Source organism: Spermophilus citellus, assembly GCF_964194105.1.
Source record: "Spermophilus citellus genome assembly, chromosome: 7".
NCBI classification, from domain to species: Eukaryota; Metazoa; Chordata; class Mammalia; order Rodentia; family Sciuridae; genus Spermophilus; species Spermophilus citellus.
In genome coordinates, this window is record NC_138188.1 from 32,388,353 (window position 1) to 32,459,779 (window position 71,427).

Genomic DNA, 71,427 nt, shown 5'->3' on the forward strand with positions numbered 1-71,427 from the left:
TAATGTGTTTGCTGTGAGCAATCCGGTATACTGCAAGAATTAATTGGTTTAGAGAGAAACTAATCCTTCCAGTGAGCAGGGCGTCTAAACCTCCACGCTATTACTTTTCAAGTCTTTTGAGAAGAGAATCTCACAAACTTTTTTTTTTTTTTTTTTTTTTTGGCAACGTGTTCCTCCTGCTTGATAACAGGAAATAGTTCTTGATGTCTAGCCTGAATCCCTCATGCTTCATTTCATTGATTTATTTCTCTTTAATCTCAGCAGGCTGTGAGGGGTTTGTCCTGGTGGAACAATGTAACATATGGGGGGACTCGCAGTGATCCCAATCAGACTGAAAACAGAGGCCAGCTGTGTTCCTGGCACTTCTGAAACAAGCTGAAAAGAAGTTAATTGCGGTGGTGGCTGCCACCCCTCTCCTCTGCCCCATCATCACTCCCCCACCCTTATGCATCCTGGCACCCATCCTGGGACTTTCCTGCAAATGCTCTGAGTTTGATCAGTTTCGGTCCTTCACTGGCATAGTAATGAGCATGATCAAAGCTGCCCCCATCCAGTCCTATGTCCAGCGTTTCTGTTTCAAGAAGGGATTTCCGGGCAAAACGCTCTTAATTCTTAACCACCATCTCTTCTCACCACGCCAGGCAGTCCCTCAGGCTCCCCTCACAGCTTGTGCATGGCAAATACGGGCTGGGTGCACACACGCGAAAACGCTGAGAAACCACGAGAAAAGCACCCAGTGATTTTTAACATAAACACTCAACACTATTTTTTCAAGTTTTTTTTGCCTAAAAAACCAGGGGATGCATTCCCTCCTCGCTGTTTGCAGCGCCGGCAGCTCCGCACTTCGACCACCAGGTGGCGCTCGTGCTCTTCCACCGGCCACGGGGACTCGTCGAGCAGGAAACAAAGATGGGGATTTGAATAAAAGCCTCCAAAAATGCAATTCCGAATTTCTAGCTTGAGCAGCGTGCGTGTAAAAATTCATGAAGATTGAATTTCGTTTCATGTATTTTTACTTCCGTGAAAAGAAAGGCAGGTGATTTCCTGACTGCGCCTACAGCTGTCTTTACAAAGGGGGTGCCTGGTTAAAGGAGGAGGGAGGGGCAGGCGGATGCCCGGCGGGTGCTTTGAAAGGCGGGGCCTCCCTCCCTGGTGCTGGGGACAGCTCCTGTTTTGCTGGGTAGCATCCTCTACATGCTCCAGAATGTAGGGCTAGCTGTGACAATCAGCGCTGCTTGCAGTGAGTGACATGAGTCACAGAAGGCACTTATTATTTTGATGAAACGCAGCACATTTCTTTCAACCCATAAAATCAAATGTCTGAGAACAGGCTGTTTTCAGGGTGTAAACACTCCCCTTGTTTCCCTGGGATGGTGCATAGTGGTTAAGCCTCTGGGGCCTTTGTGCATTTTTCAGGCATGAGTGACACAGTGCTGGGTGGCAGACCCTGTTGGCAGATGCTGGACACAGGCCAGGGCATCTCAGCCTCCCAGGGAGGATCCATCTGGTGGAAGTTGGGCACCTTGTAACCAGGCTCTGGGCCAGGTCCACGCTGGGTGGCAGTGGGAACCTAAGTGGGAGGGGCCCCAGGGGATGATGGACTGAAGTATTGGGAGCCTGGAACTTCAGACAGGCCTCGGGCCATCCATCCTGAGCTCTGGATGGCTGCGATTGGGCCACCCTGGGTTCACTTGTGTAGCCCCAGCATCTGGTGCAGTGCCTGGCACTTACCAAGTGTCCCAGGAGCATTTGTGAGGTACACACCTGGCGGATGAATGCAGAGGCCCCTTCCTGGGCTGGCTGGGGCTGCTGCTGAGCCTTGGGGCATGTGGAGTGACTACCAAGGATGGGTGCTAGGTCGTGTCAGCTCTCAGGGACCTGACATAGGCAGGGCAGCAGAGACGAGCAACCCAAGAGTTCATCAGGGCCCACCCCAGAGTGTGTCCATGTGCCAGGACCACATTGGAATGGTCTCATGGTGTCTTTCTCTGTCCTTCCCTTCCCTCCATGGTTGCCATGACAACTTCAGCCTCAGTCACTGCTGAGGGTCAGCTGGGCAGTTGGGGCTTCTCAGGACAGGCCTGAGCAAGCAAGGGGCCTTAAACTCCCCCCACCACCCCCACAGAAGGCAGGATTGGCAAAGACCAGGGGTGCATGTCTCATCTCAAAGAAAGACAGGAAGATGGGATAAGGCTTTTCTTCTAGTACAAGTATAAAAACTGCTCCCAGGGCAGATGCCCCCAGTCTGGCTGTGTGGTGGGGACTCTGGAGCAGGCAGAACCCTGTTACCACCCGAGTCTCTTGAGAACTTCGATATAACACATTGCTACTCATTCACCCTACCTCCTACCCAGGCACTGGTCTCTACCGGGGTTACCAGCAAGGCTCCCGAAAGACCCGACTTGGAAGGCCTCTGGAGGCTTCCTGGGAGGGAACAGGCTGAAGAGGGCTGGGGGCAGCCCCAGGCTTTAGGCCAGATCAACTGGCCTGCATGTTTGTCAGGAGCCCCATAGTCAGGCCTCACAACCTCAGACTTGGGTTGCAGGACTGAACACCACCATCCATCCTCCAGCTCCTGTTGGGCACCCATGAATAGGTGCTGGGTCTGCTCTCTGTTCTTGTTGTTACATTCCTGGCTACCCGCAGGGACCTGGGGGGTGCATAGACTCCAGCCAGGTGGGAGTCGGGTACCTTCCTTTCCACATTCTCTTTATTCCAGGGCTTTTGAAGAGCAAGGAGTGGCTAATAAAGAGGCAGTGGGAATGCATGAGATGGCCAGACCCCAAATTCCCTGGGTCCAGGAGCTGCAGAGAGATACCATGCGCAACTTGGAAAGGGTTCCATGATTCGGGGTTGACCACCTGGCAAATCGTGCTCCTCTGGCACATGGAGCAGAATTCTGTAAGTATCACGCAGAAAACTTGCAGCCTGGACCGTAGCCCGGCTGTCCCACATGAGCCCTATTAACAACAATGGTAGCGTTAGCACAAGAAGGGAACTACTGGGTACTGGGGTACGGTTCACAAGACCTTGGATTTACATAGCACCTTTATATTCTAAAAGGCCTTGCCTCGGTCCCTTCAGCAGTGGCCACACTGAGGGAAGCCTTTAGAACTCAAATTGTCTCAGCACCTGCAGTGGAGCAGGGAAACCAAGGCAGAGGCCTAGAAATGATTTTGTGCAGACTCAGTGGTGTCCAGGGCTCTCTGCACTTCCCCGGGGCCCTCTGAGGTGGTGTGAGTGGGGTGCAGGCCCTCACTGGGCATTCACTTTGTATTTCAGGATGTAAGAGTAGAAGTTGTGGTTGGCATTCTCTAGCACCATGACGTAGACTTCCTGGCAGCCGGCAGTGCTACAGCTACCCTCCCAGTAGCCCTCGTGGTTCAGGGTCAGGGGCCATGTGTCCTGCCCCTTGACCAGGGCTTTGGCGATCCCGTGCAGCTTCAATTTGAATGGGACATTCCGGTTGGCAGGAAGCACGCCCGACAGAGGTTCCAGCAGCTCATTGTCCTGCCCCCAGTTGCCAAAGCTCTCAGGGAACACGGGCCAGTTCACCTTGGTGTTGGCGCAGCACAGGAGGTAATTGAAGACAAAGATGTAGTTGCCGGGCTCCTGCCTCTTCTTGACAAAGATCTTGACGGCAAACTTGCCGGCATGGGGCAGCTGGACTTTCAACTCTGTCCTCTTCTCCCAGTGCAGCTGGAAGATGTAGCGGCGCTGGGTCTCCTCGGTGATGGGGCCATCATCTCCGTGTAGGGAAGCCAGCACACTGATACCCTCCTCCACACCAAAACTGATGGAGCAGCGCCCATCGCTGGTGTGGATGATGGGGTCAGGGTGGGAGGGCTTCACAATGCCCATCTGCTCTGAGAACCAGCTGGGGCCCACGGGCTGGTGAAGCTCGGCCGGCAGCCGGACACCCAGGTCCACGTAGTTGCACTTGATCGTGTACTCCAGCACCGAGCTATAGATGTCGGAGTTGCCTTTGGCAAAGATCTGCAGCTTGTGGGTGCCCATGGTGGGAGGGTACACGTCCAGCTTCATGCCGTTCTTCCTGAGGCTCAGCAGCCCATGCTCCTGTTTGCCATTGAGCATAAACATGAACAGCGTTGGGGCGCAACTCTCAATGGTGATTGTGGCCTTTCCGTTCACTGTGGAGAGAAAGGCAGGGGTCAGGTGAGATGGGTCCAGCGTGTGCTTGCGTGCTGATAAATACTTAACAGCTAACTCTAACTTACTGTGTTTGCCCATTTCTGTGGTGTAAATATTTCACCAAGATTGATTTGAACCAACCAAGGTGATGTTACTGAACATGGTATAGGCCAACTGGAAGAGTTCCTCTACCCACTTTAGGTGGATCTTTTAGAGAGAGCCGAGAGCAGGGGTCTCAAGAAAAATCTGCCCGCAGCTGTATGGGCTCTTCCTACCTATTTGATTCACATTAGATGAAGGTTGCCTGGAGTCTTGGCCTGGTTCCAGAGCAGGGGAGAAGGTCAAGGGACAGAAGGGCACCACCTTGTTCAAGTCTTAGGTCTTGCTTTCACACCACTCCTTCCAGTATCTGTACATTATGGCTCAACAGCTCTCATGTCAACACGGTCCCTTAAAAACTTTACTCTTGGAGACTGTGCCCAGAGGGTGAGGGTGAGGTGCTTCCCCTGCCCCACCCCCTCCTTCTCACATAGGCAAACCTGAGCCATGTTTCTGGAATGGGACCTAGAAGACGCAGTGTGTGCACCTGAGGGTCTTTTGCATACCCTCTTCCTTGGTCTTTTCCCTTGCCCTGACATTTTTAACTCCTCTGTCCTGGTCACTGTTTTTGAGGAACAGTTTCCTGGGTTTTGCAGCCCGTGAGGACTCACCTATCTGCCCTCCCTGGTTCCCAGGACCACAGGGAGGGGCAGTGACTTCTCTGAGTCTTGCCTCACCCTCACTCAGAAGTTGACCCCCAGCCCCAGCCCCAGGATTCTCCTCAGCTCTGTCTTATAAGTGTGCGCCAATGGAGCTCCTCCTCCCCAGCTCTGTCCACGGGTGGAGACAGGCCATCTGATCCTTGCTCACCGTGAACCCTTCCCCCAAACCTGGCCAGACCTCAACTTAAAGGCTCAGCGGTTAAGAAGCCTGTTCTGACCCCTCAGGCGAACCTGAGTTCTCAGGAAGCTTCTGTCCTGACCCTGGCTCTCTTCAGAGAACTCATCAGGGTTGTAATTAATCATGTGAATATTTTTGTATAATGTCTGTCCTCAGCTGGGCTGTGGGGTCTTTGGGAAGGGCCTATTCTGCCATGTTTTAGAGCCTGGCCACATTGCCTGGCCCAGAGGGTTCTTAGCAAAGGATGTGTATCACGAGTGTCTAGAATAAAGTTTTAGGTGACTATAAATTAACAAAATCTGGCATTCACAATTTTCTGTCTCGCTATGAGGCAAACTCAACTCAGGGACATTAGTTTGATGCTGTAGCCAGGTCGATTCTTTCCTGTGGCTCAATGACCCACAACAGACTGAACAGGCCTCCATCTGATGCAGGCGCAGGAAACCGATTCTCAAAGTGAGCAGCCTCACACTGTTATTGTAGCAGCAGGAGCTGCCAGGCATTGGTGGCTGTGAAGAGAATGCAGGAGCTCAGCCTACTGGTTAAGGAGACCCCTGTGGGACAGGAGAGACAAGGTGGCCACAGCTAACCTGAGGGCACGTGGGCTTCCTGTCTGCCTTCATGGCCCTGCAGAGTCAGGTGGGGCTGGGGGCCCACTCACAGGTCACCCTAGCTGATAGCCAATGTGAGATCAGTTCTCTGTCCAGGACGCCCCCGGGTGGCAGTGCTTTGCCAAGATGTGGGAGGTGGGCCCACTGCTTTGTGAACCCTGCAGGATGCCCAGCTGCACACCTAGCCCTGGACCAGGTGCTGGGCCCTCAGGGTAGCATGAGAGACAGTCCTCTAGACAAAGGCTTTTGAGGCCTAGACCACAGTTCTGGCCCCTCAGGCTTGGCCCTTCATGCTCTGTAGAGTGTAAAAACCAGCAGGTGAGAGGGCAAATGTCAGCCCTGGCCCACTGTGGGAGATAGCTATGTGCACTTCTCTGGACCCCAGGGAAGCTGGCCAGAGAAGGCTGGATCCTTTGTCCATAGGAAGGGGCTTCTGAGCCGGCCAGCCTGAGTCCTATGGAGCCTGCGGGGCTGGAGAGTGGAGGTTGGGGACCATGCTCCCTCCTCCCCTCTCCTCCCACTGCCTACGACAAGTCCATCAGACCTGTCCTCCATCTCCTGCAACCCAGCACACTGGCCACCTCTCTAAGGCAGCCTTCCCTGCCTTCTGTCCTGGTGGAACTGCTTCTACCTGTCCAGGGAGAGCCCTTGCCCCTCACCTCACTGGATCGCCACTGACCCACAGATATCAGCTCTGTGGGGCCCAGAACACGCTCCCTGCCTGAGCCCAGGAGAACACAGCAGTCTGGTCAGCTTTTGTTGGGCTCCTGAGCAGGTGGGTGTCTGTGGTCTAAGGTAGTCCTGTCCTCTAGCACGTGAGCTGAGACAGAGGGGCCCCTCCAGGCCTGGTCCTGTGACAAGACAGGCTGTGTGTCCTGCCCTTAGGTGCTGGGACATCTTCTGACACATCCTTTTCTTATGAAAGTGTGAATGGGCTTCTGTCCTTGTCAATGTGACCTACAGCCATGTCCTGCACTGATGGTCTTAGCTGTCTGGTGCCCACACACCCATGTGCACATATGGGCTCTGGCTAGGGCCCTGCAGGGTGGCCTTCTAGCAGCACAGAGCAGATGGCTCTGTCCCTGCTGTGGGGCCCAGCCTGGCCACCTGCTTCGTGTTACCTGTTCTGATCATGGAAGTCTCTGGGTGGGCGCTCAGCATCCCCTTGTTGTAGAATTCGCTCTTGTGATACATGTTGTTCTCAAACTGCCTCAAAGACTGAGGAGGTTTTAGCAGTTGCCAGTTCTTATTGTCCGGGAAGTGGTCCTCGATGAACAGTGCGGGGTGGGTGAGGAAGTAGAATTCGTTGTAGCTGGAGGAGGAAGAGCTGGTCAGGAGCCAGGAGCGGGGAGCGGATCAACCGCTCCCACCCTGCTCTGCAGGTAGCAGGGCTTATGGGGGGAACTTTTCAGGCTTCTTTTGATTGACACACTCACGGGAGGGACCCTGCTGGCACCCAATGGGAAGAGGCGCCATCTTTGTTCTGACATGGGCCACTGAACTCCTCAGTGGCTACTTTTGGACATTGGAGCCAAAGCAGAGTCCCAGACTCCTCTTAAGAGAAGGCCATGTTTGAAATTGTGGCCTGATATGAATGGCCTAAGGTGTCCACGGGAGAGAAATGGTTCCCCTCTCAATGTCAAAAAGAAATTTGAAGAGTATAATGTAACCTGTGGACCAGGTGCTGGCAGTAGAGGTGTTGGGGAGGGGGCAGAAGGCAAAGTGCTTGAACGTCCCACCTCCATATCCCCCCATCTGTGGGGACTTCTATGGCTCCTGGGGGCCAGCTAGAGGCTTTGAGGCCAGTGATAGGGACCAATAGAAGAATGGGGAGGCTCATCCTGAGATGGGGGAGGCTCCTCTCCATCTAAGGAGACCAGCATTCAGAGTATCAGAGGTGACAAGGTGTATGTGAGCACATGAGCCTTGTGTGTCGGACATTGGGGGCACGAGACATGGGGTTTGTCACAGTGTGGGAGGGTCAGGACCGAATCTGCAAAAAACAGAGAGAATGTTCTCATTTTTCTGAATAAAAAGGAATCTGAGGGCTGGGGATGTGGCTCAAGCGGTAGCACACTCGCCTGGCATGTGTGCGGCCCGGGTTCCGATCCTCAGCACCACATACAAATAGAGATGTGTCCACCGAAAACTAAAAAATAAATATTAAAATTCTCTCCCTCTCTCTCTCTCTCTTAAAAAAAAAAAAAAAAAGGAATCTGAGCCGGGCACAGTGGCGCACACCTGTGATCCCAGTGAGTTGAGAGGCTGAGGCAGGAGGACTGCAAGTTCAAAGCCAGCCTCAGCAACTACCGAGACCCTGCCTCAAAATGGAAAATAAAAAGGGCTGGGGATATGGCTCAGAGGCTAAGCACCCTTGGGTTCAATCTCTGGTACCAAAAAAAAAAAAAAAAAAAAAAAGAATCTGAGCTGCTGATGGACATCATGATCCTTTTAGAATGGCCTGTGTGACCTTAGGAGAAGGCCAGGGTCGCCCAGAGCCCTTCAGGGTAAAAACAGTCCAGTTTGCAACCCTGCCATGATGCCCTTCTATGGCCCACAGGGAGTCTGCACCACCCACAGGACTCCTTCCCACACACTTAGCCCTTCTTCAGTCCAGAGAGGAGCCTGGTATGTGAGGAGGTAGCAGGAGAGCATGCTGGCCTCTGGGCATGGTGACATGGGCTGGGCCTGAGTGGGACTGCAGACAGCTAAGGTGGCCTCTCAGCCCTACCCTCTGGACCCACGCTGGTGGCAAGTGAGGGAGGCCTTGGGGTTTAGGTGGAGGGAGCAGTAGGGAGCCAGAGGAGGGACTTGTCTGTGGAGGGTGAGGTCACAGAAAAGTCTGGGCCCTCACAAGTGGCCTAGAGCTGGCTCCTGTCACAGCCAGCCACAAGGTGAGGCTGCCAGCCTCTCCTCCCGCCCACCAAGCCTTCTCCACCTGTTGCCTCCTTCAACCCCATGTCTTCCCAGCCCACCAGCCAGACACCTGGTAGGAGCAAGACTGGCACTCACAGGAAGGTGAACTTGGAGGTGGCGGTGTCCACCAAACCGCTGCCCCACGTGCTGTCCACCAGGTGCCATCTCCCCTCCAGGTGCACAGCATTCCAGGCATGGTCAAACTCGCCAGAGAAACTCTGCCCTGTCTGGTAGCCGAAGCCCTTGGAGTAGCCGGGCACCGTCACGCACTGCACGCCAGCGATCCTGGGGGGCGGGACAGGAGTCTGAGAGAGTCTCCTGCTGGGGCTGGTCCCCAAGTCGGACGGTCCGTGGCCCCAGGCTGCAGGTCCTTCCTGTTGTCCCTCCTTTATCCTGCCTCTCACACATTCACAAGTGTGCATCCATGAGTGCTTTATCTTGGGGGTGGGGACAGGCAGACTCAGTGCTGGCTGACCCTGCCACTGCAAACTGGCTGTAGTCCCTCCCCTGAGACTGTTCAAATCACTTCTGAAATGTCTCCCTAGAGCCTGCTTGACACGATCCGCCACGAGCTCTTCCACAGGAGAAAAATGAGGCCAAGAGTAAAGATGGTCTCAAGAATGGAACCAGGGAAACGATGATGTCCTTGTAAGGGAGGTGAAGGGAAGCTGGAGGAACCAGTGTCCTCAGGGGGGGCTGGCCATGAAGGCAGGAGAGAGCTGACCCCTGGCCCCTGGCTAACCTTTCCAAAGACGTCTGCAGGCAAGCTGGTCTCTGCATGCTGGCCTACGGAGCCCTGACCAGTTGCCAGTTCCTCTCAGGTCTGATGGACAGGTCGGTCCTCTGTGAACATCATGGTGCATGAAGATCATTCACAGACTGTCCAGGCCACCAGGATGGTGTCTTGGGAGGAGTGGAACTGCTGAGCAGTGTTAGCCTGAGCTTTGGGGTCCTTTTGGCAATGCTCACAGCCTCGATAGCACCACTTTCTGGAAGCCTAGACAGTGGGGAATGGGTGTTGATCACCTCTGGCGACCACAGAAAACCAGGCATTTGGAGCTAAAACTCATGAGGTCCAGGCCTGGGCTATGAAACCACCAAAAGCAAGACCTCTGACCATCCCGCCATGCCAGCTGGCCTTCCTCCCCAGCAGCCCTGCATCGCACATGGCTGCCCAGGGATGGACTGTGTGGATAATTCCATGGCCAGTATGACCCAGGGGCCCTCCAGGCCAGCCCTTCCGAGGCCTTTGTGTGAATTAGAAAAAGCCACTCCTTCCCCAAATGGTTTTCTTCACTTGTAGGAAATTGTTGTAATAAATGCCCAAATCTACAGATGTGCAGGGTGCCCCTCAGATGGGGCTCCTTTGGCATCTGACAAGCTGCCCAGTCCTCCACACAGTGATGGTCCTGCAGACCTCTCAGAACTGAGTTTGCAGCTCAGGACTTTAGCCATGCCTGTTTCAGGAGGGTGGCCCACTGGGCCAGGTCCTGTCATGGACCAACTCCGTAGCTTTAGTTGCTCTAAATAATAGGGCCATGGGCTCTCAGGGTAGTGGGGTGAAATTGTCATGCATATACTATAAGGACAAGGAGAATTTTCCCTGGGAAAACAAACATTGAATTAAAAGTTAGCAGAATATCAGTATTATTAAAAATTACTGATCGAGAGGTTGAGTCAGAAGGATGGCAAGTTTGAGGCCAGCCTCAGCAACTTAGCAAGACCCTCAGCAGTTTAATGAGAACCTATCTCAAAAATAAAAAGGGACTGAGTTCAATCCCCAGTAGCCCCCCCCCCAAAAAAAAAATTATCTATACATCATTTGTTGAGAGTCACTGAGGTAAAATGTGGTGTCCTGAAGGTGAGCTGATTTTATTTTCCCTGTCCTCCATGTGACCTCATGTGCACAGAATGATTATGTTAACACATTGGCTTTAACCCTCCTCCAACTGCAGGGTCCAGGCCACTCATACCAAGGTTCCTTAGAGGCCTGGAAGTTTGGCAGCCTCTGTCCTCGACCCACAGTTTTATGAAAGGAGGTCCAAGTCTCCTTGGCTCTCCAGAGACCCTGGTGCACACATACCAGCTGGGCCGTGTGGGAAGGACTTCGGGAGCCCTTGTAGGCACCCACTGGCTGACAGACCCTGATGGCAGAATTTTCTACTGGAAAAGGTCAAAAATGACTTCCAGAGCAGAAGGGCTGCCCAGAGGCAAAAGGAGCCCATGGGAGAGGAGAAGGAGCAGCACCCACACTTGGAGAGCCAGTGACCTCATTTCTCTGCAGCAGAGTGGAGGATGGAAGGCCGTGCTGAGGGGATGCTGGGCTCAGGATAGGGAGCCTGTCTTATCATCAGCAGAGAGGGGAGGGTGGCAAGCAAAGCCAGAGGGGTGGAATGGAGGGGTGGCATGGAGGGGTGGGATGGAGGCATGGGTGGGGGAGTGGGCCTTCCATAGGAGACAGGGTCCCATCCACTCAGAGGTTGGTTGAGGGGGAAAAAAAAAAAACGCTGTAAAAAATATTTAGGGAGATAGGTTAGTACTTGTGACATAATGCTAAAACTCTACAATCAGTGCAATGTCTGCATGTGGGTAAATATGTGCATGCATGGAGAGCAGGGGCCAGTGGAATGAGAGAGATCCAGGGCCAATGTTACCAGATCTCCTGATAATGGGATTATGGGTGATTTTAATTTTCTTTTAAAAATTTCTCTATATTTTCTGAATTTCAAATAACAATTATGTGTTATTTTTAGAATTGGGAAAAATCCATAAATACTACTTAAAATTATATTCTTCAGTAAATGATTTCCCACTGTTACGTAGATGTCTGTGCTTAGGAATTTCCAGCATGTCGTGGAGGGATGGATGAGGGAGCCCTGGGAACCCTGGTGTTTAGTGAACGGCTCATTTTGCATTAAGGTAAACTGATCCGTGCAGCTCTGGGCATACTGCCTGCGGATGCTTGTTCCATTCAGAACCACCTGGGGACAAGGAAGGAGGAGGAGCATTTGGGATCCACATAATCTCCAGGTGTTGGTGCAAGCTGGAGATGTGGGCAGCTTGAGGTCCCTCTGCGAGAAGCCGTGTCCCCAGGAGTGTGCCCAGGGTGACACCCACCCACCAAAGGGGTGAAGTGGAGAGAGGGTCTGAAGAACCACGTGGGGAGCAGTAGTGAGAGCCTCCCCAACCATGGAAAGGGCTGGAAATAAAACTAAGTGGCGGGGACATCCACCCGGACTGCTCCAAGCTGGAGGGGGAGGCTGGTCATCAGGCCTGGCCAGGAAATCAGGGTTCTACTCGCAGGTTTAATGGTTGCCTCCAGTGTGACCTTGCCAGACTCATGATGGGCAAAAAAGGAAGTTGGCATTAAATGATCTCCAGGGGGTGATTCTCCTCTGACAAAACAAGGAGAGTCTGGGAGGGCCATGGGGAATGCCTGCGGCAGAAAAAAATGAAAAAAGAGAACTCAGCTGTAAGCCACGCATTGCTTGACTATGACATGAGCATATTTTATTATCTGGCAGCCACGTGCAAGGTGAAGTGGGCAGAGGAAGTTATAATGTAAAATAGTGCTGATAATCTATAGTTTTCGCGCAAAAGAAAGTACTCCCTATGTATCAAATAATAATTGCAGAACTAGTAGGAGTTTTGTGTCTAACCTCTCGTTGCTAGTCAGAATGACCCATGACCCTTTCCTGTCATCAAAAGACCACTAACTAGCCACGTGTGGTGGTGCATGCACACTACTGGAAGCCCAGCTGTTGGAGAAACTGAGGCAGGAGGATTGCAAGTTCAAGGTCAGCCTGGGCAACTTAGCAAGACTCTGTCTCAAAAAATAATTTAAAGAAATGAAAGACCACTAACTATATAAATTACGTGCCAAGCACTGAAGCAGGCACCAGGGGATCATGTACCGTGGCACAGCATGACATCATGTGACACAACACAACACAATCACATAATAAAAAAACTCCTCCAATGGGGCTGGGGATGTGGCTCAAGCGGTAGCGCGCTCGCCTGGCATGCGCGGGGCGCTGGGTTCGATCCTCAGCACCACATACAAACAAAGATGTTGTGTCCACCGAAAACTAAAAAATAAATATTAAAAAAATTCTCTCTCTCTCTCTCTCTCTCTCTCTCTAAAACAACAACAACAACAACAAAAACAAAACACACTCCTCCAATGAAGCTCAGTGGCTGCCCCAGGAGCTCTTCCTGGTGGAAGAAGGATAGATCTTGGAACTGTCACTAAAATGCCAGTGTACAAGCAGACCCCCAGGGAACTCAGTAGAGGGGTGTTCACTGCCAACAGGAGCTGGGAGAACATGGAAGGACGGACCAGCTCGGACCAGCTCGGGAAACATCTCCACCTACTAAAGAGCTCAATCAGCTCTTCAAAGCTAGAGCACCCAGTATCACCCAAAGACGCCATAGGCTGCAGAATCTTTGCTTTTACTTTTGACAGTCTTTACAACCCCTATTCAGGCTGCACAGCGTGAGGCTGATGTGTATCTCAAGCCACAAAGGAAACAAGCAGGCAGGATGCCCCAGGGAACTTCCAGAGGATCCAGAGAAAGCTGCAGTCAGGTCTCCAGCAAGTGCCAGGGCTCAGTGACACAACCAGAGGAGCCATGAGAGCAGGGGTCCCTGAGGTTGCAAAGAACTAGGTGGCCACTCAATATGGCCTGATAGAGATGGATTGAACGCAGGTGCAGGTAGACAGAAGGCAGTGTCATTAGCTGGATCCCTAAGGTCACTGCAGGTCTGAGTGCATTATCCTTACTTTAAGAAGATGGGTGTTTCCCAGCTTAGTGCGGCGTATCCTCAGGTGTCAACTGAGCAGGTGTGTGGAGGGGTCAAGATGATGAGATGGTCCAGGACCTGCCATAGGCATCCCACGACACTGCTAGAGCCATGTCACTGCCAGGCTCCAGGAACAGTATGGTTGAAGGTGGGCAGGCAGGGTGCCCTGCACCCACTGGGCTCTGACCAACTCTCCCAACTCTGATCATCTTTGCCAGGATGTCTGAGCCAATCAGGAAAAAAAAAGGGAGCGGTGGAGGAACCATAGCTGTAGGTGAGGCAATGAAACATGCTTTTTTCTTCTGCCATTTTGTTGAAAATAGTGCAGTTTCTGTACTCAGCAGGACAAACAACCCTTGGCTTATCTTTCACAATGTATGTAATTGATTTCTCTGCAAAATTGAAAGGTGCTATGAAAGACCACTAACTATATAAATGTCCCCTCTTTCCCCTTTTCTTACACTACCCTCCTGGCTAGATCAATAACTCCCAATGATAACCTCCCTCAAAGGTATGTAGAGCTCATGACATATGACCTCTGAGGCCTCCTCTCCAATAGGTGACCAGTCAGTTGTTCAGAGAGAGAGGCTGCCTGGCCTGGGGACACAGAGTGAGCTAGAGGCTGAAGTGAAACCGGGATGCAGTTGTCCCGAGGCACAGATCAGGAGACTTTCTGTTGCATTAGGCCTTTGGTAAAGTTTTGAACTTTTGTCTTTACCTGTGAACTTGTGGGTGGTGGGTTGAGTGAAATTAAAGCTGGTTTGTTAAAGAGATATAATTCACCTTTGTATCAGAAGGGTAGAGAGAGTTTAGATGACCCTTTCAGGAGGCTTTCATGACAAAGGGAGATTTGCAATAATTTAAATTTATCCATCTCCTGGGGAATCCGCATCTCTCAGGAGGCTTAGATGGCTACATCCTGTCTTTGGGGGCATTTGGATCCAAGTGGTGCTTTAGGACCTCGGCGGGGATGTCATGCTGACCAGAAGCAGCCATCTGAGTATGCATGCCTCTGCACTTGCTCTCCGTGGCAACTGGAGGATGGATGGAAAGCCAGATGACATTGGATTGGTGACGCAACCACCCAGTCTCAAAGCCTTGGACTAACCATAAGCTCCTGGTTATTCAAAATCTCTGGAAATCTGTTAGCTGGTGGTGCTAGAGTGAATTTACTAGAGGCTGACTCAGTAGCAGGAGCCTAGGGAATTAACCTCGGCCCCTGCAAAGAATTAGGTAGAATCAATTCAGGCTGTGGACCGTCAAGGTGAAAGGGAAGAGATTAACATTTGACAGAGAATCAGAAAGCAACTGAACCAGCAATTATTAGCAATAGCACTAACAGAAACAAAAAAACCAAAACGTCATGTCTAGAACTTGAGAAAGACAATGAGGAAATGAATGATGCTATAAAAATCTCTGAATTCCCCTCCAAATTACTTTATTAAATCAGTCTTTAATGAGACCATTACAAGGAGGCAGACTGCCCTGATAAGAAGTAATGATGGTCAGGTGGGTACAACTCTTGCTAAAAGGCCACCCTGTCAACCAATGAGGGATAAATCAGCAAGTGTGGATTGCATGTCTTCCGTTGTTAAGGAATTGGCTGATGAATTTACAAACCTTTGGCAGTTATTTCAGAGGTAAAGGGAATTGAGAAAGTGAGGCATGGCTGGATTACTGACCTTTAAGGCAGAAGTTAAAGGAATTTGGGGGAATCTGTGAGCTATTTCTGCACATCCTGGGCAGCAGTGAGAAATTTTGTGCCTGCTAACTGCCAGGTTGAAACTAACTTTAAGTGATGCAAAATGTTGGGATGGATTTTAATGATCAGCTGTGGGCCAGAATACAGCCACTGCTAAGCATCTGGATTGGGCCAAAAGCTGACAGTTTCACTCAAGACAAGTGTCAATTTTCTTGAGTCTATGTGGGCTGGCGCAGTCTGTAGGAAAGTTCCACAGAATGAAAAAACTCCAATACTCAAGAAAGACAGGACTTGTTTAAAAACAGCAACTCCAAAGTCAGGTGACCAAATCCCAAACTGCATGTCCTCACTCAGTCCCACAGTCCTGCCAGGGCAATATGGCTCCCCAGGTACAGATGAGAAGACTGAGGCCCTGAGAGGTCCAGTGCCTTACCCAAAGGAATAAAACAAAGAGGTGGTCAGATGGGGACTGGAATTCAGGTCTTTTTGGCTTCGAATCTGGGACTCCTACATCATGCTAGAAAGCATGTACTGGATAAAGAAGCATTTCTCTTATGACTTAAAAAAAAAAACTAACTAACTAACTAACCAACCCATTGTTTTCAAATTCACACATCAGATGAAAATGATCATATTGTGAAAGATGCTAGTCACAGTAGAGCTGAAAATAAACTGGTGGTTATTTTCTTGTTTGAAAGAGAATACACAAGGGGCTGGAGGTGTAGCTCAGTGGTACAGCGCTTATCTTGCACGTGTGAGGCACTGGGTTCGAGTCTCAGCACCACATATAAATAAATAAAGGTCCATCAACAACTAATAAAAATATATTAAAAAATATGCAAGTGTGCCAGGAATTGCCCTTCATTTCCTGACATCTTGTAAATACTTATTGAGGGCCTACTGTGTCTAGGATTCTGAGATGAGTGTTCACAGGGAGGCAGGAAGAGAGGGGGCTAAAAAGCTCCCCAAAGTCACGTCAGAGTTCTAAGGCATAAAGGAGAAATGAGCACAGCCGCGCCTAGACACACAGAACGAATCCTGGGAAAGAAGGTGACAAATTGCTAACAGCGTTATCTCTAAGTGGTGGCATTCGGAGGCACTTAATTCTTTTTCTATTCGCTTTGTGCACTTTATAGATCTTGTACAATGAATAATTTTTTTAAAAAATTGAAAAAGTTATTAAATGAAATCATAAAGCCATGCACGAGCCGGCGTACAAGGTATATGCTGAGGGCCTCTGGGAGGGGAAGGTGCTGTGGTCCCAGGGTGGGGCCTGGAAAGAAAGGAAGGAGCGGGAAACAGCGTGATGTCAAAGGGTGCAGGGCTGGAGAGAGGGTTGAGGTCAGATTTTGAAGGACATTGTAGGACAGTGTGAGCCATTAGTGGAATTCGGGAACCCAGGCTCAGGGCAGCCTGGGGAAGGGAGGTGGGTGAGGATCCATCTGACAGATCTTTTCAGGTAGAATTTCTGTTTCTCCCAAGCGAGGACCCTGTGCCAGCCCAAAGGACAGCCTTTCCTAGTCCCCTTGGTGCCAGCAGCCACATCCTTTGTTCCCAGGCCTGCCATTCTTTAACCTTCAGCTGCATGGAGAAGGGAAAAGGCAGAAAAAGGGCCTTTTATAACCAAATTATCTCTGTGCATTCATTTGCCATTATGTTAATGCCTCACGAAGCCCGGCAGATGGTACAAAGTCAATTATGTTGGTGTTAAAAAGGGAGAAATTGACCTTTTCAGGACTCACTTGGATTCCAGAGCAGAGTTTGCAAACTCAGGCTTCCGGGCCTGGCATGTGAGCCAAGGCACACAGCTCTTTGGAAGAAGGAGAAGGATGGGGTCAGGTGGTCAGCCCGGAGACTCCTGTCTCTTGCTGGCCACCTGTCATACCTGCACATTCTTTCGAAGAGGCCAGCATAGCCATCACAGTTGGTCTTCTGGGTCCGCAGAATGTCAGTGGGCTTGAAGGCCTGACGGTCCTTCTCCTGGGCAGCCTCAACGTCATACTCTGGAGGGCAGAGGAGGGGACAGTGAGGAACCAGCGCGGAGCCCGGTGCAGAGGTGAGAGGAGGCCTCACTTCCTGTGGATGGCCCCTATCCAAGCGGTGCTCTGGGCATCCCAGGCCAGTGTGGGGAGCAGGCCAGTGGGTTGAAGGGAGCCAGGCCCCCAGAGCTAGCCAGGCCTGGGAAATGGCTACTCAGTTCAGCCATGGGGAGTCCTCCTACCATACTTTCAACTCGCTCTGCACATACCGGTGATTGTGCAGGCAGCGAGAGGATGAGCAAGACCAAGGCAGAGAGGCACCTGGTTCTCAGGCCTCTGATGAGGGCTGTGTGTGCCAGAAATAATAAATAAAATAAATAAAGGGTCTATTTCTGCTCCTGGCATTGCTGGAGGGGTTGGGATGGGAGGAGGCGGCTTCATGGCTCTCTGCTCAGACCTTCTGCCTATGTCAGGTGAGTTCATCCTTTAAGCTGCCTCCAGAGAATAAAGGAAAATCCTCATGGCAGCAGGTCAGGGAGGGCCTGGCTGCTCCTCCTGTCAAAGGACTCAGAGTCCACCCCATTCCCTGCTGTCCACCCTTTTATTTGTGCTTTCAACACTCCTCCAAGGGCAGCCTCTGCTTGCAGCCCCCCGTGGCTTGGTTTGCCCTGCTGAGGCCCAGGCTGTCCTGTGGAGAGCTGTGGGCAGCAGCACAGGACCAGGTCTTCTGAGACGGCCCTGAGAACCTTGGGGACTGGACTGAGACCAGTGGCCAAGGTCATCAGCATGGAAGAAGGGAGCAGGAAGCAGGGAGAGGAGAGCCTGCCCTTCCTGGCATGGGTACTGGATGAAACCTCTGGGTTGCAATGACTTCAGGTAGCTGGGACTCTCCTCAACCACTGGCCATCCTTCTTGGAGATCACTTCCTGTCCTGGGTTGTTCTCTCTGTGGAGCAGGGTCACGAGGAAGCCAGGACCAAGGGAAGGCTGCTGCTGGGTGAGGGGCCTCCTTGGGTAGTCTTTGGCTACTCAGTTCAGCCACGGGGAGTCCTCCTCCCCTACCTTCAACTCGCTCTGCACACACCAGTGATTGGATGGGAACAGGGGGCTACAGAGAGTGACATCTAGGGTTCTAGAGCCAGTGTGCTACACATGAGCCTACCTATGTGGTGGCAGATCCAGATCCAGATGGCACGGACCCTTTCCAGATCACTGTGGGCCTCCTGGAGCAGGTCACTCACCAGCTCATCCAGGCCACTCTTGACTGTCACCTGGGGAACAGGAAAGGTGTGCTGCATTAGGGCCTGGAGGAGGGTGGGGGAGACCAGCACCTGCCTCCTGCAGTCAGGGCTGCTAGGGAAGCCAGGGCCGAGGTGCAGAAGGACAAAGGCTGGTTGAGGGTCAATTGCATGGACACGGGGGTGCTGGGCAGGGCAGGGGTGCTGACCAGCTGAATTACCAGCCCCAGAGCCACCACGGGCTTTTCTGTAAAGATCTCGGGACCAGACAGGTGGGCTTCTGGGAGGCTATTGCAGCTTCTAGTCATGATGAATACTTCTGGAATTCAACCTAAATCCTATCAAAATTCTAGAAGCTCTTTTGGATGAAATGAAGAAGTCAATCCTCAAGTTCATGTGAGGTTACCAGAGATTCTGAGTAGTCAAAGCCAATTGTGCAAAAGAAAGAGCAAGATGGATGGACTCACTCTTCCCAGTGTTACTACTTACTGTAAAGCTAATCAAAACAGTTTGGTGTTATCGTAAGAATCATATAGACCAGTGGAATAGAATTGAGAACCCAGAGGTAAACCCACACATCTATGGCCAATTGATTTTTTTTTAAGAAAGAGAGAGAGAGAAAAATTTTTTTTTAATATTTATTTTTTTAGTTTTCGGTGGACACAAAATCTTTATTTTATTTTTATGTGGTGCTGAGGATTGAACCCAGCGCCCCGCGCAAGCCAGGTGAGCGCGCCACCGCTTGAGCCACATCCCCAGCCTGCCAATTGATTTTTGACAATTTTTCCCATAGGGAAAAGAGTAGTCTCTTTAATAAATGGTGGGAACAACTGGATTTCTACTGCAAGAGAATGAAGCTGGACTCTACCTGACACCCTGTATAAAAATCCAACTCAAGATGGATCAATGACCCAAATATAAGAGCTGAAGCCAGAAAACTCTTAGGAGAAAACATTATGACCTTGGATTTGACAATGGATTCCTTGATAGGATGTCAAAGACCCAAGCAAAAGAAGAAGAAATAGATTAAATTGGAGTTCATTAGAATTAAAATTTTGTGAACTTTAAAAAATATTGTTAGCTAGGCAAGATGGCAAACATACATAATCCCATGTGTGCTACTTGGGAGGCTGAGGCAGGGGGATTACAAGTTGGAGGCCAGCCTTGTTGCCTTAGCAAGAAGGGCCTGGGATGGAGCTCAGTGGTGAAGTACCCCTGGGTTCAATCTCTAGTATCCCTAAAAATAATAAGTGTGAGCACGACTGTGGAATAATAGGAACCCTGACACGTTACTGGTGAGAATGTCAAGTGGAGCAGCTTCTGGAGACAACATTGTGGTGATGATGGGTCTGAAAACTGAGCAGAGAATGAGCAGATGATCCAGCAATTCCCCTCCCAGAGAGATCCCCCCAGAACTGACAACAGGGGACTCGGACAAATACTCATCCACCTATGTTCACTGCAGCATCAATTCATGAAAACCAAAAGGTGGAGATAACAGAAGCATCCACCCAACACAAAATGTGGCACAGGCACACGATGGAATATTATCCAACCCATAAAAAGGAGGAATTAAATTCCGTGCATGCTACCATATGGTGCCAGATGAAATAAGACACAAGGACAGCTGTTATGTGATTTCACTTAAGCGAGATAGCCAGAAGAAGTAAATTCATAGATGTAAGCAAAGGTGACCAGGGGCTAAGGAGGGCATTGCTTAATGAGTAAAATGTGGGACATGGGACGTGGCATTGCTTAATGAGTGCAGAGTTTCTGCTTGGGATGATGAAAAGGTTTTGGAGATGGATGGTGGCAATGATTATGCAACATGTGAATGGAATTAATTAATTAATATTAGTGAATTTTCCACTTGAATAAAATGAAGCCAGGCATGGTGGTACAGGCCTGTAAATCCCAGCCCCTTGGGAGGCCGAGGCAAAAGGATCCCAGGTTTGAGGCCAATCTCAGCAACTTGGTAAGACCCTGTTCCTAAAAGTAACTTTGCAAGATCCTGTTCCTAAAAAAAAAAAAAAAAAAAAAAGAGCTGGGGATGTAGCTCAGTGGTTAAGCACCCCTGGGTTCAATCCCTAGTAGCTCCCCTCCAAATGAATAAAATGGCAAATTTTGTTACATATATTTTATCATTAAAATAATAATAATTATGATAAAAGAACAAATGAGCTTTTCCTCAGAGACCTTCCAAAGGAAACAGGCTTGAGAAAAGCAGCCCTGACCCTGTTCAACTCTTGAGAAAGGGTGGAGCAGCTCCTGCCTGGGGCCTACGTAGGTGTCTGTAGGTGTCCCATAAGAGTCCACACCTGGCCTCAGGGGACTCCCTGACTTGCTTTCACCTGAGCGGTTCTATCGCTTACTTGGGAACTCCCAGGTCCCACTCTCTGGCCACTCCTACCAAGCTGGTGCTTTGACCTGGGGGGGAGCTTTGAACCTGGGGGGGGGGGTGTCTGAGGAGGGTGGGGCACTTGGTAATGGCCACCGGAAATGGGGTGGATGAGACAGTGCACAGTGCCCAGAGCCCACTTGGTAATGGCCACCGGAAATGGGGTGGATGAGACAGGCTGCTGGTGAGGCTCAGTACACAGTGCCCAGAACCCAGCAAAGGCTGGAGAACAGTGGGTGGCCCAGAGGGAGCCAGGAGGAGCAGTGCCCCGCCCTCCTCAGACCCTGGGCCCCACCCCTTCCCCACTTGGGGCCCTGGCAAGGCCTAGGCCTCCTGTGAGGCCAGGAAACACTTGCTTTCTGATGAGGTCCTGCTTCTCCAGGTCTCCTGCCTTTGCAGGGACATGGCTTCCTCAGTCAGTGTCCTTCCTTTTCTGGGTCCCCACATCTTCCTTCCTTCCTGGCTGCCTTATGTCTTCCTGCTCTTCTACCTTAGAACGCCCTCGTAATCTCTTTCCTAGTCCTACCACAGCTGGCCTCCCTTCTCTGCCAGCCTTCTGAGGGTCCTCTTTTACCTTCTGTTCTATCCTTCACCCATCAGAGTCAGAGAGCCCTCCAGTCCCCTCTGAGGGGGCACTTGAGCTCTTCCTCTTGCCCTCCCACCCTCCTCCAGACATGGGTAGGCCTGGGGTTGAGCCCATGGCAGCTCATGCTCTCAGGGCTGAGCACTGCTGTGGTCAGTGGCTCTCACCGCCTGCATCCGTGGCCGTCCCCCACCCTCTCCATCCTTTCCTCCATGGGCTGCTGGCAGAGCTCAGCAGCAGTGATACTCCGATGGTCAGGGCCAGGGCTCAGCAGGGCTGGCCAGAGGGGCCTGCCAATGGCCAGCTCTGGGATGTGCCACCCGGGTGGATGCATCAGGATGGTGGGCAGGGTTGGGATGGAATGCCTTTGGTCCTAGGCAGGGCCCTTGGGCTGTGAAAAGGCACCTCTGGGCCATCCAACCAGGTGACTCAGGGTATGTTCGGGAGGAGCCCGGGTTGGGGAACTCCAAGTCAACTTTGGGAGACTTTGGTTAGAGGGGCCGTCCCCCCTACCTGTGAGGCATAGGTGTCCAGTTTTTCAAACTGCCGCAGGTCCAGAGGCATGGATTTCAGGCTGGACCGGTCCCAGGGGTAGGCTGGAAACACAGAGAGTCTGGGTCAGTGACTGAGACCCACTGAGGAGGGTTGCTGGACCAGTGCTCACTATCTCTTTGAGGAGCTGTGACTGCCCAACCTTTAACACAATTCCCAAGAGCTGTATCTCCTAGAAGGGTTCTTTGGTAAAATTAGTTTGAGAACCAGGGCAATTCCTCTCGTCCTCCTGGATATCCACGGGGAACACAGGCCTACCTGCAGACCCTGGCAAATCAGCATTCAAGAGACTGGCTTCACCTCAGTTAACCCAGCAACCCCCAGACGTGTTGGTAAGGGAATTTCCTTCTTCCCACTATTTTTCTACAGATTCTTGTGGGAAATGTCTAAGCAGTGCTGCTAGCTCCTGACCAACGCAGGGACACAGGGTTAGCGCCATGGCCGTGTGCTGGATGAGGTACTGCAGAGCACCCTGTGGGTAGGAGGGCATAGCAGGGCAGACCATCTGGGTCCTGTAGGGTGAGGTGTGTTTGGCTTCCTTCCTTGTCCATGCCCAATTGGAGACTGGAACACCCCAGAAAACCAACTGTAGGTGGAGATATTCAGGTGGCCAGGTGCTCAAGGTACTATGAGGAAATCCCCAAAGGAGGCTGTACCCAGAGACACAGGGAAGAAAGGCAACTCAAGACTGATGCTGACCAGGCCCAGCAGCTGCCCAGGCTTCCCCACTGGACACAGGAGAGCTCCAGTCAGAATTGGTAGACAGTGTTGGGAGGGAGAGCTGGAGCTCACAGCACCAACTCCTGTTCCCATTCACTCTTCTGTGCCTGTTACCCCTGGAGGGAGGGGGACATGGTAACCCTGGAAGGGCCTTGCTGGAGTTTTCCCATGTCTCAATTCCTTCCTTCCACAGACACTGGCTCCTGTCATTGTCTGATAGGAGATATCGAGGTGACCTAGGTGAATACGATGTGGACTTACACATTTAAAATGTTCCACTCACGACAGCTCTCTCTTTATCCCATTTAGAAGAAGGATGGCATTTCTAATATGGGATTGAAAACCCTGTTTATTAGTTTTACTCTTTCTTGCTTCCATTTTGCAGTATTTAATATCTTACACTGAAGAATATCCACAATGATTCGCGTCTCACTAACTCTATCTTCTGAGCAGATTATATAAAATCCAAATATGATTTTGCATAAATACATTTAATATGCCAGTAGCGTTAACTAAATGGATCTCATTTTAAAGCAAAACAATAGGGAGAAGGGATGAGTACATTGAGCCTTAGAGGACATCTGGTCTACCACGGGGTGGGGGTGGGGAATGAGGCCTAGGGATGTCAGGTGGGGAAATCAGGATTCCAACACAGAGGGTCTCTCATCCTAGCCAGTGTTTCCTCCCCTGCCTTAGTTTGCTTATTCACATGTCTCCTGCCTTATAGACATTTGGCATTCAGTTTAAAAGTTACCATAATTCTGAACTGTTTTTATCATTTCCCATAATGGACTGCTTTGGTGTTGGAAAGGGTCAATATTCGGCTTTGGGATGACTCCCTCTTCTCCTTGTCCATGGACATAGTTAATCAATCATGACACTCTTCCTTTCAAACCCAGAGGTGACCCCAGACTCTCAGTGTCCCCGGAAGCCGTTGCCAGTTGACTGGTGATTGTCTCATGAGGCTAACTCAATATGTTCTCTCTCGAGAATGCCCCTAGAGAGGGGCCTGGAACTTACCATGGGCATCTTTCCCTCCAGGTTGCCGGGGTCTCATGTTTCCATTTTTATCACCTTGTAAACCTACAATATCCCAAAGGTCAGAAGTAGAGACATTTAATAAGAAATAGGAATGCAAGCTCTGAAGATGTCTGTGTGCAGGTCCTTGCTTCTGACCCTCTGCTTCCATCTCCTTTTCATAGGCCCCTTGTTCCCGTTCCCACCCACTGCCCAATGGCTGCTGAGATTGCTGTGAACTTTCTTATGGGGCAGAGGCAAGTGTGGGAACCAGGGAGTGGATGACAGAGCTGCAGTCTGTGAGCAGAGCCAGAATGTGCTCTGGCTTCAACACTTTGGATGATGCAATGGTCCCCCTAGAGCCTGACGTTCCTGGCTACCCCATGCATTCTCTCGCCATCTTGGAACATGGCTGGAGATGCTGAGAGTGTTGCTAGTGTTCTCCAGATAACCCAAGGAAAAGAACTATCCATGGGTAAAAATGAAACTGAAAGAGGCAGTTTGTATGGACCTTGGAACCTAGAACCTTTGACAATGTGATCATCAAAGAGCAGCTGAATCTTAAGAATTCAGGGTGGTTAAAGAAGAATGCTAGGGGCTGGGGATATGGCTCAAGTGGTAGCATGCTCGCCTAGCATGCATGAGGCACTGGGTTCAATTCTCAGCACCACATTAAAAACAAAATAAAGATATTGTGTCCACCTAAAACTAAAAAATAAATATCTTTAAAAAAGAAGAATGTTAGCCAATAGTTGTCATATCCACAAGCAAAAGGAAGGGAACATTTCCTTCTGATTTGAAACCAGGTCAGGAAGATGTGGGTCCATCCACATGGAGCTGGGGGTGGGCATGTCAAGGTAACTGTAAAATCTACTTTAGGTGGTAAATATTACAACAGAAGTTTGCAAATGTACACAGGTAATTCTGAGAAATAGTGGTCCTGTTGTTTCTTACATCTACATTTTGTTTCCACCTACATCCTGGGATAGAATGGTGGGGGTTCAAAAGAGTAGCTAGCATTTATTGTGCACTTTCTATGCTTGGCCTGGGCCTTATTTTTACCATCTCTTCTGACCTCACAGTGATCCTAAGGGGAGGTTTATGTATTTTCTTTTTCTTGCAGATAAGAAAATTGAGTTCAAAATACAGGGTAAGCCATTTGCCCAAGGTCATACGTCTGAGAAATGGACCCAGCCAGTGGCCTCCCGGGCTTCCCTTTCCACACTGGGCTGGGATCCTGAACACTGAGGACTGCAGGGCCTGCTAGCCTTGGGGGACTGTGGCCTATTGAGTGGATGTGGGAGGACTGAGGCTCAGTTTTCTGTAGCATCCTTTCCCTGGCCTTCTGAGGCCTCTGATTAGCCATGAGATGGACAGATAGAGGAAGAAGAAGGGATCAGAGAAGCCACTGGGGTCCTGAACATGGCCTGTGTACATGGCACTGGGCGCTAAGTTAAGATCACGGTTTTAGAAACAGACCTGGGTTCTGACCCACTTCCTAGCTGGGTAACTTGGGCAGTTATTTTGACTTTCTGAGCCTCTGCTGATCTAAAAACAAAACAAAACAAAAAAACCAAATGGGGGTAATTTCAGTTTATACCAAAGGGCTACAAAGTTAATGAAGTATTCAGCACTGTACACGTCGTTGCTTAGACAGACAGAAAATGGTATCTAAAAACACTAGCAACAACACTCTTGTAATGGCAGGTACCTTCAGCCACCTACCCGGTGTTACCCAGGCCTAATTCCAGAGACAGAAGAACGGTGGAAGCTGGGTGGGCAGAGAGAGTATCCCAGGAAGACGTTGTCATGGCTCTCTGCCTTTTCCCAGTTTGCAAGCTCAGGCCACTCTTCCCCATCCCTCAGAAGATACCCAGGCTGCAATCTGGCCCACCCATTGCCCTCAGTGGCCCCTGCCACCCCTCCACCAGCAGCAGCCCTGTACGTACGTACATTTAGCCAAGGAGAACTTCTTGAGGAACTGGGGCATGGCGTCTCGAGGGTGGACCTCCACGGTCAGCTGTGTCCCTGAAAAGGAGCAGGAGGTGCTGTTTTCAGCCAGGTGCTGCCAGGAAGGGCGTGCTGCCCTGTGACAGATGTTTGAACAACAAAACACCATTTGTTTTAGAGCTTTCTTCTGAATATGCAAGTAATTCCTGTTTCTATATATAAAAAAAAATGAAACAACATACTAAGCAGACAGTTTCTGGATCTAGGCAAGATGGAATATGCACACTCCACCTCCTGTCTCCCACCAGAGGCCACCGTCCATTCTGGATAGAATGCACTGGGAAATCACCTGCAGATTCCTGTGAATCAATGGTAGAAGGCAGATGGAGAGGAAGATCAGGATTGAAAGAATCACCAGACCGGCACTGAGTCTATTTCTCCTGTCCCCTCTGGCATCACCTAGATTGGACTGAAAGGCATCCTCAAGCCCAGAGCTTCACAGTGGGTGCAGAGAAAAACCCCGTTAGAGAAACCTTTTCTGCTTGAGAAGGGGGTTCCCCTGAGAGTCAGAGAGTGGGGGGAATCCTCTGTTGCTCTTTTGTCCTTGTTTTTGGTAGTGTTGTTTCCTGTGGTAGCAGTGGCAGCAGTGGACTTAAGAGAAGTGGGGGGTATTATTCATTGTTTTTTTTCTCTGTTTTGTGCAGATTGGTCCCTAATACAGACACAGTTATGGGAAGTACATGGCAGAGAGAGGAAACAAGGGTTTCAGCTGGAGAACTAGGAAGTGGGTCATGAAAAGGAGGAGGTTCAGGAGAGTAATTCCATGAAGTTGTAGATGAACTCCTGTGGACACCTCAAGTTGTTCATGGACAGATCTCAACCTAAACATCACACCACGGGTCTTTGAGAACTAAATTCTGGGGAAGACCAATGTCCCAGTCCCAGACAGGCTACTGGGTATTGCCCATACAGGGTAGATCTGTAGAGCACCTCAGATTTCAACCCTAATAGCAGAAGACTTAGGAAAAAATCTCAATTTGAAAAGGAAAAGATAATCAAGAGCTATCAATCCCATGATGATACAGATTCAAATCAGATAATGACTTTAAAGTAGCCATGACAGTCATGCTCCAAAAAGCAAGGGCAAACAGTTTTGAAATAAACAGAAAGATACAGAGTATTAGCAAATAAATCGAAGATGTAAAGAAGAAATGAAGAGAGACGATAGAACTGAAATATAAAATAGTTTAAAGAAACTTCCAGATTTGCTCAAGAGGACAGGGGAGAGTCCGAGAACTTGAAGATAAAGCAACAGATACTATTCAGTTTGAGCAATGGAAAAGGTGAATGCCTCAGGGATTTATAAGACAGTAATCTAATAGTCTAACACTCATGTCAGAAGGAAAGGAGAAATAATGCGGTGCAGAATAACTATTGGAAGAAATAACAAAAATTTCCAAAATTTGGTAAAAGGCATAACTTACATATTCTAGAAACTTAGTGAATCCCAAACAGGATAAATAAGGAAATCCAAGTCCAGACACATTATAATCAAACTATCGAAGGCAAAAAAATTATTAAAATAGACCATGAAAAAATAATACATTATGTATAGCATTGCTGCAGTTTTCTTGTTAGAAACCAGGTCAGAAGGATGTGGAACATTTTAAAAATGCAAAAAGAAATAAACTGTCAAAGCAGAATTCTATATCCAGTAAAAACACCATGGAAGAATGCAAGTAAAATAAAGACATTCGTAGATAAAGCAATACCAGGAGTTCATTAACAACAGAGTTGCTCTAAAAGAAATTCTAATGGGAAGTTCTGCAGATGAAAGAGAAAAGTTGCTAGAGGGAAACTTGGAAGAGGAGTAAAACTGGTAAATACCTAGGTAAATATATCAGCCAATTCCTCTTAAATTCTTTAACATGGATGATGATTGAGAGCAATAATCCTAACATTGTTTAATAGGTTTTCAGCATATGTAGACATAAAATACATGATAACTACCTATATGGAAGTAAAGTCTCTTCATTCTGTTTGAAATGTTAATATTTAGAGTGAGAAAAGTGAAATATGTATACTATAAGACATACAAAAGATCTATACAAAGAGAAAAATCTTCATAAAACAATAAATAATTTAAATGTAATTCTGAAAGATATAAAGATAATAAAGAAAGCAGGAAAGAAGTAACAGAAGAACAAGCAGAAAACAAAGAATAAAGTGGAACACCTAAATCCAAATGTACCAATAATTTTATTTAGTGTAAATGGGGTAAGTGCACTACTTAAAAATAGAGATTGTAAGAAAGGGTAAGAAAGGAGACTGAACTATATTCTGTTCCCAAGGGTTCAACTTCATTGTGACATTGATTGGTTAAAAAAAGATGACATAAAAGTTCAGTAGATTACACAAAGAAGAATGAGGGAAAGGGATGGGGGACAGGAATAGGAAAGGGAGTAGAATGAATCTATGTACATAGGTAAATAAACCACAGTGAATCTCCACATCATGTACAAGACTGGGATCCTAATTAGAATAATATACACTCCGTGTTTGTGTAAAATATGTTAAAATATACTCTACAGTCATGTATAACTAAAAAGAACAAATAAAAAAATTTAAAGCTGAAGTTGTGATATTAATATCAAACACAGAGCATAGAAGATATCAGAGCATAGAAGATATCAGAGCATAGAAGATATCAGAGATGGAGAAATACTACATAATGATAAATGAGTCATTTCACTAAGACATGATAAGCTTAAATATATACTCATCTACAACAAAGTTTTAAAACATATGAAACAAAAACTGATAGAACTGAAAGGAGGGCTGGGCAAATCTAGATCACAGTTGGAGATTTTAGCATTCTCCTCTCAGTAATTGAGAGAATTGGTAGAAAGAAAATCAAATATATAGAAGAATTGAGTGATACTATTAAGTAACAGAATTTATTTGATGTTTATAGAATACTTGATTAAATGACAGCAGAATACACATTCAAGTGCCCATAGAATATTCACCAAGATGGACTATATCCTAAATCATAACACAAACTTTAAAAAGTTAAAAAAAAGAAATTATATGAAGTTTTTCTTTGGCCATTTTGACTACAGTGGAATTAAACTAGAAGTTAAAAACAAAGATTAGCTGGAAAACCTCCAAACACTTGAAAATTAAGTAACCTACTTCCTAATAATCCTCCCAAAGAGGAAGTTTCAGGGAAAATATTTTGAACTCAGCAAAAATGAAAATACAGCACATCAAAATATGTAAGATGAAGGCAAAACAGTCCTTCATGGGAAATCTATAGCATTAAATACTTATATCAAAAAAAGAGAATGATGTTAAATCACTAATCTAAGCTTCCACCTTAATAAGTAGAGAAATAATAGAAAATTAAACCTAAGGCAAAGAAGGAGGGAAATGAAAAAGATAAAAACATAAACCAGTGAAATTTAAAATAATATCAATGGAGAATAATCAATGAAACCAAAAGTTAGTTCTTTCAAAAGATTTGTAAAATTGATAAACCTATAACCTGAGTGATGAAGATAAAAAGAGTTATGACACAAATTGGGAGTCCAGACATTAACATTAGGATGGACATCTTTATACACCCCCCATATGTACCAAAATCAAAAAGGAATACTACAAACAATGCTATGCACATAATTTCTACAACTTAAATAAAATGGACCAATTCCTTAAAAGTCACAAACTACCAAAAGACTCATTCAAGAATTAGATAACCTGAACATTCCTAAATCTATTTTTAAAATTAAACTTGGTTAATACCTCCTCACCAAAAAGCAAGGCCCAGATGGTTTCATTGGTAAATTCCAACACATATTTAGAAAGAATACCAATTCTTCATAAGATCATTCAGAAAACTGAGGAACAGTGAGCATTTCATAACGCCATTTAAGACGTCAGCATTAGTCTTATACAAAACCAAAGACAGCATAAGAACACTACAGACTAATAATCCTCATGAAAATAAACACGAAATTCTCAACAAAGTGTAAAAAATTAAATCCAGAAATACAACAAGATAATAATATATAACAACCATGGGTCGTTATTTTGGAAGGGTAAAGTTAGTTTAATATCTGAAGATTAATAAATATAATTCACTACATTAACAGGCTAAAGTAGAAAAATCACAGGATCATATGAGTTGATTAAAAAAGATACTTTTCCCAAATTTAACATCAATTCATGAGAAAACTTCCTAAAAAATTGGAATAAAAAGAAACTTTCTTAATTTGACAAAGGGTATTATCAAAATGTATATAGATGACAGCAATGGTGAAAATAGTATACTTTCTTTGTAGTATTGGAAACAAGTCACAAATGTCCACTTTCAGTGTTCCTAATAACTTGCACTGGAAATACTACCTACCCAATGCAATAAGACAAGAAAAATAAATAATAGCTATAATGTTCTTATTCATAGATGGTATGTAAAAAACATTCCAAGTCATCTAAAAACTCTAAAATGAATTTAGGGTTGTCTCAGAATATATGGTTAAAATAATCTCTCAATATTAACAATAAAAATTAGAAAATTAACTTAAAAATTACCAATTCCCATATCTCCAAAATTGCACCATTTAGGTATAAATATAAAACAAACAAACAAACACCACCCCAAACATGCAGTAATTGTATATTAAAAAACTTTTAAGTAGGATTAAACATTTTATTTTTATTTATTTATTTATTTATTTTATTTTTTTTAAAGAAAGGGACCAAGAGATCTTTTTTTTTTAAAGAGAGAGTGAGAGAGGAGAGAGAGAGAGAGAGAGAGAGAGAGAGAGAGAGAGAGAGAGAGAGAGAGAGAGAGAATTTTTAATATTTATTTTTTAGTTCTCGGAGGACACAACATCTTTGTTGGTATGTGGTGCTGAGGATCGAACCTGGGCCGCACGCATGCCAGGTGAGCGCGCTACCGCTTGAGCCACATCCCCAGCCCAGGATTAAACATTTTAAAGAGGACTTAAATTAGTGGGAAGACATACCAAACTTATGCATTGGAAGATTCAGTACAGTCAAGTTGTTAATTCTCTCTAAATTGATCTAAAATTTAATGCAAATTCAATCAAACCCTTAGGGGAATTTTGTAGATATAGGCACGATGATTCTATGAGTTAGGTGGTAAATCACAGAAACTAGAATAACCAACAGGGTTCTGAAAAAAAAAAAGTCAGAGGACTACCACTATCTGATTTTAAGATGTATGAATAAAATTACAGTAATCATAACATTGTGATTTTTGCAAAAGGACAGATAACATAGCTCAATGAAACAGATAAAAGTCAAGAAAGAGATCCACATGAATATGGCAATTGTTTTTTTAATAAAAGTATAGAGGCAGTTAGACAGGAAAAAGGCACAAGAACAGATAGTTAACCAAAAAAAAAAAAAAGATTAGAGGTGGAAAATAAGTATACAAAAAGATGTTTAGCATCATCAGCCTTAGGAGAAGGCAAATTAAAACCACCCTGAGATGTTACTATTGGAAGAGCAATAGCATAATTTTAAATTGCATGCTGACAGAGATGCGGAGAAACTGGATCTCATCTATTACTGGTGGGTTGTAAAATAGAAAAGCTACTCTGGAAAAAATGTTTGGCTGTTTCTTATAAAGCAAAGCAGGTCCTTACCATACGACCCAACAATTATACTACTGGGCATTTAACCCAGAGAAATGAAAACTCGTGTTCATATAATTCTGTACATGAATGTGTACAGCAGCTCAAGCTGGAAATGACCTAAATGTCCTTCAGTGAGTGAATAGATCAACAATCGGTGATACATCCACGTCAAGTACTTTTACAATACAAAGGAGTAATGGGAGGATTAGTCTACACAAGGGAATATTTTGGGGGAGATAGAGCTGTTCTATATTCTGATTATGGTGATAGTTCAGTGAATCCGTGCATGTGTTAAAACTCAGGACTACATGCTACAAAAATTATATTTTACTGAGTGTTAATATAAAATTAAAAAATTACATTTTACTGAGTGCTTAAATAAAATAAAAATACTAACCACATCCCTAAGGATTGGGGGAAAAAAACAACAACAAGTAGAATTAAAAGGGAAAAAAATCTGGATGTTACAGAGATACAAAAGAGAATGTGAAAAATCCTTTTAGATGTAATTTCTACATTTAAAAATCCAAAAGCAGGAATACAGTCAACATGCTTTATATAATCTGTTTTTGTCATGTAAGTTTTTACATGTGGGTGAAATTGGCCATATGTTATCATCTTAAATGGCTGCATAATACTCTTTTTTTTTTCTTGTGGTGCTGAGGATTGAACCCAGGGCTTTGTACATGCGAGGCACACACTCTACCGACTGAGCTATATATCTCTAGCCCATAATACTCTATTTTACAGATGGCTTGTAATCTATTCAAGCAAACCCTTTTTGTTGGATATTTTGCTTTTTCCCAAATGTTTGCTTATTATAAACAGTAATTTGATGAAGATTCTGACATAAACATCTCTAACTTTTCAAATTGGCTCATTCCAATAAATTCTTAAATATGGATGAAAGAGTAAAGGGGATTTTTAAGACTTTTGTTAGAAATCAGCAAACTTTTCCCACAAATTATTCCATTGGTTTGTAATTTCACCAACCATGTAAGAGAAATGCCCATTTTGCTTATTCTTGTGTGTTTGCACAACTGGCCACAATACTTTGTCCTTCTTTGCAATGAGAGGTCTTTTGTTCCAACCTGTGAATCTGGGCTGACCTTCTGACTTCATTTGGCCAATTCGCATGTGGCAGAAGTGATGTTATACAAGTTCCGAGCTTAGCCCTCGAGAGACTTTGCAGCCCTCGCTGTCATTCTTAGAATCCCAGCCACAACTGCCCCGGGGACGTGCCAGGCTGGGTAGGAGAGACCACAGGGAGCACAGCAGAGCCTCTCAGGTGAGGTTGAGAACAGCTGGCCTCCTGCCAAGCCACCAGCTGATGACACACAGACATAAGCTCAGCCAGGAGCCAGGCTCAGCTGAGAACCAGCTGACAAGTAGAATGTCCAGCCAACCTGCAGGCTTCAAACCTGGGAAATGCTCACCGTTTTCAGCAGCTGAGCTATGTGCTGGTGTGTAATGCAAAAATAGATGACGGACATTTGCTTTAATTCTTTAAGCTTTTATCAGTGAACAATGATACTGCATTGTTTCATATATTTCTTTAATTTTTAGAGTAGTCTTCCTGTATTTGTCATTTAAATTCCTATTTTATGAATTGATTAGTTCCCTATGGATTTATTACTTTTTCCTTGTTGATTTTACTAGAGTTTTAAAAATTAACCCTTTGTCTGCTAAATATGTTGCAGTTATTTTCTGCAGAAGAAAGTGGTTGATTTTCTTGTGGTAGTTCTGCAACGCCAAACAGGGCAATTCCCAAAACGATTAAAAAAGATACCATGTGGTCTCGCAGGCATTGCTGTAAAGGGTTAACTAACATTCATTTTCTTTATGTCTTTTTTTTTTTTTTTATTTGGTACTAGGGATTGAACCCGGGGGTACTTTACCACTGAGCTATATTCCCAGCCCTTTTAATTTTTTTATTTGGTGACATGATCTCATTAAGTTGCTTAGGCCCTTGCCAAATTACTGAGGATGGCCTCGAACTTGTAATACCCAAGTCCCGGGATTATGGCATGCACCTCTGCATTCGGCACTAACATTCATTTTGAAGTGTAGTTTCTAGCACATGCATTGTGTCAAAGAAAATCAGCCTTGTGATTTGATAATGAAGACATGAAATGTTTCAGAGTTGAAGGCACAATTCAGTTCTGGTCATAGGATCAGGCGCCATCACCTTTATCACCTTCACTGGCAAATTCTTCCTATGTGTCTCCCTCTGGGGACACAGTCAGGGGTCTCTTCTACTTTGCCTATTCACTTTCTCCATCCAAAACACTCTGAGATATTTTTCAAAGTGGGTGCCAGGTGGTAAAAGGCTCCAAAGATGCCTTGAGCAAGATGAATTGAGAAACATGCCCCCTCTCTCCCCTCTTGCAGGTCACATACCAGAATGCTCTGAGAAGTCCTGCAACAAGAAACTCTATTTAATGCAGGATTATTTTATCAAATACAGAAAAAATGCTGGATTGGAATAGTCTCTGTAAATTTCAAGGAGCTGTGAAAATAGGCAACTTGTTGGTATCAGGATCAATAACAAACCTCTTCCTAAAATTCTCATAGTGGCCAGGTACTTCCAACCACTCCCTATTCAGCCATGTCTCTGGCAAAGTGCAATTGAGCTAAAACACAAAATGTTGTGAAAATCCCATTTGGAGCAAGGGCCTGGCCCAGAAGCTCTGCCCATCACCACTTCCAATCCCTTCTCTCCTTCCTGAAGTTCCCCTTTCCTCTTGGACAGGGGTCAATGTCCGACATTCTCCTCAGTCCCATTTCCTGACTTTTCTCCAAAGCTGTGCTCTTGTTGATCACTGCCTCGAAGAAAAGAGCAAATCTCTGGCCTCCCTGCTCTGGGGGAGTGAGAGTCCTGCTTTCATTCACCGGTGCTTGAGGGCACTTCCGGGCGGTTTCTCAAGCTCCAGGACCAGGGGTGGGGTGGGCATGTGGTCTCAAGGTGGGCAGCATTCACTAGAGAGCTTCGAGCTTCCTAAAAGCATGAACTACTGAGGGTTTGTAGGTTTTGACATTCCTGTATCAAATAAATCTCTTTTAAGGAAAAAAAAATGTTAACTTGATCAATCTCTAATTATAGAGTCATCATGTGGAATAATATTCACAGTCAGCTCTAAGTGCAACTGAATCCCCTTCAGATCAGATGTTCCTGGGACTCTAGGTGGCCTGTCCCTCCTCTCTCAGGGCACCCTTCCCCTGCTCTACTAGCTGTCACCCAGACAGCATTTTTGAAACTGCAGCTCTGGCCATTTTAGTAAAAGCATGTTAGAGATTATTTCCCACGAACCCCAAGAGGTGGCTCCCAGGCCATTTTCCCAAATCCCATTGGCTTGTCTTCCTTTCTGACCCTCTCAGAAGTGGAGATGTACAGGAGCAAACAAGCTCAGCTGTGAGTGTGTACCGCCTTGGGCCTGCCTTTTATCCAGTCAGGATGCTTCTCCTGCCTGACATCTCCTCTCCAGATATCTTCAGGTTTCAATCAGGATGTGTGCAAAGGCCTAATTTGCTCAGAATACCTAATGCAGGGAGGGCAAACAGGTTTCGTGTTGTTCATTAGCTCTGACTGATTGGAAGTGGCTGCCTGGAGCTCTGATCAATTAACAAAGATTGCCAGATATGTGAGTGTGTGGATGCATGTGAGTGTGTGCATGTGTGTGAGTGTGTGTGTGTGAGTGTGCACTCATGCATGAGTAGACATGTGTGAGCAGAGCTGCCGGATTGCCATTAGATACTTTGCATCCCCTACTTAAGGTCTCATCTACTCTTTCTATAACAGGCTGCCATGCTTACGACCTGGATTATTTGCCTTGGAAATTTTTCCTGTATTAGCTGACGGTTGGGAAAACCTTAGTTAAAGCTTTTGTCGTTGTAAAAGCAACCTTAAACAGACTCTGGGCAGGTATTCAACAGAGGTGTGCTGTGGTCTTGCCCAGGGTGCTGTAGTCAGGAAGTGGTGAGCTGTAACATTCCAGCATGCTAGGTGGGGACAAGGAAATGTCCGGTTCTGTGGAACATCAACAGAGCACCACCTCAATAGGTATTACCAGATGCAGCATGAAGGGCCCCCTTCCGTATCAGCTGCTCTGGTATGAGAGGACACCCCAGGGTGCCATAGCTCAGGGCTGAACTTGTGTGGGCCCCTGCTGATGTGTGAGATGACAGGTTTCTCTCACAGTCCCCACCGCCCCTGGTTTCCTATGGACCTTGAAAACACAGGAAGATTCATGTCTCCTTCTGCAGAATGGAGCTCCACAAGGAAGTCCCAGGTCTGCAAATGTGGCAGTGTCCCCAAGCTCATGCATAATCAATGAAGGTTGCTCCCCTTCTGGTCCAAGAGTGTTTGCTTGGTGCTAAGAGCTGATGACGGGAAGGACAGGAGCCCGAAAGAACACTGACTCCTCAAAATAACCCGCTGGACCTGAAGTCACAGGGCCTCCTCCTACAGATCACTCTCCTGTCTTCCAATCCATACGTGCATCACAGATCCGTCTTCTGAAGATCATCGGTATGAAGACCTGAGAGTTCTGAACAGCCATCTCTGGATGAAATCTTGGGTTTCTTTTTGGGAGTGGGATGGAGGTCCTGCATCCAACTTGGCCACCATATTGGTCCCTGTCTTTTATGGAGGAAGTGGCATGGTGGACTAGTTAAGCCCACTGGCTCTGGGAATGTTCAGGTATGGTTCAGCTCCTGGGTCTGGCTTTGCTAGTGGTGTTACTTCAGGCAAGTTATTTAAACTTCTATGAACCTCAGTTTCCCCATTTGTAAAATGGGGGTGACAACCCCATCCCCAGAGTGTAGTTGTGAAGAGTAAATGAGGTGAGTTATAAAAGTTGCTCAGCTCGATGTCTGGCACATAGTAAGTCACTGTATTTACAGTGATAGATAGAGCTTCTGGTAGTCCAGAGAACAGAACTTAAGAAGTTCAAGGCTCATTGGATAAGGAGAAAGTAACATGGGAAATACTGACTGGAGTAAGTCACTGTTTTTGAATGTGATAGGTGCTGGCAGCAACCTCAGCAGGACCCAGTCTGAACTCTTCATGTTTCTTCTTGAACCCATCCCGCCACATCTCCTCTCCCTTCATCTTCCCCACTATTTAGGTCCTGTCCTTGACTCACATCTGGGATCCAGACCACAGGAAAAGCTTGCTACAGGATCATGCCTCCTAGGGGGTCTTCTCGCTTCCAACCTTGGCCCCTTCAGTTTATTCTCCACATGTTGGAAGCGGTCATGTCCCAAACCATCCAATAATTTCTAACACACTCAGATTAGAAGCCAGCATGCCTAGGGTTGCCCCAGGCCCTGCAGATCTTGCCCTAGATCCTCTCTGACTCATTTTCTCCTTCCCTCCCCTAACCATGCCCCTCCCTCCCCTTCCAGCCACAGCCACCTGCTCCCTGGATCCTGCCTCAGGCCTCTGCACCCCATCGCTCCCTCTGCTGAAAGGTCTTCCCCAGATGCCCTCATGGCTTGCTCCCTCCCCTCCTTCCTGGTTCAAATGTCACCTTCTCAATGAGGCCTTTCTCACCTACTCTATTTTGATCCCTCATGGTAGGATGAATTATGGCCTTTACAGATAAGCGTGCCAGGGATCTGTGGAAGCTGTGAAAGTTGCTTTCTATGGCAAGCGAACTTTGCAGATACCCCTAAATGCAGACTCGGCAGGTAGAGAGATTATCCTGGCTGCCACTGGGCCCTAAATGCAACCATATATATCCTTATAAGAGGGAGATGGGGGAGACTCGACTGCTCATGGGGAGAAAAGGTAGGTGGTAATGAAAGCAGAGACTGGAAAACTAACCACAAGTCAAGAGCACCAACAGCTTCAGGGGCAGGAAGAGGCCAGGAATGACTTCCTTCCCAGAGCCTCCAAAAGCCCAGGCCAGCTGATTTTAGATTTGCACTCCAGAAGTGTCAGTATTTTTGAATTGTGAAAGCCACCACGTTGATGGAAATATGCTAGCAGGTCCCCTGCACCCCATCATCCTTTTTGCTTCGGCCTCCCCTACCTCACTGAGTTTCCCTTGTTAGGATCGTTCTCCCTTCCTTGCAAGATGTCAGATGCCCAAGACCGGGAACCTCTATCTGTGTGGCTAAGTGACACCAGTGGCCGGCTAATCTACTCTCTTTCTAGTAAGGTAGCTCATGAGCCACGTGCAGTTAAGTTCATTTCAGAGAAACAGCAGGGCCCGGGCTTGTCCATATGGTGGTCAGGGCAGGTGGCAGGTCTTGCTGGGCCCACTAGCTGGGCTCTAGTGTCTATCCTGGGCTGTAGTCCCAGGAATTCTAGCATAAAACAGAATGCAAAGACAGCTGGCTCCCTTGTGCTCTCATGCTGGTGACCCGAGTTGACTGGCCCTTGCTCACTACCTGCCAGCGCCTTTCTGTGAAGATGTTGAGGAGGCCTACATTTCAGAGAGCAATTCCCAGAGAGCTCTTGGGTTTCCAGAGGCTTCCTGTTTCAGAAGGGAGGGGGTACCGCTATCCTCCCCTGGATGTCATCAGATGATTTCCTTGCAGGTTAGGGTTTCAAGGCCCTGGTGACAAACTCTTTGGGCTGAGCCTTTGAGGGTCTTCCGACATCAGGCCATGAGACTCTACTGAAGAGCTGTTAACCATGGTGGGTGTGTGTGGGGGTCTCTGGTCAGCCCTCACCTCCAGCCATGACCTCCTATCTCTATCCTGTCATGCTCCCAGATCCAGCTGATTGCAGAATCAGCCTGGTGATGCTGTTGCCTGCCATTCCTGAGCTCCCATGAACCTGTCCTGGAAAAGTAAGGATTCTCAAGGAAGGGCCCTATCACTCCATCTTGGCACTAGGTGGAAAGCTCTTGGCAGGCTCAGTTTCAGAAGAGGCCAAGGAGCCACTGACTCAGGCCAGAGAAGGGCTTGGACACCATCAGCCAGCAGGGGGAGACCGGTTTCCAGGGGAATTGCAGAAGCTGAGCCGGGTAACAGCTGAGACCTTGCTGAGGGGTAGAGGGCAACGGATCAAAGTGCCGACTCTGATTCCTGCTGACCGTGTGATCTTGGATATATGACAGCCTTTCCAAGCCTCAGTTTACCCATCTGTAAAATGAGGACCGTGAGAGCACCTATCAAATTGAATTGCTGAGAAGCTTAATGTCCGTGAGAATAAATATGGAAATGGCTTGGCAGAGAGCCTGGCACAGGGTTAGCACTCAGTAAAGGTTAGCTATAGTGATGGCGATGATGGTGGTGACGATGATGATGGGGTTTGGTGCCACAAGGACTTTATTTTGGGCAGAGGTACCAGGGATTGAACTCAGGGGCACTAGACCACTGAGCCACATCCCCTGTCCTATTTTTTTGTATTTTTAATTTAGAGACAGGGTCTCACTGAGTTGTTTAGCCGCTCGCTTTTTGCTGAGACTGGCTTTGAACTCGTGATCCTCCTGTCTCAGCCTCCCAAGCTGCTGGGATTACAGGTGTGTGCCACTGTGCCCAGCAGGACTTTATTTTTTGACCTTCAATGAAGGGCAGACACAGACCATGAAACCTCCCAGGGCTTCCTCTGGGATGCCAGGAGAGGGCAAGGGTGCTTGCTCCAACCTCCACGGGCGCAGAGAGGAGCTGCTCTCCAAGGTCTGAGCTCCACATCCGGGTCTGTCTCTGGCTGGGGCAGCAGAACCGGGGGGGACAGTCACAGGAGAGGTCACCACTAGTGAGCGAGTCACTTACCTTGGTTGTCGTAGGAAGTGATGACCTGGGGCTGCTGAGGGTGCTGCTTCTCTGCCAGGTTTCCTATTTAAGGAAGACAGAGAGGCCTGCAGTGACCACTGGGAACACAGTGGAATTTTCCCTGGGCAGAGCAGGGAGCTGTGTGCATCTGCAAGAAAGGCAGGCTTGAGCACATCCACAGGCCCGGCCCATTCACATGCACACCCCTGTGGACACCCCTATGGTGTGCACACCACCTGTGAACCAGCACAGAGATGCACCTGAATATGGAGGCAAATGCCTGGGAGCCCATGTGCCCATGCCCCTTCCACCTGCCAGCAGGAGCCAGCGCAGGCTGGGGCTCACAGGACCAAGCCGGTAATACCCCTAATGTTGTGGAGCCATAACACAACATTAGCCATAACACAACACTGACAGGTGTCACCACGCACTCTCATATGCATGAAGACCTCATGTGATCTCCGCATATGGGAGGTTCTGACTTGGAACTTGAACACCAAGTTTCCTAAATCTTATCTTAGCTTCCCACCTCTCTGGGAGGAGAACAAGGGGCAGCTGTCCCTATACCAGCCTTGGAGTGGGGACAATGTGCGGTTTGATTCAGTTTCATGAACATCACAGGACAGGTTCTATCTATACACCATAGATATTTCTGTCCTTTGAACACCACTTGTCCTCAGAGCCTAGCAGGGTCAGGCTACTGCAGAGAGATGCCTAGGCTCTGTCATAGGTAATCAATGGAGAATCTTCATGCTTCCCTGCTCCTCCTATGAGAAGCATGACTCTCCCTCATCCCTGCTGCCTATTGGCTGCCAGGGCTGTGCCTTGGTCTTAGGGAAGCTTCCCTTGAACCTCTGCTCCAGGGGACAGAGGAGGAGCTGGGGAAGGGCCAGACTATGGCAATAGGTGGTTCCACCACGACCACCCCGTCCTGCCATCTTCTTCCTCTGGCCTCCGGCTGGCCTGCAGCAGGCCTGCCACAGGGAGTGACCCCCAGTGCCTCAGCCTGGGAATTAGTTTGTCCCTAGGGTACTGAGCTGAACAGATTCCATTTGAATGACTCCTTTGGTACATTCAACCAAATGGGTCACTCAGATGCTTCCCATGCCTGATCCCAAGCAGAAGCCAGTTGAGGTGGATGGGAAAGGGGACCCTGAGCCGGTCAGGACCTGTGATCTACCTGGCAGGGCCTTCCCTGGGACAAGCCTGATTGCTCCAGTCTTCTCTGGTGAATAAGCTGAACCAGGCCCCTGAAGCCCCCAGGCCAGGGTTAGTTAGCCGAGGCTAGGCTGTGTCTGCCAATGCAGGGTGATATGGCATGTTGGTTTGGAGCCCCAGGCCAGAACCAGGCAGGACAGGGAGGCTGCCTCTTGTGGGCACAGCTGGCTGCATCTCCAGGAGGAAACAGGATCCGGGAAGGGAATCCTCAAGGAGGGTGATTGGCTGGCATAGCTTCTGTGCGGTATTTATAGTCAGGGCTCTATGACTGGTTTCCCTCTAGCTGTAGGGCATTGGATACTGTGCTGCTAGGCAGACTTTGGCCAGGACCAAGGAAAGCAGCCAATCACAGCAGGGGAAGCCCGTTGCTGGGCAAGCTATGGGTGGCAGTGTGACTCAGTGCCAACACCTGCTGCTTCTAAAAGTTTGGAGCTCTCCAGGGCCCCCTCCCCACACCTGCCAACACCCAGGTCCAAGGAGTGTAGAGGGCAGCAACAGGGGGAAAAATGTGCCCTTCTGGATCAATGCCATGTTCATGGGTGCACACTCTACCAGCCCAGGCCATCAGCTGCTTCCTTCTGAGATGAAAGTATCCAGTTGCCAGGGCTGGGCGGCCTGCTGGTCACCAGGAATGGGTGTCTTGGGCTCCACCAGGGCATGTATGAGAAAAGATAAGCTTCAATACCTGAAGCCCAGATCTTGGAATTTAGAAACACAGAAAGAAGTGAGGCATCTTCTTCTTTCTTTTTTAATTTTGGCCTATTACAAACATGCCATTTGAAAAATAAATGAAAATTCACTTCGAATTACATGCATTGGTGGAGGGGTAGAACCATTATCTTTTCTGGAACCAGGACTCTGTCGAGTCCCTTCCCAGCTCTGCATTTACTCCAAACTCTCAGCTCTCAAGGTGGTTTTGCAAGAACTATTTTAATCATCCTCTTTATGGACTAAGACCCACTTCCTGTCTTTTTTAAAAATATTTTTTGGGGTTGTTGATGGACCTTTAATTTTATTTATTCATACACAGTGCTGAGAATCGAACCCAGTGACTCACACATGCCAGGCAAGTGCACTACTGCTGAGCCCCAGCCCCAGCCCCCACTTCCTGTCTTTTACAAGAGTCTTGTAATAGTCTTGAAATAGTTACTGCATTATTTTGTATTTTCCACTAACTTTCCCCAAAATCAGGACCCTGGAAGATGGTAAAAAATAGCAGGAGTTCAGTATATTCCAATTCATTCCTGAGATTTCCTAAGATGAATGTCAGACAACTCGGGCAAGGTCAGAGAGAACTTCAGTAAACAAGGATGCTGTGTCTCTTTGCACCCACCTGTGGCTTATTTTGCCCACTTGCCCACTCATACGCTGCCCAGCACGCACGCCCTGCAGGCCATTTCTGAGGCTGACAGGTTTCCGGAGGTCTGGTCCTGATTATAATTCTCACTAGCCCATAACTTGCTATAGTGTCTGCTAGAGCAAAAGCTGGCATGTCTACTGCCTGATGGTCCCAGGAACAAAGTAAAGAAAGCCTTTGCACTCATGCATGCCCAAGAGCCAGGACACAGAGGGGTGGTCTCCCTGGTGAGGAGCAGGCATGTCCTGAGGATGACTTCTACCCATGAGCTGGGCAGGGGAAACAGGAAGACACTTCACCACCATGATTTTGAGACTCTACAGCAATGAATGGTATTATGATTATAATTTTAATGTAGTCCTACAAAGACAGGGTTTCTGGACTGCCTTGATCACTGTTTTCTTCTCCAACATTTGAAACTTTACCTGACACTAAAGATATTTGTGGAGGAAATGAATGAATGAACTTACTTTTGAAACCCCATCCTTTCCTTTTGTTACTGTAAGAAGGATGACAGAGCATCTTTATGTGGTTTTACTCAATTGCAGTCCTATTTGCCCATTTGGGAAGGGTCACAGAGGGTGGTTTTTTTTTTAGACTGGCATATCATAAGCCCCCTTATCTGATTCCAGGGCTCACACAGCTGGGGTCTGATGGAGTTCCATAGGGGGGCTCTGGGAGTGCAGGTCTGATTCCTATTAGAATTCTCATGTATCATCACATGTACTGTCACTGATGTTTGTCCCTGAAGCCTGGGATTATGAATCCCTGAAAGGAAAAGAACAGGGCTCATTATAATCAGCCCATCCAAACCACTTCCAGAGGGATGCTGAGTTTTCAGGGAGGAGAGATGTCTGGTACCAGAGAGAGAGAGAGAGAGAGAGAGGCTTTGGAAACTGACTTCTTATTGTATTCTGGGTTCCAGGCCTGCAGGCCAGTAGGGAGTTATAAACAGAATCCTTGACTAGTGCCTCCCCAGGCATCAATGGCCCAAGGCAGGCCACCATCCCCTCCGTTCAGAAAATAAATTAATAAATAAATGGATAGCCTTGTGACATGTGCAGACCAACCTTCTGTGGGAACACAATCAAACCTCATCACCCCAGGGAGGCCAAGTCTTCCCTTATCGCTTAGCCAGCAAACAAGTGGGTGCTCAAGTTCATGGCATTGCTCCCCAGCTCCAGCCTCCAGGAGAGCAGAGGCCCTGATGCCAGGGAAAACTTTCCAGGTTCACAGCAGCCCTACAGGCCTGGCTGAATCACAAGCAGCCATTCTTTGCTCAGAGGTTAGATGTCTAGAGCCAGTCTTCAAATGAATGAAACCCAACCCCTCCAGTTATTTTTCAATGTATTAGATTGCAGAGGTTGAAAAGAAAACAGAAAGGAAAGGAGAATTTACCATAAAGTTCATTTCCTTCTAATTTCTGCCATTTCCGGATTCCGTTTCCAACACCTTGGAATCCTGTGAAATAACAAGGACACTGGAGTGAGGTTCTCTGCAGAGGGAGGCCCAGGCAAGCGAGCATGTACTAAGTGCAGACTTATTTGTGTTAAAGTGGGGCTGGTGGAAGTTGATTCTTTTGGGATCCAAGGGAGGCTGTCCTCAAATGAGATGCATTTGAGGAAATGAAGGCAACCCTCAAAATTCAAAAACATTTAAAAAAAACGTTAAAATAGAATTGTCATATAGATAGGCATACCCACCCCTCTATGGGAATGGAAAATGACAGTAGCCTGCTCTCCCAGCTTCCCTTGCAGCTAGAGCATGGACCTGTGTGGCCTAGGCTCAATCAGATGTACCTGAGTCAGACTCTGTCTGCTGCTGATGCAATGGGGAAGGGAAAGGAAGACTTCTCTGACAGCAGCTGGAAGTGGTAGCTGCAAGGTCAAGTTCCTGGCACGAAACTGACATATGTTCTGGCAGTGGGAGCTCCTGCAATCAAAGTGAGTTCCTGGCATGGAAGAAAAGTCCAGTGCACCTTGGTGGCTGCAGAAGTTCCCTCAGCAGACCAGCTCTGTAGCACACTTTGTGGCACAGTTCCTGGAAGCTCAGCCTCGAGTCTATCTCTCCAAACTTGCAATCACTCACAAGCCCCCAATTCCACCTTAGTCCCCTTCTTTTTTGTAAAGTCCTCCAAAGACCACTTGGAGCTCCCACTGATGTACTAGTGGGATGGAATGCATGAGTCACATAAACTTCTGGGATAAAAATTTACGCATATAGCTCTTCCAGACTTGGTGCAGGCAGCTACAGGCTATCTCCTCTATTGTCACAGGTATATATGAGCTCTCCCCGCCAAAGCAAGCTTTGTGAGAAGTTCTGCTCTAAGGGAATAACTGGGAAGATGTTAGAGCCAGAGAAGAAAGGAGAGAGCATCCACTAGCCCTTGCGACTAGCCTATCTGTGCTCTCCTGGCTGTCTTGCCCTCTGACTCCTTTCTGCCACTAGGCCACCCAGTGTCTGAATTGTGGCAGTAACTGAGCTTCACTCTTCAAATATGGGGCTCAGGCCCTTATTTGCAGAGGTGAGGAAGAGCCATTCCCCAGTGGGGAAACGGTCATATAGAGGGGACACCTACAAGTGGCCGGTGTTTGTTTGGGATTTTGTGTAATCATAAGAGGCCTTGGGCAAGCTAGTTTTGCTTGGTGTTTTTGTCCCTTGGGGCTGCAGCTCAAGGAGCGGGCCTGCAAACTGACTTGGCCTGGGGTCTCCTGAACATCACCGCCTGGCAGGCATTATTGAAGGCTTGTTCTTTCCTTTTTTTTCCATTCTAGAGCAGAACTGTCTGGTTGTTAATGAGTGACACAGTTTTCTCCACTGTCCTAGCATCTTTGAGAAACCTCCATTGGGAAAATATGTGTAGAAATCTATCAGCTCCTATCAAGCAGGGGTGCTTTCCTCCCTGAGTCATGGTCATGAGTGCAAAATGTGATGGTCTAGAGTCATGGGGAGCTGTGCTATATTCCAGGTACCTTTCAGAGAGGTGTCCCTGCCTGGCATTTCCTGCTTCTTTGTGTCCTTTGCCCTCCTCTGGTGTCAGAGTCTTTAGGACAGACATGATCAGAGGGGTGAAGATGTGGGAACTCATGGGGTGACTTGGAATGGGACTTCCTCCAGTACACACACATGGGGGGAGGTCTGGATTGCAGGGCATGTGGTAGGAGCAGTCTCCTGTCTTTCATGAAGCTGATGACCTCTGCTGATTTCCTACTTACAAATACCCTGTGGGCCATTTATTTCCCTTTCTCCCAGGATCTGCTCTGAGAACTAGAGAACCAACTAACTTATACAATTCCTGACCCCCATATCCTCCCAAGACTGGAGCACCTGTCGACGTTCTCAGCTCTCCAGGGTCTATTTCTTTCCCAGGACTGCCTCCCCAAGACCTATCCAGCCTGGGTGGCTTGTGGGACAAGACCATTCACAGAATTGGTGCTTTAATGGGATAGGTGGAGGGTGGCTGGTCAATGTGCATTGGGACTTTGGGGACAGAAGAGCCAGGGGCAGAGTGGCAGCCAGCTCCAAGGAGCTCCAGAACTGAAGGGGAAGTTGCGGGGGTGAGGAGGGAGAAATCATTTCCTCATAAGGGCTATCAAACATCACTCCTAAAGACCTGGTGTACTGTCCTCTGGTGTCAGAGTCTTTAGGACAGACATGCACCCCCACACCAGCCTGGGAGACCAGGACCCTAGGTTCCCATGGTTCTCAGGGCCTTATTTAACCTCCATTATTAACCATTTATACTCTATTCACATTGCTTCTGAGTTGAGGCCAGGGTCCCCTTCCACAATTGCTCTATAACCAGTTACTTTATTTGACCACTTTTCACTTCCCCAGAAAGTCTGTAGAACAAGTAACATTGATGGACAAGTTCAAGCTGAGAGAGCAGAACCATCCCACCCAAGCCTGTGCTCTTTCTATCTGTAGGAGGCTGGGAATGAGACTGAAGAAGGGAAAACTGAGGTTATAAGTTGTGCAAGGCTACCTAGGGAGCTCCTCGTCTCAGAATCTGGCTCAGTACACAGATGCCCCTTGGGTCCCTCGTGCCCCGCAGTGTGCTACATGGGGAAGCAGGCCTCTGCCACATATGAGTCAGCCCGAGGCTCTGGCCCCCTTTCTCCAGGGCATCCTCCAACCCTGATCTGCACCCTTCGGGGAGTGGTTCCGAGGAAACAGGCTCCCGGGTGACCGAAGCACCCAGAGGCCCACACTGGGAGTCAAGCTAGGACAACCACCCAGCTACGCGTTGCCACGGGACGCCGGTGCTAAGGCGTGGAGGCACAGGCAGTTGTAGGGGAGAGGACCCGGCTTGCTGACTTCTTTCGGGGGCATACGAGACTCTCGGCGGGCGGGCCCTGGGGCGTGGAGGCCGAGGTGCCAAGGGGCCGAGGGACCCGGGCCGGGCGCGCTTTACCTCCTCGGCGCTGCAGTAGCGCGCCCGGGTCCGCCTGCGAGTCCATGTGCGCGCCCTGTGCGGCGCGCCGCTTCTCCGAGTGCACGATCAGCAGCATGTCGATGGACACGGCGTTGCTGTCCTTCTTCAGCTCCATGGTGCCACCTCCCTCCGGGCCGGCGCGCCGCGGCTGCTCGCGAGGCTGCCTGCTTTGCAAATGGCCCCGTGCGCACCGCTGCCTGGCGCGGGAGAGGACAGGGCGCGGGAGAGGGCGCTCCCCCGCCGCCAGAGCCACTGGGCGCCGCGTTTCGCTGACTCTGCCAAACACACTATTAGGACCCGCCCGGGAGGGCGCTATCCTAATGAAGCGGCTCTAAGTCACCTTTGAAAGGAAATCCCCAAGCCTAGCCCTGACCTGCACCCAGGCCGTGGTCTGCAGAGGCGGCGGGTTCCAGAGCGTCCCTCCTGGTGTCCCTGGCCTCTCGCCCCGTGTGCTTGAAGCGCTGGTCCTGGGCTGAGGGACTGTTCTCCCCCATGGCTGGCTGCTGTCTCATCCCCACCATCTCTGGGAACTTAGGGGTAGGGGGTCCCAAAAGGGACCTCCTGAGAAAAGTCACTGGCCAATGCCGAAATGGCACAGTGCCATCAACATTGAGAGTTAGTTCAAGGAAGGAAAGATAGCAAGGGGGCTCCCGAATAAACTGCAAGGTGTGCCGAAACTGGTCAGGTTTTGGCCTGGGCCTCATTCATTTTTTGGGTGGGTTTTGGAGGTTGGCAGCTTTCTCTATAGGAGGGAGTTGGGTGGGTGTTGGGGTCACAACCTCTGCATTATGGCTAGTCCAGAACTAAAATCGTGTCCACTGGACATCAGGCTAACTATCTTCTTTAGCCTGAAATGGAAGTGGTAAAATCTCTGTTCCTTCTAGAAGACCGACTCCTGCTCTCAGGGGAAAGGAGGAGGGAGGGAGGGAGGAGGCTGGGGCACAGGGGGCTGCCTGCTGCTGTCAGAGAGCTGGACCTGAGAACCCTCTATTTTTAGCTGGTCTAGCTTGCCCAGCCAACAGCAGCAGGGCACTTGGCTGTGGGTCTAAGGAGTGTTTACATGGGCATCTGCCTGGTAGCCTTTAGCACTGCAGGCCCACCGGGTAGAGGACAGTTCCCTAATTTGAATTTCCACCATGAATAAATGCTGTCCACATGGAGGGCTTTCCTCTGGAATCCCTTCTAACGTCAGACTATACTGACCTGCTTTGCAGATCGGCCCAGGAGCTTCCACCTTCTCCTTAGAACTGCCAGTATTGGGCGGCTGTGTTCCAGTACCGGCTCCACCACTTGCTGGCCATGTGATCTTGGAACAGCCATTTCACCTCCATTTTCTCACCCGTATCATTGGGGTAATAAAAATTCTCACAAGGCTGTTGTGAGAATGACATGCATGTAAGGTGCCTGGCACATAGTAAGTGGTCTCCAAATGTTAGCTGTCATTCTTATCTCATTTTGAGGGTGAGGAAAGGGACAGGTGGAGTGATAAGCTAGTAATGAAGCCAGGTGGTGGGGAGGTGCACACAGCCATACCCTCAGATTCTGAAGGTCTTCCCCCAGTGCCTTTGGCTTTCACATGGGCCTATATAAAGGTTACTGCCCCTTTGTATCACCACCACCTCATCACCTACTGGGCAGCTGTCATTGGCTTTTGGTAAGTGTTGAACTGGTGTCCCTAGAGATCTGAGCCTATGGATGGGCAGCTGGAGGTGGATGACTCCCAAGGCAGGATTTTTCCTGCTAAATTGAGTCCTGTTCCGTGTTTACATGTGTATGGGCTCTTTCTCTCTGTGTCATGCATACACATGGGCACATACATGTTCAGGAGGGTCTGGGAAGCTGGGGGAAAAGGACTATGGACCATGCAAACTTTCTGGGTTATTAGAGACTGCTGAGGTGGCTTTCAGGTGCCAGAGTTACTTCCACTGTCCTGGGACAGTATTGCCTCTATCCTTCAGAGTACAGAAACCACCAGCAGCTCCTGTCCAATAATCTTTGTTGCTGAGTAGGGAAAGCAGGGAGGCTGACGTCCACTTACCTTATAGTAACATGCTTTTATTCCCATGCTGGAAAGTGTCACTCTTAGGGATTCTCTCACCATGATGTCCCCTCCCAGAATTGCCTCTGGAGCAGATGAAGACCTGCGAGTGTGCCAGCCAGAGGTCTAGTAAGACAGTATGGGGGCATCCTGCTTCTCCACTATGTCTGGAATCTGAGACTTTGGAACAGGGCTTGCTTCTCATTTGGCACCATTGACTTTTTGGGCCAAATAATTCTTTGTTGTAGAGAGCTGTCCTGTGCATTGCAGGATGTTTAGCAACAAACCTACTAGGTGACAGTAGCACCTACTTTCCAATCGTGACAACCTAGAACATCTTTAGAAACAGACAAATATTTCCCAAGTGACAGTGAGAGCAAATGAGGCCAACTTGGCTGATCTGAGAGATGCTACTGCCCCTGAATCCTAATGCTACCAGTACCTGGATCCACTCCCCAGGGGCTCTCCCTCATAGCTGTCATGCAATAGCTCAGTTCTTGGGGCTTGCAGAGATACTCCCTGCCAAGAGCAGGAGCATAAAGACGAGACTAGTTTCTCACTCCCCTCTGCACTTCCTGGCTTTGTTTGACTCAGCTGCATCCCTTTTCCTAGGATCTATTCATGGAGACCTCTTTCTGGAGAGACAGAGAGAGAGAGATTATGGGGAAAGAAATGTATGTACATGCATTTGGATGTATCAGGAAAGGGGAGGGGAGCAGAAGAGAAGGCTGAGATACTGACATAGCATTAGACAGAGGTTCTATCCCATCTGCTCAAATCCCACCTCCTGCTGTTCCTACAGGACAAAGACCAGATTCTAAGTCCACAGTTCACACCCTGGGCCCACCCTCCTTCTGTAGACCCATGTATCCTGCAGCCAAAGCCATTTCTTCTATGTCTCAAACACATCTGGCCTTTCTACCTCTAGGTTTTCCTTAACATACAAATTCCACCATCTTGCTATCATCTTGAATAACATGGGCTTCAAGGATCTCTGTATTCTCGCCTATGAATATAACATTTCAGTCAGTGATGGACCATGTAGATAGTGGCTCCATACCATTATAATGGAGCTGGAGAATTCACATCACCTGGTGACATCGTGACCATGGTGATGTTGTAGCACAACATATTACTCATGTTTGTGGTGATGCTGGTGTAAACAAACCTACACTACCAGTAAGTACAGCACATACAATTAAGTCCAATAGATAACACTGGATAATGATAATAAACATTTGCATTCTTGGTTTACATACTTATTACATTTTATCATTATTTGAGAGTGCACTTTTTCTACTTATACAAGATTTTCTATAAACAGTATGTGGTGTTATGTCACCAGAAGCTTCGTACCCCTCCAATTGATTAGTCTCTTGATGGTGCCACTTTCTCTTGTGCTGGACTTAATCTGATCTTTTTGTTCACCATGGCCCTGGGAGCAATAGGCTGCATAGGTGTGTAGCAGACTACAGTCCATCTAGGTTTGTGTAAGTACACTCAATGATGTTTGCACAATGATGAAATCACCTAAAGATGCATTTCCCCGAATATATCCTTCTTGTTCAGTGATGCATGACTGTCACATGACATGTCCAGCTGTCACTTACAGCTTGAAGCTTCTCTTTCTTTTACTTGAGTTGGGATTTGTCAGTTGCCTGAGTGGTTCTGGCCCTGAGCTGGCTTCGTTGCCTTGGAGATGAGGGCTAGTCATCAGACTCCTGGTAGAGGAGACCCTGACCAGAGAGGAGGGGGATGTCCTGATTCTCTCTTTCCTCAGAAGTAGGCGTTCTTCAGGCGCCACCAGTCATCATAACCCTTTTAGCTTTCTTGGGTCCTCAAGAGGCAAGTTTCTCTCCCTCCAACAGATATGTGTGGGCCAAGGAAAGGAAGGCTCTTAGTGGGGATTTTGCAGACATGGCATGCTCTTCTCCATGCACACAGGGGGAGGAATCTGTCTTTCTTCCTGTGTCACTCATTGTTCGATGTCACCATTCTGCTAATATAGAGAAACTCAGTGAGCCACAGAATCCATTCCTTGAAGATGCAGACATCACGTCTGTGCAGCTGCAGCCTCTCCAGCAGGACTCATGGCTCAGCTCTGCTCTGCTTCCTCCTACCTGCACCCAACTCCCAACACCGTGTGTCCTCCGTGGACTGTCTTTGCATGGTCCACACCTAATAGATGAAAGACGGATGCTTAGAAACCTAGGGAGACTTACATAAGATCTCACAGGCATCTTACGGGAATCAGGGGACATCTCAACCTTTGATACTCACCTATTTCATATGCTCCAAAGCTCACACGATGAACAGTCCCTACCCTGTGATCTGAGGCTGCTTAGTGCCCAGGCTAAAGGGAAGAACAGCTGTCAGCAATCACTGCAGACACGTCTCCCCCCACAGGCCTCTACCTAAGCCTTGGAAAAGATTCTCTGACCTCAAGCCTTGATCTGGTCCTTTGAGGACAGATTTTTTTTTCACACTCTGTGGCATCAGTAGGGGAGACACATGGTGGCATTGGTAGTAGTCACAAGTTGGTGGCCAGGAGCACTCAGCAGTCTTCAGGAACAGTGAAGTAGCCCTTCCAGGGATGGATAGGGAGGCAGAAGTCCACCGTTTTCATAGACATTAAAAGGAATTTAATAATCCCCTCCCTGTTCTGAGGTGAAAATGACTAAACTTCTAAGAAGGCTTTCTGCTTCTGCTAGGTTGGCCATGAAGGTGCAGCCTGGCACAGACAAGGTTGGTCTTGAGCCCCTACTATGTGCAGTGCTGCACAGTGAAATGAAAGAGTAAGCCCAGGGAGGGACCCCTATCCTAGGTGAAAGTGACCAATGAATGAGAGGCACTGAAGTAGGGTGTGGGACCTCGGGGGAGAGGGGAAGCCTGGATGGAGAGGCTGAAAGGAGTGCTCCAGGTGAGAGAGAAATTGCGTTTTAAGAAGCGGAAGCAGAGCCATCTGCCTGGTACTGTGTGGTACAGGGAGAAAGGGTTGTGGGGTGGGCATGGAGCTGTAGAGCAGCCACGGGTGTTCTGCCACGGGCAGGGCTTTGGCTCCCATTTAAGGAGCAGTTCAGGCCATTGTTAGGATTGAGGGGAGAGCACAGAATATTTGCAAGGGTGAGGGTCTAGGTCTGGCTGTTCCCGTGGGCATACTCATGGCCACTGTTTCCTGAACTTGGCTCTCTGGAGGAGATGCAAGTCAAGGACAATGGCGGTGTGAGAAGACAGGCATGCACCAAACACAGGGCTCTGTAAGAAAAGGAGGATCTGGGAAAGTAGGGCAGAGTGACCCGATGGAGAGAGGAGAGGCAGGAGCTGGTTGGAACAAGCAGAATCTCTACTGCAGCTGAAGACCAGAGGCCAGCTTAGTGCCAAGACCCAGGGACCCTCTCAGTGAGCTGGGTCTTGGAGTCCCGTGGGCCCACAGTAGGCCAAGCTTCTTTGCCAAACTTATGTTCACTGCTGAAAATTCAGAAAAAGACATCAACTGTATAAAACAAGTAAATACCCCCCCCCAGCCCCCGCATTCTATCAACCCATCTTCTAGAGATAATCACTTTTAAACATTCTGTTATTTGGTATTTCCTTCCATTAGCACTGCAATCCATATAAAATAAATGAATATTACACATATACATATAAATATATATAAAATATCTTTAAAAACAAAATTCGGATCTTATCATGTACAGTTTGGTATCTTGATTTTTTTTTTTCCCTACTCAACACACGTAATGAATGGTTTACTAAAAACCTTTTCAGAACCCAATTTAGAAGGCTGCCTGATTACAGATTATATGGACATGCCACAATCCAATTTTCTTCTTTTCTTATTGTTGGCATTTTAGTTTGTTTCGCATTGTCCACCTTCATAAATGATGTGATGATGAATATTTGTGTGCTTATACCTTTGACCACATATCTGGTTATTTCCTTAGAATAGATTCCTGGAAGTGGAATTACTGAGTCAAAGGTTATGACTATTTTAAGGCTCGAGATATATACAATGTCAAATTACTTTCCAGAGAGATTTTGCTTATTCACAAACTTACAAGCTGTGTATGTTGACCCCTCCATACACCATCCCAAGCATCAAATGTTATCATTAAATAAATCTTTGCTCTGATGATAACTGATACATGGTATAACTTTTCTAATTTTCATCTTGTTTCACCTCTGAGATGGAACAATTTTTAAACTAAATTTACCTGTGCGTGCGTGTAGGATTTTTTGGATTCATACACATAGTTTTTTTCCCCCCCTATTGTAATAGCACAAGCGTTTAAAATGTTAGTTGGAAAAAAAGAATACTCTTCCAGTCTTCCTCTGATCTTTTGTTTTTTATAATAAAGTCTCTGGTAAATGCACTGCCATACCTCTGACCTCTTTAAACCCTTGGAAGACCAGGTCACGTTCTAGCTCATTACTGAATCCCTCTGAGCCCCCCACTGTGAAACCTGTGTTGTACACAGGAGGTGCTCAATAAATGTCTGAATCAAACGGAACAGAATTAATGCTCCCAGCAAGCTGAGACTTCTCCTTTTAGCTTGGAGGCATAGCTGAGCCTTCCAGAGATTTGTAGCATTTGCTCTTCTGAGTCTTTCTCACAGACCTTCAGGGAGTGGAGGAGAAGGAGGTCACATGAGGACAAGCGGCTCTAAAGGCACCTTCCTCGGCTGTTGGCAGAAGCTTCTGGAATATGAATTTGGGGAGAGCTTTGTTCTAACACACAGCAGCTCAGTCCTATGCAGTCACCGCCCCTAACCCCACCCCAATTGGAGCCAAAGCTATGTCTCTTCTTTTAAAAACAATTTCCATTCTTAACCTTTCTGGTATCTCGCCCCAGATGAATGCCCGTCAGCCATTCCTTGTTCCAGTGTTTCTGTTCACATCACCTTAACTGACTTTCCATATTTTTCTGTCCTTAGCTCATTAAAATCCCATCTTCTTTCATATAATTGTGCGCAAATGTGGGAAGCCCTCCATTCCAAATTTCAAGGAGTTTGAATTTTGGAAGTCTTTGTACTCTACAGCATTCTTGGCCTTTTCCTGGGGATGGAGATGATGAAAATCAATTTGTCTCTCACCACCATTTCCAAAATATCTTGGGTAATGCCAAGAGAGGTATCCAGTGGCACATGAAGCCTGCGGAGAGATTACCTCTTCAGTCTTGCCAAGTCCGTAATACCGAGCTATTGACACACCCCTTGCCTGCTCCTCCATCCGCCTACCTACAGAACCCGACAAGAGTTCTGCACACCTGGATCATGCCTCCTCGTCTGCCTGGGGTCAGAACTCTGCTTCTGTTCCAAAGTCTGCATTTGTATTTCCATGAACTCATTGGGTTTTCACAATAAGCTGAGGTGAGGCTGAGGGATCCGTGCCCATTTTATTGACAGAGAAACAAAGGGTCAAAAGATTGGTTCACACAGTTCCCCAGTGGCTTGGGGACAGACCCTCTGAGTTCAAAGTACTTGCCATTCTGCATGCTTTAGTGAAAAAGGGCACAGGTGTGTTTTCCAGGGACAGATTGAGGATTTGAGCTGGACATTCGCAAGGACCTGGGTGCGGTGGAAGCACTCTGCATGACACTCTGCTAGGACCCTGTCCTGTCCTGTGGGGGTGAGGAGGGGCACAGAAGAGGCTTTAGAGTATCTGAATGAAACCACAGATGATCCCAGTGGACTCTTGATGAGTATCGCAGGACCCCCAGGGGGCTGTCAGGAAGATGTTAATGCCATCTGCCCCATGAGGGACAGGGCCAGTGGCCTGGATCCCAGGGGGCGTGCGGGAGTCAGGTTTTAGTGAGAGTGCCGTCTCCAGCTTTGCCTGTTCCTGGCACAGAGCTTCTAATAGGAGCCGGGGATATTTTTAGTCTCACGTGTGCAGGCGCAGGACAAGGTGAGCTGGACGGGAACAGCTAATAAGCCGTAGTCCTTATTAAGTTGGGCAGGATGAAATGAGGGGAGGAGAGGAACCTGGTGGAACTTTCCACAGGCCTCCCTTGCAGAGAACTCTCTTTCCATAATTCACAGAGAAAGATTGAGGTCAGGGCGATTATGTACAGCCCCAGTTGCAGAAACCAAAAAGTGGGGCATGTTCACGTCCTGCGTCCTCCCCCCCCCCCAACGCCCCACAGGGCCCTGTTCTGCCCTGGTGGGTGAGGCTGGGCAGGAGGGATGGGCAACTTTGGGGTTTGACTCTCAGGGTTCCAGGGTCTGGGTAAGTTCTTAAAAGGACCAAATTAGAAGTTTCCCTGAGAGAGTTGAGTGTATCAACCATCATCCTGAGTTCACAGATGAGGAAATGGGGGCTCAGAGAGGCACAGGGACCTAGTGAAGTCACACAGTTGGGAAGTGGCTGAGCTGGGATCAAACTCAGGGTCCTAGATCAAGGCTCATTGTTTTCCCCCCAGGGACGCTGGGTTGTATCTAAGATACATCATCTATTTTCCTTAACCCACAAACATTTTTTTCTGGGCCAACTTTGTGTCAGAGTTGGCCACTGGAATGGTGCGAGAGGTTGCTGCCACTCCTGCTCTCAAGGAGCTCTGGGTTGGTGAGGGCCACCCAGAGGTGATGCCCTGATGAACTTCATGTGGCCAGAATGCCAGGGTGTCCCGCGGGGAGGGAAATTGATGGGTTGCCAGCCTTTGGTATTGAGCGAGAGGACCCTGAAAACTCTGCTGGTATAGCCAGTTCTCCTCTTCTGCATCTTTTGAGGGTGGATTGGGGACATGGCCAGAGAGAAGCAAGGGTTGCCCTCCATCCCTTCTTATTTTTTTTTTTTTAGGGGGATGCCAGGGATTGAACTAAGGGTCACTCAAACACCAAGCCACATCCTCAGATCTATTTTGTATTTTATTTAGAGACAGGGTCTCACTTAGATCTTGCTTAAGGCCTTGCCATTGCTGAGGCTGGCTTTGAACTCTCCATTCTCTTAGCCTTGTGAGCAGCTGCGATTAGAGGCGTGTGCCACTGATGCCTTGCACCCATTCTGGGGCCCCGTGGCTCTGAGGTTTGTGCTGTGTGAAGTTGGTGGCAGGACACACTAAGTGAGAGCTTGGGCAAAGCCAGATGGAAGTCACTCCCCGGCTCTGCTGTTTCTGTCCCTCCTTTCCTTACCGCCCTGATCTTTATGGTCTGAGAGCCCTGGGTACAGAATGAGAACGCTAGTGTGGGGTGGAAACATGGAAGGGAGCTCCTTACAGCCTTCCTGTCTTGGCCCAGAGCCAACCATAGCATGTGCCTGTGGCCATCTGTTTTCCATCCACTAATCCACCCTCTCGGATACATGAGCATCACCCTTTGACATCCATTCATCTCACTTCGCTGTTTATTCACCCATCCCTCCATCTCTGCTTGGACATCACCCCTCAACCCATCTGCCAACTCCATCCTTCCACCCCTTCCATCGAACCCGCTCCCCCTCTCCACTGAGTCATGATTTCTCTATTTGTCCTCAACACCCTTCCAATTCCAACTCCCTCGCTCCACTGCAACTAGAAACTATGTTCTCGGCCTTGTGTAGGGACACAGAGATGAATGAGCCTCTCTCTCATAGTTGACCTAGAAAATAGCGTGCAAATCCACTCAGGAAGGAAAAGGTGGAACTGAAGAGGGTTATTAGAGGGAACTCGCAGGCTCACAAAGCATCTGACTGGAGGAGAAGAGAGAGAGCTGAACATGGATAGATTAGGACAGTGGAAACGCTCCTTTCTGGGCAGATCCAGAGTGGGCAGAGAGAAAGGAGGCAGGAAGAGGGAGAGGATGAGGGTGTTAGCTGTGGTCTGAAATTCATACGTTGAAATCCTAATACCCTCAAACTTGAGATCCTCCTCCTCCTCCCTCAGCCTCCAGAGCCACTGGGATTACAGGGGTGCACCATTGCACCTGGACTTCCTGACAATCTTTTGATGTAGGTACCTACATTTTAGAGTTGGGGAACTGGGGCTCAGAGAGAGCACCTGCTCAGCATGTCTAAAGTGTGAAACCCTGAAACCCAGGGGAGGCTGAATAAACTTGCTAATCCAAAGCATCAGAATGATGAAACAAACAGATTGAAGACAGTTGAAAAGCATGCTACTTGACAGAAACTTCTGGATTGGTGTATGCGGACAGGAAGCACAAAGTCTGTTGCTCGTAGGGAACCCAGTGAGGAGGAGGTTGGGGGCACACTCAGCTGTTGGGGTCTGATGCCAGGTTGTTCCTGTTTGATGTGGAGTTGAAGTGTTCCTTGGTGGCCGCACCAGATCCAGAATCTAGCTGGAAAAGATTCCTGGTCCTGAACTTTCTTCCCAGGATTTACCAAGTAATTTTAGGATATCCATACAGCTAGTTCAATGTCCAGCTTTGTTTTTCTGACCCATGATCTCCTCCTGGGGCATTGGTGGGGTGAGAAGTCAGCTTCACCTACCATCTGCTAAGATTTCAGCCAAGCCTAGGCCCCTCTGGTTCTCAGTTTTTCCAGTCACATCATTTCTGGAACTTTCTGGGTGCATTCTCATTGCTGTCCCCTGACCATTTGAATGAGTCTCCAAGGGTCATTAGTTGATAACTGCTGTCCCTAGATGGGAGTATTCCCAAGTAGTTAAGTAAGGTTTCTAGTAACATCTCAAGGTGCAGAGCTCCTTGGGATGAAGCAGACCTGCGATTTATCAGACAGATACCTTCCAATGGCTGCAGAGCTTGTTTTCGGGGTGGGGGGTGGGGTGTGTGGCAGAGGCTGGGAGAGCAAGACCACTGCTAACTACAGGTTCTAGAATTCTATAGCCCTACCACTTCCCCCACCAACGCGTAGGTTTTCAATTCTCTGAAGTCAATCTATCTGTCTGTTGAGAAATCATTTGATGTGTCCTTGGTTCCCCTGGAGAGCAGAGTTCGGGGTAACAGGGGTACAAGTGTCCGTGCATTGGTGCTAGGACAGGTGGATCCACCACTGGCATGGAGGAGTCCCTGGGGGCTAGCATGGGGGAGGAAGGCCTGGGGAGAGTGGCTGCTGGAGGCCTGAGTTACCTCAGCTGTCCTTCCTCCCCTGCTTCCCCCTCGGCATGGCCGGGCCACCCACCTGCCAGCTCAGCTGTCCTCTTGTTCACCATGTAATCCCTGCCAGGAAGAGAGGAGGGAAACATGAGCCGGGCCAGCTCCTACTGCATCCTGCCATCCTGTGCTCCCTCCAGCCAGAAGGGAGGGGAGGGCGGCATGGGGACAGAGAAGGGCAGGGCTGGGAAAGAGCTCCCGGGCCCAGCTGATTCTGGGCTGGTGCATGGAAACCACGAGACTCAGGCCTTCCCTTGGGAACAGGCACCACGGGATGCTCCGGCCTTCTCAGCATCTGGACACCTGCTAGGCTGATTCTTTGCCTCTCTGTACCCGGAAGGTCTCTGATGGGTACAGACATATACATGTAATTTCATCCTAAAAGACCAACTAGGAAGTTGAAGTCCCAGCATTCCCAGGAGAGTCAGAGCCTCTTCATGTAACCCAGAAGCAATTGCACCCATTGCTCAGGGTGGAAGGCAGATGAGCTCAGGGAGAGTGTACCCTCCAGGCACACTGGGGCATTCATGGCAGCACCAGCCCATCCCTGAACCTGGGACACCACTGCAGATGTGCGAACACAGCTGCTAACCTCATTCTCAGGGCATCTAGGACATGCTGCATGGGACGAGCAGCAACCCCATGCAAACCTCACTCTGGGATCCCAGGAGTGACGAGGTGGTGGCATGTGCCTGATGAGTTTTTGTGTGGGGCTCTCTATAGTAGGGAATGTGCCGTTCGTTGCTGTTTTTCTAGAATAACCAACTTCCTGACACGATAGGTATCGTCTTAAGGCAATTCCATGTGCCTGTGTGTGCATATCCACATGTTGTAACTAGGCTGTTTGAACTTTCAAGTCCCCCATTGGTGCTGTGAGATGTTGGAAGAGTCTTTTTGTTTCTCTGCACCTTGGTTTCTTCATTGAAAAATAGGTGTGTTGATTCCTGCCTGTGTGGCTAATCTGCACTCGGCATTTCAGCACTGGGCCACTGCGCAGCATGGAGTCTATACGGGGAACCTTGACGTGGCTTCCTTCCCCCACCCATGCAGAGATTTCCTCAGATTGTCTTGGGGTCTGATCCAGAAAGGGAGGAAGGGCAGGGGTGCAGCACGGGCAGTGGGTGTGGGGTGGTGCCTGTCATGGACACTGATAGGCTCTGCAGGGCTGGCCTTCAGGTCAGTTGCATGAGGCTACTCTGGGCCTACCCTTGAAGTGCAGAAGAAATCAGGCAGGGGTTTTAGGACGCACCTGCCAGCCTGGCTTCTTCTCCCCAGCTCTGGCATTCAAGGGCTTGTGTTGGAGGCATGGACCCGGGGCATCTCAACTGCCATGATCACAACTTTCAATGAGAAGCTGAGGCTGGCCTAGTGTCTGTGGATGACCCTTGCCTCCTGGTCCTGGCCTAGTGTCCTGTACGACCCTTGTCCCTGCCCCTGCTCTCCTCCCCGGCAGCAGCTCCCCGAGGATGGCTTCTGGTCCCTGGAGTGGTTATTGTGCAAGCAAGTCAGGGAGCTGGCCTCTCCCAGGGTTATCCAAGGCAGGCTGGGCCCAGAGCTAGCCAGGCCCTGAATCACAGTGGTGACAGTGACCTGTTTGTAGCAGGACAGTTTGCACTCCCCAGGTGGTCACTGAAAAGCCATGGAGGGAGGAGCCTTGTGATGACATGGGCCTCTAGCCAATGCCTAAGAGCCATCTGTTCCCTGCCAGCCTGGAGGCCTCCAGGAAGGGAAGAGAGGGGGAGAGAAGGAGAGAGAAGCAGGGGACATAGACAGAGATAAGCAGAGAGGCACAGAGACAAAGGGAGAGAGACAGAGAGATACTGAGAGATAGGGAGATAAGCAGAGAGACCCAGAGAAGTAGGGAGACTTAAGAGAAAGAAAGAACCACAGAAAGGTGGACAGACAGACATATCTAGAGGTGGGGTCACCTTAGGGGTAAAGCAATGAGGACCAGAGATGGCATGAAATAAGTCCAAGGCTACCCAGCAAGTAGATGGCAGAGGCTGGACCAGGATCCAGGTCTGTCTTAGCCTAAACCATGCTCACGCCAGCCTCTCCTGTGTCTGTTCATGGCTCTGTTGCCTCTCAGGCCAGGAGCCCAGACTCAGCTTCCTTGCACTGTCCTCCCCTCTCCCCATCAACCCCTGTCCCAGGCGCCATGCCCCACAGCCGTTCTCACTGGTGGCCATTGTTTCCTGCTGCAACACCTCCTTCCAGACACAGCTGCCCTGCCCCTTGCCCAGGTGGAGACAGTGATCTTCCAGCTCATTCCGTCCCCCCCCCCCCAAAGTTGTTACAGAAAGCGTTGGAAGTGAGATGATTTTAGAAACTGTCTTTCCAGGACTCTAGAAAACAAAGCCCCAGGCCAATTTTGCACGTTGCCATTTCCGAGAGGAAGTCACAAGGCAGAGAGAGCAGGGGATAGAGGCCCTGAGGCAGTGAGAGGGAGGCCTAGCCGGGGAAGGTGCACCACCGAGTTCATTACTGTTCCAAGAAGCAAAGTCTGGTTCTTTAGTCACATGGATTGTTTAAAAAAAAATCATGGAGTATCTTCTCTTGAAACTCATGTGTGTGTGTGTGTGTGTGTGTGTGTGTGTGTGTGTGTCTGTCTGTCTGAAAGGGCAAGGAATTTATGCACTCCTGCCTGTCTCTTCTCATCCGTTGCTAGAAGAAGTTCACCGCATGAGGAATTAGCATCCCTGCACTTCCAGATTGTTACCTGGCCCCTCTGGGCAGCAACAGGACACATGCCCTGGGGGTTGGGCCTCTTGCAATCCCATGATGGCTGGCAGTGTTGGGCAACTCGGAGAGAGGCCAGAGGCTGGCTCTATTCTGGGCCGGCAACTGAGGCCCAGGAAAGAGAGAGCCAAATAGCTTTGCCGAGGCTCATAAACAGGGTCTGGTACAGGAGGGCATTTTTTTTTTATTGGTCAGATGATACAGAATAAATTAGGCAATAAAATATAAATCAGGGCGGTCAAGGTCAAATTGTATTTAGAAATATGCAGACTTGACAATGTGAAAAGAACAGGGTCAGTGGAACACACAAGTCTGTCTCACGGTCTTATCTGCCTTGGAGACATGTTCCGGGAGGGGACCTGTTGGCTGAAATGCGGTGGCCAGCATGCTTCGTGCTCCAGCCAGCAACAGGACTTGCAAGAGCCACCCACGAGCAACCCTGCCCCGATTAGGGAGGAAGACTGCGAGTCTATGGCCATGGGAATCCCTGTCTGCCAAGCTGCCCACTTCAGCCAAGGAGGAATTTGAGGATTGAGGAAGGCTGTCCAGATGTGCGCTGGACAGGAAGAGAGCTTCCTGCAGCTCTGTTCCCCAGGAACTGAGGCCAAAGAGGAGAGGAAACATTTGAGTTCATTGGGTCCTTTTCCATCAAGACCAGCTGAGGACAGGTGGTGGGGCTGCTTGAGGCAGAGTAGACACTCAGCATCTTCTGAACGGCTTTCCATCTGGGTAGCGTTCAGCACACTCTCACGATGAAACCACAGCTGCTGCTGCTCAGGTAGACTGCTGCTCACACTTAGCACATTTCCACATAATACAGGCATTCGCCACTTGGACTAGCACATCTTACTACTCTATTTCTATCAAGAGGCCACTACGCCCATCACCTCCACCTCCATCACCTCCACCATTTCTATCTCTACCTCCACCTCCATCACCTCTGCCACCTCCACTGCCCCCCCCTTCTACTTCATTACCTCTACTCTCACCTTCACCTCCACCATCTCCACCACCACCACCTCTACCTCCTCCACTTCCATCACCCCTCACCTCCATCTCCACCAATACCACCTCTATCTCCATCATCTCCACATCAGTGCCTCCACCTATACCACTACCATCCCCAACCACCAAAAAAATTGGTCCTTCATCTCAGACTTCAATTTTTGAAGCAGCATGCAGCAGAAAAAGAGGCAGATGGATGCAGTTAAAGGAGCATAGCTCGTGGATTTAGTGCAGGCTCTTTGGGAGCCTGTTCTTGGTTTTCTGGTCAGACACTGGATTGGAGTAAGGTCCTGGCTTTACCCCCTGGCCCTGACACCCAGATGCCTGGCAGTGCAGTAATAACTAGGGGGCTCTTGGACCCAGTAGTTCTTAGCTGGCTTGCATGGTGTGGCTGCCCTGGGCTGTTGACAAATGCCATCCGTTCTGATCGATCAACTTCTGTGATATGGATCATTGAATATTTTGCATAATACCGACATTCCCCCAGGCTAACTGGGACTCAATTCATGTTAGTTACTGATGAGGCTGATGATGATTTCAATAAGGATAAATCTTGTTAGTCATTGTTCCATGGTTTCTGGAGGGTTAAATTGCTTGGATAATTAGATTTAAAAAAAAAAAACTTAAGTAAAAATAATGCCTGTGCATGTTAAAAAGATGGGATTTGGGGGTCTGGCAAATAATCTTTTTGAGCACATCATAAGGTTTTTAATTATTATAAACTAGATAATTGCTATAGACTGAATGTTTATGCTCCTTCAAAACTGATATGTTGAAATCCTAACCCCCAATGTGGGACTCACTGATGGTAGGATTTGGAGGGGGTGGTTATGCAGGATCACAAAGGCAGGACCTTCATGCACACAGGATTAGTGCTCTTATACAAAACACCCCAGAGAGTGCTCTCAGACCTTCTGCTACATAAAGACATGGCAAGAAGTTGGCAGTCTGCAACCTGGAAGAAAGCCTTCATAGAACCCTGACCTTGAGCTTCCAGCCTCCAGAAGTGTGAGAAGCAAATTTATGCTGAGTACAATGGCATACGCCTATCTCAGCTACTCGGGAGGCTGAGGCAGAAGTTTGAAGCCAGCCTCAGCAACTTGGGAAGGCTCTAAGAACTTATCAAGACCCTGTCTCAAAAGGGCTGAGGATGTAGTTCAGTTGTAAAGCACCCCTGGGTTTAATTCCTTGTAACCCCCCATCATCTATCCCCCCCCCCACAGAAGTAAATTTCTGTTGTTGTTTATAAGCCACCCAGTATCTAATGATTTGTTATAGTAACCTGACCTAGGACAGTTACCCATATTGAATCTGATTTGTTTGAGCTTCTCTGAGCTATTTTCACAGTTTTGCAGGTTGTCTACCTTAATATGAACACACTCTGATGGAATCACATACAAACCTTCCGTAAGTAAAACTTAAGTTTCAGTAAAAAAAAAAAAAAATTTACTAACTGTGGCGTATCTGGTTTGACAGGAGCACTTAAAGAAGCACTCTGGGGGAATCTTAGATGGCCCCAAGCTGAGGCTGCAGTGTGAAGAGAGCAGACGAAGGACAGATGAGAAGTGAAGCGGTGTCTCATCACTGAAATTGATTCCTCAGCCATGGAATCAGAGATGGGGCTGCTGGTGGGAATGGAGGTGAATTTCCATTTCCCACATCACTAGGATAGTGAAGTCCACACCATGGTTTGCTGTGGGTAAATGGGCTGCTTATATCTGACTGGTAGGGATATTGAATGCTATCATAAACTCAAAGAGCAATGGGGCGACCTTTAAGAGTTCAAGTACTCAGACTTCAGGGCCCAGCTCAGATCATGTCCAAGGTTGTTTATTCAAGTGGAGTTTGTAAGACTTAAAAACTGGGAATTGTCCATGGTAGGGGGTGGTTATATATGTCATGACACCCTCTCATGCTGGAATGCTGTAAAGCCATTACCATGGATGGCCTACTCTACAAGGAACTGTATGCATAAACATCCATGATACAAAATAACCCAAACCATGTGGGTTAGAGGGGTATTCTAGTATGACATAATTTAAATGTAGATTCATTCATTCATTCATTCATTCTTGGTGCTGGGTATTGGACACAGGATCACTTAACCATTGAGCCATATCCTCAGCCCTTTTTATTTCTTACTTTGAGAAAGGGTCTCACTAAGTTGCTTAAGGCCTCACTAAGTTGCTGAGGCTGGTTTTGAATTTGCAATCCTCCTGTCTCAGCCTCCTGAGTTCCTGGGATTACAGGTGTGTGCCACTGTGCCCAGCTTCGATGTAGGGTTGAAACATACAAAGCAATATTATATATTGTCCATGGCTACATACATGTGTAGTCAGAGAAATCAACAGAAGGTGTCACTACTGTTAGAAGAGTGATTCCTCTGGTAAGAGAAGGTTGGGAGGGTGTTGGAGGGAGATTCACAGAGATCATCAAATACATTTGTAATGTTCTACTTTCTTTAAAAAGAAATCTGAAGCAAACGCTGAAAAAAAAAAAGGTTGACCTTTGTTCACTCCCAGTGATGGGCATGTGGGTATTTGTTATAGTATCAACTGTACTTTTCGGTGGGCTTGAAATATTTCATGATGAAAATAATAGATGTGCAAAGGAAAAATGAAAACTCAGAGTTCTGTTTCTGGGAAAGTGTTTATACAGAAGCTGTCCAAGCGCCTTCTGGGCACAGTGAGCCAATAGTTCCTGCACTGGGGCTGAGGGGGTGATTGATGACCTAGAAACCAGGGCTCAAAAGGGGTTGAGCCCTTGTCCTGGCTCTCATGGTCGTGGGACATCCCAGTTGGTGGGGACGTCCCAATCGCTCTGAGCTGTGAAATGGGACGTTGTATTGAGGAAGGCTGTGTGTGGATATGGGCAGGGAGCACTGAGTCATACTCAGCGAGGGATTAGGACCTTGGCTGGCCAGACCTGTCCCCTGGGAGCCTCCAGTGACAACTTGTCAAACGAGTAACACTTAAACAAGTTGTGCAGAGTGGACTGTGGAAAACGATTTTTGAAAATGACCCTCCAACCTCCTTGAGGACCACAGAACCCCATTTGTATACAAAAAAAGTGCACGGATTTCATCCTGGGGCACTAGGGTCAGGCTGAATCAATGCCATCCCAGTGGCTTGCTGTGTCACCTGAGTTTTTTTTTTTTCCTTGCTTCTAAAATGTGTAGTAACAGCAGCATCTGCTTTGTTGGGTTATTCTGAGGAATGGCTGAGATTTCACATATCCAATGCTTAACTCAAACCCTGGCTCCTGGCCAGCAGTCACCAAATGTTAACTGTCGTGACCACGGTGCCTTCTGGGTTCAAGGCTAAAGACAGCTGCCAAAGAACCCTTTGCTGCTTAGAATCAGTGATATATATAGCTGGAAAATAAGGCCACAGAGAATATGGTTGCTGAACTCCAAATTGCTATGATTGTGGTTGATTTTCTTCCCATTGAGACGTGTAGCTGCTTTTGTAATGAGGTCTCTGAAGGAGGGGGAAGGCAGATGGCCAGGAATCTGGCAAAAAGTGGGCTGGTGGTACTGACAGATCCTCCTTCCTGCTCCACCCTGGTACTAGGGGGCTTCTAGTCACCCCATTAACTGCTTCTCTTCCCGCTGACCTTGGCCTCTATGTGTCTGCTCTCAGTCTTCCTCTGTCCCTGCTCTCTACCTGCTTATTCTATCTTGTGGTTTCAGCACCAATTCTGTGCTGGGTCCTTGGTCCTTGCTCTGGTCTGAGCCTCCACTGACCATTGGCTGGACAAATGGAGCAGCTTCTTCTGCGGTCCTTTCTCAGCATGGTGGAGTGAGTGTCTTGATCAGTTCAGCTCTAATCAGGCCGCGTCCTGGCTGACATCGTTTCCATGGTTTCCCTTTGCTTTTCAGATGAAGCTCTGGTCCTCTCTGGGACCTCCAAGGCCCAGCCTAGGCAGCTTCAGCATCGGTTCTCAGATGTCTCCCATGCTCTGTGGTCCTCCAGCTTCACTCTGCAAACTCCCAGGATTCACCTCTACTCGGTGAAGCCAATCACATCCCCCTTATTCTTCAAAAGGTCTTTGGAGTAAAGTCACTGCCTTTGTCCACCCGAAGACTGCAATGATTGGAGAGATGCCACCACCCATCGTCCCCTTGTTAACTCCAGTGTTTTCCACTCATCCTTCCCTAGAACTGCCAACCCTCTGAGATCTCTGACACCTTGCCAGTCCTTCTCCAGTTGTTGCATGGCCTCACACAGATGCTCCTGGACTTCCCCAAGACTTCCAGTACTAAGGCCACACCCTCTTCCCTGGCAATCAGCTCCATGGCCTCTCTTCCCTCCCAGCTCTGCAGGGTGTCTTCAGTGGGCCATCTGAATGGTTCTCTCACTAGTTTCAGGATTCCCTCTCCTTCCATCATACACAACTGAAAAAAACTCCAACCCTGACTTCGGTTTGCAAACCAGCCTGGAGGATGGAGTCAAGTCAGCCTTGAGAGTCAAGACCTCCAGGGGCAGCTGAGCCCTTGATATTGCCCTTCCACATTTTAGGTATCTTCCACTCATACATCTGTGGTCACTTGATTTTTGAAACTCCACCTCCATTCTTCCTTGGAGGTCTAAGTTCCCTTTCCAATTTCTCTACTTTATCTCTTCTCCATACTTCCCTCCAGCAGATGAGCTCACCTCCTCCTTCTTCCCACCACTTGCAGATTTATGCACAGCCACCCCACCTACCCTCTTCCTCTTACAGGCAACCTTTCCACATGGTCAGTTTTATTCAATGGTGGGAATTTATTACTTTTGCTGCCCAACATCTATTGATCATTCTGGAAAACATGAACCCTACAGTTTCTTTTGGGGTCCACAGGCTCTCACTCTGTTCCCCAGTTTACAGAGATTGATCCTATGCCCAGATTCATTTCTAAACCAATCAACAAAACTCACCTCATTTCACAGTGGTAGGTTTATGGTGGTACACATGACCCTTTGGGGTCTGTAAGGTCCATGCCTTGATTTGCATTACGCTGTTAGAGTGAAATGTTCTCTCCTTCTCATTGGATAAGAACCTATGGCTACAGACAGATGTCTTGAGTGGTCAGGAGGTTAGTCTGTCCTCCAAAAGTAAATGAATCAATCAACCAATTAAAAAATACAGGCAAATCAAATCTAGCAACATAGACAAGGCACCATGAATGCATCAAATTTATTCTAGGAATGCAAGGTTGGTTCAATGCAAGGTTGGTTCAACACAAGGAAAACAATCAATGCAATCATCATATCAATAAAAGAAAACACAAAACCACATGGTTATCTCAATAGACATAGAAAGAAAAAACATTTGACAAAATGCAACACTTTTTCATGCTAACAATGCTCAACAAATTAGGAATATATATGGGAACTTTCACAGCCCCATATATGGACATCTATGAAACTCGAGAGTTAACATAAACGTAATGGTAAAAAAACTGAAAGTTTTTCCCTAAGAGCTGGAATGAGACAATGATATCTACTCTCAGTACTTCTCAACCTTGTAGGTTCTTGCAAGAGAAATTGAGTAAGAAAAAGAAATAAAAGGCATCCAAATTGGAAAGCAAGAAGTAGAACTATTTGAAGGTGACATGATTTTACATATGGGAAACCCCAAGAAATCCAAGAAATTTAATAAATCTATTAAATTTAATAAAAGGTAGGAAGCTGTGTGACCAGTACACAAAAATAAATTGTATTTCTACCTGTAGCAGTGGAAATCCTAAGAATAAAATCAAGGAAGCAATGAGCATCAAACAATAAAATACTTAAGAATAAATTTGACAAAAGATACTCAAGAATTGACACTGAAAACCACAAAAGTCATTGGAAGAAATTACAGAAGGCCTTAGAAAATGGAAAGACATCCTGCATTCATGTATTAGAAAATTTAGTATTAAGATCCCCAAATTAATCCAAAGGTTCTATACCATCTAAATAAAAATTCTGGTTGCCATTTTTTGGGGGGCAGAAATTGATAAATAAAGCCTAAAATTCATATGGAAATATAAAACACCCAGACAGCCCAAACAATCTTAAAACTGTACAAAGTTGAAGAACTTATACTTTCCAAATCCAAAACTTACTATCAAAGCTGCAGTTCTTGATACTCTATGGTCTGGGATAAGAATAGACAGGTCTATGAGATAGAATAGAGTCCAGAAAACAACTCATACATCTGTGGTCACTTGATTTTTGACAAGACTGTTCAAATAATTATGTATGAAAAGAATAACTTTTCAAAAAATACTGCTGGGATAAATGGATATCTAATGAAAAAAAAATGAATTGGATACCTGCTCACACCTTAAACAATTAGTTCAAAATATATGATAAACCTAATGTAAGACACAAAAAGAAAGCCTGAGAAGAAAATACAGGTATAAAGATTCATGACCTTGGAAAAAGTAATTGCTTCTTAGATACAACAAAATGTACAACTAAAGGGAAAAATAGATAAATTGGACTTGCTCAAAATAGAAATGTTCATGCTACTAAAGACACCATCAAGAAAGTGAAAAGAAAACTCATAGAATGGGAGAGAATATTTTAAAATCATATATCTTCTCCTACAGGTGACCTTTCCAAATAGTCAATTTTATTTGGTGGTAGGAGTTTATTATTTTAGCTGTCCAACATCTATCAATCATTCTGGAAAATATGAACCTCACAGTTTCTTTTGGGGTCCACAGGCTCTCACTCTGATCCCCAGGGACTTCTATCTAGAATATATAAAAAATTCATAACAAATCAATAATAAAAAAGACCACTAAACAATGGGCAAGGATTTGAATAGGCATCTCTCCAGAGAAAGGTCAATGACCAATAAGTACACAAAAAGATGTTTAGCACCATGAATCACTAGGGAAATGCAAATCAAAATCACAATGGTGGGCTGGGGATAAAGCTCAGCTGGTAGAGTGCTTGCCTCACATGCACAAGGCCCTGGGTTCAATTCCCAGAACCACACAAAACAACAACAACAACAGCAACAGCAAAACAACAACAACAACAAAAACCCACAATGGTTGGCTATAAAAGAAAAGATAAACAACAGCAAGTTTTGTCAAAGACACCGAGAACCTGGATCCCTCATACGCTGTGGGTGGGAATGTAAAATGGTACAGCCACTTTGGAAAACAATTTGGGAACACTTTAATAGGTTTAACATAGAATCACTAGAGGATCTAGCAGTTCACTTGTAGGTTTATATCCAAGAGAACTGAAATCATGTGCACACAAAGGCTTATACATGAATAGCAGCATTATTCATAATAGTAAAAAAGAAAAAAAGAAATTACTGTAAAAATATTCACCTTTTGAGAGGATGAATTTTAAGGCTGTGAATTATATCTCAATTAAAAAAAGATAATTAAAAAAAAAAACAGGTGAGTCTGAGACGAAGGACGGGACTGGAGAGAGGCAGCGACCTGTGTGGTACACAGCCTGAGCCCCTATATCCGGTTGTGCCATAATCCAGAGACCTTGGAATGTTTCAGTTATGCAGAGCCAACACCCGCTCTGCTTCTTAGGTCACCATGGATCAGGTTTTCTGTCACTTACCCCCAAAGGAGCCCAGGCTGGCAATACGCCCTCTGACCTCCTGGGGGCAGTACTGTCATTTCCATCTTCACCTACTGACTTCTTGTTCATGCTTCTTTCTTTTAAGGAAATAACCAACACCCCCACCTCCCAGCTTCCCGGCTTCACTTTGCTCCCTTTTCACTTCCCAACTTCATTCCAATCTCCCAGAGTGGCCCCCTCTTGCTGCTTCTGTTTCCATTTTCCTCTTATCCTTCTGCTTCCAAGTCCCTGCCCCACAGTCCCTGGGCTCTCTACTGCCCTCCTGTGGCTAAACCCAGAGAGCGGAGCGGGTTGGGGGGGGGGGGCTGGCCTTCACTTCCTGGTCCTCCTGCCCTCTGAGGCACGGTTGAGCTCTAGCCCACCTGGAAGGGCCTTGAGTTCTTTGGCTGTTCCTTTAAATTCTGCTCCTTGGCTTCCTCTGGCTTTCTCTGGTCATCCCTGGACATCTGTCCTCCCCTGACTCCGGGCTAGGCCCTGCTCTTACCTTCTGCTCCCTCTCCCTGGGCTGTGGGCTCCCTGCTCAGGACGCACAGCTCAATTTCTCACGACTGGGCCCTTGCCTGGGCTGCACGAAATAACCACACAAGAGACACAAATACCTTTTCCTTTGGGGTTGCTGTGACGGATCCTCTGACCTTAAGGGTCCACAGAAAGAGAGAGAGCAAGAGCACGCCCTGACCCCTTTTATTGAGGAGAAGCTATTCAGATGAGGCAAGGGGTCAGGTTTCAGGGGGCTGAGTCTATCTTCATGATGTCCACTGTCAGCAGGTTGACTGACACCTGGGTAGGCCACACCCAAGGGCACAGTAAGAGGAGGGGACACACACAAGGCACTTCCATGGAAGATTCTACCCTAAACAGGGCAAGGGGTTATATTACAAAGGAACAGGTGAGCATAGCTTCACCCAATGGGGCTGTAGCAAGACACACCCATGCACGAGACACCGACCCTCGAACCCAAGAAGGGTGGGGAAAGCTCTGCCACATTTCTGTGACTGAGCACCTCAGCACCCAGCCGGGGAGTGTGACCCAGTCACGTGTAGGGTTGGTCTCCCACAGGTGCCTTTCTGCTTCTCAGGTGCACTTCTTGCCATCTCTGCTCACTCTGTGCTCCTTCAACCCAGGACTGCTGCTGGGTTCTCATGAGGACTGCAAAGTCCCTGGTGCCTAATCCTCCACCTCCTCTCCCCTCCCCCTGCCCAGCCCAGCACATCCCTACCCTTCCTTTAAGATTGGACCAGGTGACATCTTCTTGACCCCACTCCATGGCCATGCTGTCCTCACTCCCATCCTGGCCAGGTCAAGTGTGCTTCATGTATTTTCTACAACTTGTCTCTGTGAGTGCTGTGACATTGTTTAAATGGCATTCACACCTATGCTGTGTGGTCCTGGAGGGCGGGGATGTAGGTTTCTGGTGTCTCAGGCCGTGTTTAATGAGTGATCAGGGTGAGCCAGAATGGTGAACCCTCCCTGGCCACCTGTTATGTGCCAGGTCTCCTTCTGAGACCTCTTCATACATTAACTCATTTAATCCCCACAACAATTAGTGAGAACTATAGTTGTCCCCATTTTAAAGATGAGGATGCTGAAGCACAATGAGGCTAAGTAATTTGCACAGGGTTGTGCAGCTGGATTCAAGCCCAGCTCTAGGGGCCTGACCTGCACCTGCTACACTGAATTACATCTACACCAGAGGCTGACTTAGGCTCATGCGTGCCCTTCACCTCGAATGCTAGTGGACCAGTCACTTTCTCCACATGTTTAGGACTCAGGTAAGGCCCTACTCTGCAGTAGCCATGCAGAGGTCCTTGGCACAGTAGTAGGTGAGACCTTTACGGGGGCCATTCATCAGAACAAAGAGCATTGCCTGCAAAGCTCATTCTGGTCTCTGCAGAAATGGCCTTGTGGCCACACAAAGAGAGCTGGTAACATAGGCCCCTATCCAAAGGTCCATCATCTACCATAAAACATCATCACCATGATATCTCTGCCCTTGGAAATGCTATCTTGGTATATTTGTGTGTATGATTGCTTACTCAAAAGGAAAAAGAAACAGACATTTTAGACATTTTACTCTCTTGACATCTATTTGGTATAATTGAAGTTCACGTCATGCTACCGCTTATTTGCTTTCTCTTATATGATCTTCCCTACTTTCCTGCGATGTGTTCAGGACAGGTTAGCCCCATTTTATTGAAAAGAAAAATAAATGTCAATAATAGTAAGTGACTTAAGGCCTCAGAGCTCATGGGGACACGGATGTCCTTTTGTGCTGGCATGCATTCCTTGATTGATGTAAGCCTCTCAACACAGGCTGCAGAGCAGACCCACAGTGGTCCCCATTCAGCTGGTGGGTGGCAGAGGCAGCCCTGTGCCTGGGGTCTCAGGGACAGCCAGAGGCTGTTTGCGGTGCTGACCTCTCATGAGGGCCTCTCCCTGCGCTCTGACTTTACCAACTTAATAATGCATGTTCTTTTGGGATGGATTGGATACCCACAAATTCACATATTGAAATCCTAGCTCTTAGGGCCTCAGAATGTGACTATACTTGAAGAGTTTTTAAAGGCGGAATTAAGTTAAAGCGAGGGTCCTCAATCCAATGCGGCCGGTGTCCTTAGGTGAAGAGGAGATTAGGACACAGACACAGAGTGGGAGAGCCATGTGAAGACAGGGAGAAGATGACCATCTGCTAGCCAAGGAGAGAGTCCTTGGGAGAAACCAACCCTGCCAGCACCTTGATCTTGAACTTCCAGCCTCCAGAGTTGTGAGGAAGTGAATTCTGTGGTCAAATCCCCCTCCCACCACCACCCCCCCCCCCAGGCCCCGTGTGTGACACTTTGTTGCAGCAGCCCCAGCAAAGTCATATACAGGTGTGTTTTAAAACTGCGTAATCCTGAAGCCGCTTCTTTGTGTACGGTGTCCCGATCATCTTGGTCTTGTCAACACTGTTAATGTCACCAAAACAATGGCTGATGAGGAGAGGGCTGTGAGACTGGGGTTTGGGTTATTCTTGGAGGAGGCTGTGCACTGTGAGGCGTCCTGACGAGGAGAG

At 47.9% G+C, this 71,427-nt stretch overlaps 1 protein-coding gene across 2 annotated transcripts; it reads right to left on the bottom strand.

Annotated features, from left to right (window-relative positions):
• Window positions 1–2,692: 2,692 nt before the first annotated feature.
• KY (kyphoscoliosis peptidase) lies at window positions 2,693–46,227 on the bottom strand. 2 transcript variants are annotated; one of them, XM_081301199.1, is made up of 11 exons: window positions 45,943–46,223; window positions 42,927–42,989; window positions 38,954–39,016; window positions 25,563–25,637; window positions 23,613–23,675; window positions 21,834–21,916; window positions 18,264–18,372; window positions 17,009–17,126; window positions 8,715–8,903; window positions 6,824–7,014; window positions 2,693–4,151 (listed from the first exon to the last, which is right to left on the bottom strand). In XM_081301199.1, exons 1-11 carry the CDS (start codon window positions 46,076–46,078, stop codon window positions 3,256–3,258), a joined length of 1,986 nt encoding a protein of 661 aa, XP_081157325.1. In that variant the 5' UTR covers window positions 46,079–46,223; the 3' UTR covers window positions 2,693–3,255. The 2 variants fall into 2 exon arrangements, with proteins under 2 accessions (XP_081157325.1, XP_081157326.1); XM_081301200.1 differs by lacking the exon at window positions 8,715–8,903 and having other exon boundaries at window positions 45,943–46,227.
• Window positions 46,228–71,427: the final 25,200 nt, after the last annotated feature.

Bases quoted from the DNA above. Each gene is read 5' to 3' on its own strand.
- KY (XM_081301199.1), bottom strand. From the start codon at position 46,078: ATGGAGCTGAAGAAGGACAGCAACGCCGTGTCCATCGACATGCTGCTG. The intron at 23,676-25,562 runs GTACGTACGTAC...GGGATATTGTAG, and splicing joins GAAGTTCTCCTTGGCTAAAT to GTTTACAAGGTGATAAAAAT. The intron at 7,015-8,714 runs GTGAGTGCCAGT...TTCCTCCTCCAG, and splicing joins ACCTCCAAGTTCACCTTCCT to CTACAACGAATTCTACTTCC.